The 72,089-nt window shown below is 40.0% G+C and overlaps 3 protein-coding genes across 4 annotated transcripts in view; 1 reads left to right on the top strand and 2 right to left on the bottom strand.

Annotated features, from left to right (window-relative positions):
* The window catches only part of GPRIN1 (G protein regulated inducer of neurite outgrowth 1), a 22,680-nt gene extending 12,360 nt beyond the window's left edge, over positions 1–10,320 (bottom strand). Inside the window, exon 1 of the mRNA XM_053462680.1 lies at positions 10,235–10,320. The gene's annotated coding sequence lies outside the window, so the exon portion shown is untranslated. The remainder of the gene's footprint in view (positions 1–10,234) is intronic.
* A 24,968-nt stretch (positions 10,321–35,288) lies between these two features.
* On the bottom strand, positions 35,289–56,939 carry SNCB (synuclein beta). Of its 2 annotated transcripts, XM_053462689.1 has the most exons (7): positions 56,755–56,939; positions 56,591–56,629; positions 55,250–55,386; positions 48,343–48,384; positions 47,013–47,131; positions 40,689–40,778; positions 35,289–36,192 (listed from the first exon to the last, which is right to left on the bottom strand). In XM_053462689.1, exons 3-7 carry the CDS (start codon positions 55,368–55,370, stop codon positions 36,160–36,162), a joined length of 405 nt encoding a protein of 134 aa, XP_053318664.1. In that variant the 5' UTR covers positions 55,371–55,386; positions 56,591–56,629; positions 56,755–56,939; the 3' UTR covers positions 35,289–36,159. The 2 variants fall into 2 exon arrangements, with proteins under 2 accessions (XP_053318664.1, XP_053318665.1); XM_053462690.1 differs by lacking the exon at positions 56,591–56,629.
* Positions 56,940–66,189: 9,250 nt separating this feature from the next.
* On the top strand, positions 66,190–70,709 carry EIF4E1B (eukaryotic translation initiation factor 4E family member 1B). The gene is made up of 6 exons (XM_053464574.1): positions 66,190–66,284; positions 66,706–66,801; positions 67,067–67,130; positions 68,514–68,627; positions 69,535–69,674; positions 70,567–70,709. The coding sequence occupies exons 1-6, from the start codon at positions 66,241–66,243 to the stop codon at positions 70,679–70,681; spliced, it is 573 nt and encodes a 190-aa protein (XP_053320549.1). The 5' UTR covers positions 66,190–66,240; the 3' UTR covers positions 70,682–70,709.
* Positions 70,710–72,089: the final 1,380 nt, after the last annotated feature.

Below are 72,089 nucleotides of genomic sequence, written 5' to 3'. Positions count from 1 at the left end.
GCTAAATTCTTTTTCCACAGATGATGGCAGCTTCTAAAAGCGCCTCCCCAAGATACATCTCTGCGGAGAGCTCTTATTACAGGATGTATGGTCACCCTAGCTTTTTTCGTCAGACATTTTTCAATCTAGCGAGTAACTCTATCAGTGTTATCGGTACAAGGTACCTCAAAGAAAATATGTCTCAAAAAAAATAAGCGTGTGTCCTAACGCATCCTCCAACCCCAAATTTTAATCCATAAGTATTCCACTAATGAATGATAAAGTAGTGTCCAGATATCTTTTGATTATATTACCTTACAAAAAAAGCTAAAGCTCTCGTCACTGATCTACATTCAATAAAAAAACATCCCCTGCAGCTTTTTAACGTTTAAGTGAACGTCAAATTTTGTGAGTGTTAGTAATGGCATGTAACCTCAGTCAACTCTGGTGATTCGGGTTAACTCTTAACTGAATAGATCCAATAGTAATTTGTTTTTGGTGACTTCCATGCTCATGGATTACAACTACCTCATACATTAATTAATGTAACGAAAGCACAGTGATTTATTTACAGAGACACTGATTAAAATGTTTGGTGCAAACTAGCATGAATATAGCGCCGTATTGTAGACAAGTGGAAATAAGGCAGAATTCAAATTAACAAGAGGGATAAAAAAAACTCCTCCCCAAAAGTAATTTCAGTCTCAAGGCTGTTTCTATAGGAACCATTTCACAGACACAAGCAGTTCAAGCAGAGCTGTGATGTTCACCCAGAGCCGGGGCTTGCAATCACACATTTTAGCCTAGAATGTTCTCTCTTTGCCATCCTTTTTCCACCTCTCTGCTTTCTGTCCTGAATTAGCCACATCACTGACCGTTTTATTCAATGATCTCTCATTAGTCGAGGGCTATAAAGTGCAACGGAACCCTGCCCATCTTTTTATTGCAAGTGTTAAAAGCTATCGTGGTACTACATGTGTGTGCTTTAGTGATGAAGCTCAATCTATGAGATTTCTTGTGACATGAAAAATCTCACTCACAAAATTGGACGTTCGCTTAAATACACTGTTAAGAAGCTGCAGGGGATGTTTTTTTTATTGAATGTAGATAAGTGACAAGAGCTTTCTTGTGACTTCAGGGTATTAAAATTGCAAGCAAGTTCAACCACTTAAGAGGTTGCTCTATCGTAATAATAGACTGGCCCTATTGTCTAAGGTTAATAATAAAGAAAGTAAAGAGCAATCTGAATTGGCTTAAATAAAGCAATATGTTGTTAATGTCAATGCTACTAAAAAGGTCAGGAAGGAAGACCAGGAGGCTTGCACTATTTGTATGGGGTTCATTCACTAAACCACGAACAGGAGGAGAAGTAACATGAGATAAAGCACTCTTAGGTATTTTTACTAAGAACATGGGTGGCCAGTAGAGTTAAGGTACCAGACTCAACTTCAGTTGCATACATACTTGAATAGGACAAAAAAGCATGAATGTCGCACATTCAAGTCAATTGAGCTTTCACAGAGCTCAAAAAAATCTCTCTGACTCTTACTACATTAATTACATATTATGAAGAAACAAGACCATGAGATCAGTACTTACAAGGCTAGAAGTATTGGATTCTGATATCTAACAATACGGAAGAAACCTACAGACCATTCCTCCACAATAGGGCATGTTTTTATGTGGTTTTGCCTGCAGTCTGTCGGCTTTATTATACAAATTCATTTAGTGCTAAGAAAAAATAAACACTGCATGGAGATTGTACCAGCAATCAGCACACCTGCCTATGTCATATTTGTCTTCTGTCAGGGGCAGGACTGACTGTTTACAATAGAGCCCTACAGGAGGGATCTCTAATAGGTGGCTCATCAGAAACCCTTATGTAACGCACACAAAGAAAAAAAAACATATACCCTTAAACATACCCATATATTATTACCGTATTATTATTATTATTATTTCAGTGTATCTGTTATCATAAGTAGCTCTCGTTAACCTTTAGATTGCCAGCTATGTAAGTGGTATGTAGCTGGCACAAAAGGACTAGAGTGACAACTATGTACCATGAAATCATAGGGAAAACTTTTCTTTAGAATAGTAGGGGCTGAGCTGACCGCCAGCCATATTACCTTATCCAGGTTGAAGTCTAGCATGTTGAGCAGTATTTACTGTTGAGCATGCTGAACAGTATTTACTGAGCAGTATACTTGCTACAGCTTTTCTAGCATTAAAAATGTAAAAATATGTTCTGACTGCCACCTTTAGACAGCAGGCAGCCTACTTTGCAAACCTGAGAACATCCAGGCTCCGACTACGAGGAGCCCTCACTACGAGGAGGTGGTCCTACCTGTTTTTGATGAGTAAGTTGGCAGGGAGTGGGGCGTGCCACAACGACGCTCCCAAATTTTCTCCATACTCACGCGATTACCATAGTAATGCATAATAGACTTGTGCGTAGAAACTTTATTTTTAACAAACATTTTCTATTTCGTGTGTTTGTACCAATCAATGAAAATGAAAGCGCCGAAAACTCTTCATGATTTGTTCATTCGTTGCCATGTGTAGCTTCCATTACATACCCTTTTGGTGCCATTACCAGCCATTTTGGCGCTCCTTCATGAGGTAAAGTGGGAGGGGCTGTGTATAGTACGGTACATATCAATAACTGATAGGTAGAAGTAGACAGAAAAAGGGTTGTGGTCTCATTGATGGTTATGGCCAATCAGCAGTTACAGACTGATGAGAGTTGGAGTGTGAGACAGTGACAGATTAATGCTCATTGCTCACCTACCATACGGCAAGTTAGGTAATGGTTTATTTTAGTGCAGAAAATGTAATGTTGTGGGGTGGACTGGAGCTGTAGTATTACAGGGACTGTCACAGATATTTTTTCCCCCTGTTTAGTTGATAAACACATTTGCCCATTTATGCTACTAGCCAAACCTGTATATTGTGGACAAGTTATTTTCTTATTATCTTCTTATCATATCATTTATTATTCTTCATTGATCAATAAATGTTGTTGACAACATAATATGTATAATATATAATATTGGGGAAATTCAGTCCTGCTCCATGGGCCTACATGTTCCTATCATTTGCCAGTGTCTGCGTGCCCAGGCCCAGTGCTCTACTACTACTGCTGCACCTCTTTGACCTTGATCATTACTCAGGGAACCTTTTTTAAAACAATTCTATAATATTGTGGAAATTTAGTACTTCTTCACGAGGATGCATGTGCCTATCATGTGCCCGTCTCTGCCTGCCTAGGTCCAATGCCCTACTACTGCTGCACCTCTTTGACCAGCCTTACTCTGGGGGAACCTTTTTTTACATGTCTTTAATATTGGAGAAATTCAGTCCTGCTCCACGGGCCTGCATGTGCCTATCATTTGCTAGTGTCTGCTTGCCTAGGCCCAGTGTTCTACTACTACTGCTGCTGCTGCACTTCTTTGACCTTACTCCGGGGGAAACCTTTTTAAAATTTCTATAATGAAAGGTGACTCCAGAAGGTGTCAGGGACCTCCCCCTCTGGGAACGCCCCTGAATGTCGTTCCTAATGAAAAAAGGCCCCCGAATTTCGTCCGAGCCGAATGGCCGGGAAACAAAAATTGTTGCCTGAAAATGAATGCTGCAAAAACATACTGAAAATGTAGCCCAAATTGTGTTCGCTGTGCACATGTCTAATGTCCCTTACTTCAGTGAAGTACAAATGCAGTAAAACTGCAGTAAATGTGCAGTAATACTGCAGTAAAAGTGCAGTATTGCAGTTTTTTCATGTCCAAAAAATAGCAGTATTACTTCAGAAAAACTGCAGTCATTTTTTTGTAAGGGGTATAATTTAAAAAAAAAGAGAATTACATGCAGGGATCAGGGGTTGGGATGTCATAGGTCCCCCCAGTGTAAACCCTCTCTACCCCAATTTTAATTGTAAACATATATTATTATTGTAACATTCTAGACAATGTTGCATCTTTTGAACACTCACTGTGGTCCTCACTCCTGCCAGAGTTCTTCTTAGTTACCGGCTTAGCTGCTGCCCCCTTCCATTTTTGAAAGCCTATTGTCCTGCTCCAGAAGCGGTAGTACCCTCAAGAAAGGATAGAGGGTGAGATGTTGTCATAAGGAGCAGCCAAAAGTTACCACCTTACATATCAGAATGCAGCCCTGGCTTCTTCTGGATTTATTAGTCGTACTTAAACTTAGTATTGCCCATTACAAATTTTGTTCGCTCCCAGATCGAATCTGGATACTCAAATAGAGACAGACCTTTCTCCAGGAACCTCTCACACAAGATCCCTACACAACCGAAAACCCTGTAATCAGTTGTTAAACATATGTTGCAGCTGATCACCCTTCTCACCCTTCTGCCCCTCCAGGGCCATAACTCCAGCATAGGCCAGTAGTCATATTCCTCTTTCCCAAACAGTCCTCGGACCTATACGTTATATATGAAATATATATTGAATGCATTTAACAGTTAAATTATGCAAGTGTATGTTTTTTGCTCCATGTAAGGAGTATTATTTTCCTACACTTGTTTATTTTCTATGCGCATATTGGGAGACTTCTCCTATATTTCGACATCCCGATTTTGGTGATGATTTCAATTTGTGGATGATCTTTACCTTCACTTCACTGCATTTTATTTAGTGGTGTTTGCACACCATTACATTATTATTTTGTTATTATCTTTATGGTGTCTGCACCCTGCAGTTCATGTTAAATGGAAAACTTTCTGTGGTAAACATTCCATTCCACAATTAATCACAGGTCAGAAATACCATTTCTTTCCTTTAATGGACTTTCACTGCAGGTGACTAACTCAATTTATAAAATGCAAGTTTAAAGCTTATTGAAACTCAGGAGATTGCAGCTCATGTTCTATTTCCAATGATCTAAATCTTGTGCACAAACACGAGACATATATGTTCACAAAGCATTTACAACTGCCTGACATGACCCAGAAATACAGAACAAATGTCCTTTTAAATGCTTTAAATCCTGCAGTTATTCATTAATCTTGAATTTGTATTTAAAATAATATTTTTCAGACGCTCTGTATTAAAAGTAATGTAGTACCTACATATTTATGAAACAGCACAGTTAGACAAACTTCGCAGTAACCTAGGCAAGATTAGAGATATCACAGAAGGTACATGTGTATGCATGTATGTTCATATGTTCAGTGGCGGAACTACCGGGGTCGTAGGGGTTGCAACTGTGACCGGGCCCTGGCGTTCTGCCAGTCAGGGGGGCCCAAGGGGCACCCTTCTGTCTCCTCTGCTGCTGCTGCCACCGCCTGCTAGCCTCCCTCAGCGATGCCCCGACTGCAGTGTTGGGAGCATGAGGCGTCTGTCTCGGGTGCCGGCAATTCACGCTGAGCGCCAGCATATGACATCATATGCCGGCGCTCAACAGTGAAGCCGTGCGCACCGCGGCAGAGCAGCGAGACAGAGGCCTCACGCCCCCACCACAGAGTGGAGTAGAGTATGCATATATGTGTATGCATATATGTTCATACTGTGTGTGTAAGTGTATGGTGTTAAAGTGAGTGTGTATGTGTATATATGTGTAAGTGTATGGTATTGGATGGGGCATATGTATGTGTGTGTGTAAGGGTTTGATGTTGTGTATGCATATGTAAGTGTATAGTGTTAGAGTGACTGTGTGCCTATGTATGCATATTTGTATGTGTATGTTTTAAGAGTGTGTGTATGCATGTATCTGAAAAGTGTTAGTGGGTATGTGGATGTGTGTGTATGTTTATGGTGCTAGATTGGCTGTATGTATATGTTATTGTAGAGCTGCCCTTGACCATCATCACACCCACAACATCCTAATTCATTCCAATCCCCCACCACAATCATTATCTCCTAATCCACTGCCGTAACTACAGGTGTCCTGCAACCTCTTGTTTGTGTCTCCTCGGGCCCTTTCTAACTATTTTGAACCGGCACGGGGAGACAGGAACATATCAGGGTCACGTTACATTGCGTGACCCCATGGTGAAGCCAACGCAACTCGCACACCCAGAGAGAAAGCTGTAGTAGTCAGGGCCGGCCCAAGACAAAATGCTGCCTGGGGCGAAGTTTAAAATGCCGCCCCCCCATTATCTACCCTTCCTCTCCCTACAGCCCCCCCATTATCTACCCTTCACCCCCCCGTACTTACCTTTCAGCAGTTCTGCGGTGAGTCTCCCTGCTCGGTCTCGGTGCCGGCTTGTAATGCTCAACATTACAAGCCGGCACCGAGACCGAACTAGAGGGCTCGCAGAGGAGAGAGTGAGGGGCGCCGAGCGGGTACTGACAACTTGGTAAGATAAAACCCTCTCTCTCTTCTCGGCTTTAAAAAAAAAAAAAAAGTGCCGCCTGGAGCGGTTGCCCCACTCGGCTTCATTGTCGGGCCGGCCCTGGTAGTAGTGGTGAGAGGTAAGCGGGGATGGGAGGGGGATTGGATGTATGGATGTGTGTGTTTGTATATATGTATGTATGTGAGCATGCATGTGTACTTGTGTGTGAGCATGGATGTGTACTTGTGTGTGTGTGCATGCATGTGTTCTTGTGTGTGTGAGCATGGATGTGTACCTGTGTGTGTGAGCATTGATGTGTCCCTGTGTGTGTAAGCATGGATGTGTACTTGTGTATTTGAGCATGTAAGTGTACCTTTGTGTGAACATGTGTGTGCGCATGGATGTCTAATTGTGTGTGTGAGCATGGATGTCTAATTGTGTGCTTGTTTAATTGTGTGTGTGAGCATGCATGTCTAATTGGGTGTGTGAGGATGGATGTGTACTTGTGTGTGAGCATGGATGTGTACTTGTGTGTGTGTGAGCATGGATGCATAAGTGGAGTAAGATGGAGTTTGTGTTAGTGAGTATAGGTAAGTGTGTGTAATTTGTGTAAGTGTGTTTACATATGTTGTATGTTGGAAGAGGGGGCAAGGGGAAAAGAAGGCACAGGCTAGCTGTTGAAGTTCAGGGGCCCCGGGGAAATTTTCGCATGAGGGCCCTGTGATTTATAGTTACGCCCCTGTCCTAAACTTCATATTCATAACCCCCATCATTTTATTCCTCCCTACTATCATTTCCATTACTTACCATTATGAGCCCATATTGCACCAGAATCACCCCCCTCCATTTTCAGGCCCCCAACATAAATTCTCATTATCTCTATGCCCACAAATTATTTTCCCATCATTTTATTACTCTTCTCTTAGCATGCCCCCCTTCATTTTCAAACTATATTCAACAATTATTTTCATTCATACAACTTAACGTTTCTGCCCTCTCCTCCCCATTCTCAGACTCTGGCAGTCTGGTCTTCCTTTGGTTGTCTGCCAATCAGTGCCACGCTGGATTTGACATCATATCTGGTGCGGTGATAACTGGCAGACATGCAATGGAATATGTGTGAGTTTCATGTGTAGTGGAATTAATTATATGTGTGGCCACAGGCACCAACGCAGCTGCAGTATCTCTTTTGCCTCTGCACCTTCTTTGGGGGTCGTGACCATGCGTATAATTAGATGGCCGCCCTCAAAACCTACTAGGAAATCTCCTGGTATCCGGCTAGGCCAGTCCATTCCATTAGTCGTTAAGGTGATTAAACCACTTTTTAAACTTTGCACCAGTATCACTTTATTACATACAGTAGATGAGCAATTACTTTTAAACGATTCATGATGGCATAAAACATTTTAGGCAACTTTATATTCCTACCTGGGAACTTCACAGAAATGCACCCCTATAGTTATCTGCCTCCTGATTTAATATGGGAGCAGGGCTGGGGCAAAGAAAGACTATAAAGTTGCCGCTAGCTCTAGGAAGTCATGGCTGGCTTTGGATAGGAAGGGAGATGTAAAATGGGAAATAAAGATTACCACACCCTTATCCCTAAACAAGCCGTGAAACAGCTTGTGATCAACCAATTGGAAATAGATTTTAACATTAAATATATTGCCTTTGTGTTATAGCAAGATTGTGAGACCATGATCCGGCCAATAATTAGAAATTTGGTTGAGCTTGAGTGTTAAAAATTATGAAAGAACAGAACTGTGTAAAAAGAGCAGAGAAACAACCATTGCTTTTATGGGATGTAGTGTCACTGAGCAGATGTATGAAGAATCGTGGGAGTGCAGATGACATCACATAATTTATATTCAAATTAAAATGTTACTTAAAAATGACACTATGTTACATAAAATACTAATTTATGAAGGTAGTAGATGTATCCATTTGAAATGGATAATTGAAATTTGTTGATGGAAGAGAGGAATCTTATAACTTCCATATATATATATTTATATATTTTTATACATTTTTTTTAAAAAAAAGGGGACACTGAATTCATTGAGACACTCCTGGGACCTGAAATGGAATTGTAGCAAATACTGGACATTTTGCAGAAAATCATTTCTAATCCTTCTTTAATTAACTGTGTCTGCTTCATACTTTCTACATAATCTACTTGATTCCTATGAAAGCTTGTGCCTTAACAACTCAACAGATCTTGAATCAGTAGACTCCAGTATTAAACCTGTTTATAGAGAGGAATAAAATAATCTCTCTCTAAGAGGTTTCACTTATATAGTGGTTTACCTTATGACCATCAAAGAGCATGGCACAGAAAAATGGCTAATGACCATCCTTATGTAGTATAGAAGCAAGCTGTGTGCACAAGGATTGGCAACAAGATGATGCAGAAAAATAACATAAAAGCCAAAATACTAAAGGCAGTGGGAGTGGGAGTGGGATATGGTTTCCTTGGAAACACACATCTAGCTGCAAACGGTACCAAGAAATGGAATCCCCTCTGTTATAATGTTAGAGCAGAACACAATCTGTAAGGCATAGATGTGACTGCACAGCCGTGTACTGATTTCAATGAGAGCTGTGAACACCCGCTTGCACACGGAAGGACAAAAAATGAAAAAGTGAACTTGATCTGTATCCAAAGTTCCCTCTGATTACCTGGCCTCTTGCAATACCCTCTCTGGAGGCAATGTGTACGTCCCTAGCCTCTTTAACCATTAGAGCTCCAAGAGCCTTTAGATGGCACTTGAATTGAGAAATTACTCTGGTCCCTAAAAAGCAACTTATTGATCAGCTGCTCCGTTCCATTCTACAGAAAGCACCATGTCAATGTAAGCATCCAGCTGCAATTATATATGCTCCCAGGTATGGTCTTCAATATCCTGATCAATTTCTCAATTTAACTAAATTTGCCTAATCTAAATTTCAAACCATTTAACCATTTAACGTTAGCAAAACAGCACTTCTTTCCTAATTCAAGTTTACGGTAAGACATAACCTTTTTTATTACAAAATTGTACTATCAAAAGAAAGACATTTTTATTTTCCCAGTCCTTTAGGGGTAATTATCTAGATTCATTAGATTTAAAGTACCTTGTATTTTCAATGTCTCACATTATCGGGATTATTAATACACAATGTGGATAGTTAGATGTATATTCTGCTTTATTGTGCATTATTTTTTAGTCTTGTCGGAATGTACTGTTTTTAATAATAATTGTATTATCAATTAGTATTCAGCTGTCTTTGTTACTGAATACAAATGCGTCTGTTACCCAGCTACCTTAACACTTGGAATTGATTTACCAACACATATGTTGTAATCCTCATAGCGCATAAATTGTTAAATCAAATATTCAATTTGCCTCATTTTCCGTTTCTTCCGTCAATCCTAAGGGATTCGTCAATGCTGAACTTTTTACATAATTTTCATTTCAATGGCAGTTTTGCAGTTAAACTGTACAGATAAATCTAAAATGTAATGGAAGGGCAAATGAAAATCACTAAAGCAGCTCGGGCAACTTATTTAGGTTGTCTCAAATTGAATGTCCTTCCAGTAAGGCTAATTAGAGTCGATGAAAGACAATCTGCCTACATATGCAAAGGAAGAAGCAAAAAACCATATACCAGCCTTTACAATTACGACACGTGCTGCCCCCTCGCAGATGGCACCGATAACCCTGTCACTACCAGTAAAAGCTATCATTCATCCGACAGCGACCTGCAGACAGACACAAGGATGAGGACAGGTGATGCGAGAACACCACATGATAAAACAATGAGAGAAAGAAATACCTTGTCTTACAAGGCTGGCTTCCAAGCACAGTGCCAGAGCTTACTGCCAGAGTATATCAAGGAGACAGGAAAGGGGTACTAGACCTGGTAGAAGGACAGAAAGGCATATTGTACTAAACTCAGGGGTGATGGGAACAATGCAATTACCTGGATGAGTCACACAGATGAACCTCTTCTGTCTGCGGATGTCTTTGCCTGCTTGCACTCCTCTCCTAGTGATACTCAAAGCTGCGTGTTGCAGTCATGACTGCTTGTGGGAGCATGCGTGTGGGAGGAGAGAGAAGCATAAGTGAATGTTTTTCTCCCATCAAATTACCCCACGTCATAGTAGGAATCAGAGAAAGAACAATTGCTGGAATATTACACAACCAGAATGGAGAATTAGGATAGAGGAAGAACAGAGTATGATGTGTGTTTGTATGGTTTCATGATATTAAGAGGGAAGCAGAAATAACCATGTGTGTAAGGGTGTAGAACTGCTAATAACATCTCAAAATGGAGAATAACGTAAGCACAAAATACAATGGTCAATGTAAATATGCATAGTTTGGCTACACCTTCACCTGGCGTTCTCCTATCAAATAACATAACAATCCCCGTAAACTAAGAAACATTGAGGTATGAGGAAAACAAGTATGTACGTAGAACATAAACATATCTAATCCTGTTTGAACATGTTTTATTGAGGATAGAACAATCAGAGTTAAGTGGTTTAGTAAAATTGTTTTAATAAAAACAGATACAATCAGATTTTCTATTATATCCCTATCCTATTATTTTTTATAAAGATGCCAATGAGGAAACTATATATATATATATATATATATATATATATATATATATATATAGATAGATAGATAGATAGATAGATAGATAGATAGATAGATAGATAGATAGATATATTGGTCCAAGAGCGGTTCAGTCTTTAGTCAAAGGTGATACGTTTTAAAAGACCAACACAGCAAAAGATCACATCAGCTTGCAGGACCTCAGAGGTCTCTTCTTTAGTAGAAAATGCCTCAGATGCCTCCAGAGCTCATGAAAGATTTTGCTATTCTATTCTATTCATTTTTTTCATACGTTGGCCTAATAAAAGTTGTCACAACCCGTCAAACCCCACATATTGCATCCTATATCCACAACCAAAAGTGCATCTTTCTAATAAACAGAAATGTGTGGTCAGCTCTCCTATTTATGGAGATAGGACATGGAGCACTTTTGATATATCTCAGCCAGGACAATCTAATCTTCAGATGGCTCATATTCAAAAAAGGCACTTTAGGGTGTGGAGAATCTCTGGAAGCAATTTGAGAATAACAAGTGGTCTGGACAGGTAGCATTTGCTAAAACCCCTCTGTGATGCAGCCTTTCCGCTGAACCATTACGTCATCTTGCATGTTACCTCAAACCCATTCCAAGTTAGGTTATAACTATATATTGAACCTTTATTCAGTATGTATTCAACTAATTTTAGCCTTTTACAGCGATCACAATATTATGCCTCAACATTAAGATATTTTTCATTATACCACATATTTGAAAATTTGATTTTGTCCTCTTTTACTTTCATATATATTTATTTATAGACGCATATATATGCCTATTTTGAAGTTGTAAATTTACACTTTGTAACTCCTGTGAATTGAATGACTGCTCTCAACAAGCACAAGCACGCTTTTTCTGATTTCTCACTTAAAATACCAGAAGAGCCTCATATGGTGTGTACAGATGTTTCCCTGGGTCACAGTGTAGCCCGCAGACGACACTCATGCCAGTCATGTTATCTGTCCTTCTGAGAAGGGGGTCATTTGGCAAGACTAGGGTAGTTAAAATATGGTCTAATTAATTTTTTTTGTTAAAAAAGGAAAACTTTAGCCACTGTAACTTTGTACACTTACTTGTTTTTAATGAACAAAAGTGAGATACAATTAAAATCTTTATGTGGAACTTTCATTCATATGAATATCCTCTTCACACACTATTTGCTTATACATTTTCAATACTGTTGTTACTATATATAAATACCATACACCATACACTACATACGTAACTACAGGGGTCGCAGCGGTCTCAGCTGCGACCGGGCCCGTACCTCTAGGGGGCCCAGTGCAACACCTTGTTCCTGTCCCTTTGTACAATTCAACATAGTTTACAAACGGCCCTTCCGACCGGGACCGCAGTGCTCCAGGTCAGAAAGGTCCTTTCTCCCGGCATGGGGAGACAGGAGCGTGAAACCGCTGTGTGAGCGACCAGAGAGCAAGCTGCAGGAGCGGTGAGAGGTAAGCGGAGATGTTTGTTTGTATGTACGTATGTATGATTGTGAGCATGGGTGTCTAATTGTGTGTGTGTGTGAGAGCATGGATGTCTAATTGTGTGTGAGAGCATGGATGTCTAATTGTGTGTGTGTGAGCATCGATGTCTAATTGTGTCTGTGTGTGTGTGAGAGAGAGAGAGCATGGGTGCCTAATTGTGTGTGTGTGTGAGGGAGAGCATGGATGTCTCTGTGTGTGTATGGATGTGCACATGCATGTGTAATTGTATATGTGTGAGCATGCATGTGTATTTGTGTGTGTATGTGTGTGCGAGACCATGGATGTCTAATTGTGTGTGTGTGTGTGAGAGAGAGAGAGAGAGAGAGAGAGAGAGAGAGAGAGAGCATGGATGCCTAATTGTGTGAGAGAGCATGAATGTCTAATTGTGTGTGTGTGAGCATGGATGTCTAATTGTATGTGTGTGTGTTAGAGCATGGATGTCTAATTGTGTGTGTGTGAGCATGGATGTCTAATTGTGTGTGACAACAGGCAGGCTGTTTAGAGGGGCAGATGTGACACAAGCAGGGAGCTTCAGGGGCAGAGTTGGCTCTGACTGTCTGTTTCAGGGGCAGAGGTGGCACAACCAGGCTGCTTCAGGGGCAGAGGTGGCACAGCCAGGCTGCTTCAGGGGCAGAGGTGGCACAGCCAGGCTGCTTCGATGGCAGAGGTGGCACAGGGAGGCTGTTTTAGGGGCAGCTGCAGCACAGGGAGGCTGTTTTAGGGGCAGCTGCAGCACAAGCAGTCTGCTTCAGGGGCAGAGGTGACACAGGCAGGCTGCTTTAGGGGCAGCTGTGGCACAGGCAGGCTGTTTTAGGGGCAGCGGTGGCATGGGGAGGCTGTTTTAGGTGCAAGTGCCTACCACATTAACGTATGTAGTAATGGGAGTTATGCTGTACTATACCTGTTCAGTAAATGTTATTTATTTTTGTTTTTTCAGATTCCTATTTTTCCCAGTTGACATACAGTTTACAAATTTGTGAAGTAAATATTCTTACCAACATTAATTAACCCCAGATGCCAAATACCCCTGTAAGAGCGTGAGACAGTGTAAGAGAGTGAGAGAGCGTGAGTAAGAATGAGTTAAAAAAAACAACAAAATGAAAATTTGGAGCACTCTGCTTCTTTTTTTTTCATTTGTTTTGTTGGGGGTCCCACCTCATTTTTTAATATCTGTACAAATTAATGAAACTGGCAAATTGGCATTTTGGTTTGAGAAATACTGCTTAATTTGTATTAGTTTGTAAGAAATATTGAAATAAAAGAAGCCTGTGCTAGTGTACTTTTGGAACCTATTGTCTGTACCTAAGTGTAGTCATCAATATAAAATATTGTTCTGCATGAGTAAAATATTTATATTAAAGCATTGTTACGTATGGTATATAGTGTATCACAAAGGTAATGTGTATTGTTGCTCCTTTACCCCTAAATATTCAGAAGGCAGCTGATCACTAGCGGCAATAGAGGTAATAAGAATTGTTAGAAAATAAGCATTCAAAGCATGAAGGGTAATGTAAATCTAGCATGGGTACCTGTTACCTGTCTCTTCACCTTGGTAAAAAGTAATTTTACTTTTAATCTTGAAGCTACCATTCACTGAAGAAAATTAGATATTCTAGATCCTCAAAAATGAAAAGTTAAAAATCAAATTCATTTGAATGAAAATGTCATATTTCATATGATCCAACTTCTAAAGCATTATTAATTATTCCCACACTTTCACAAATATATCAGCTGTATAAACTACGTTAAAATGGTAATTTTGTACGTAACAACAACTTTGCTATCTTCAGGTACATACCTAGAAATCTCGTGGTCCTGGTGCAAAAATTGCCCAGGGCTCCTACCAAGCAACATGTCCCACAGAGCTACCTTTGCCACCAAACAGCTAGTGAGTATCTACTTTGCCCCAAACAGCTTGTGAGTGCCACCTTTGCCCCAATCAGTTTATCAGTACCTCCAAACAGCCTGCCTATGTCATCTTTGCTTCAGCTTGTCAGTGGCCCCAGACAGCTTATCTGCTCCACTTTTGCCCTAGCTTGTCTGTGCCATGATTGCCCCTCTAGCATACACTATGGCACACATATGTAAACACACTTTCACACATGTACACATGCTAACACACACACTGACTAACACACATGTCACACACATACACACTCCCTCCTCTCACACCACTCATGCTAACATAGACTCCATCTCACGCCGCTTACACATGCATGCTCACACACACTTACAAATACACATCTATGCTGACACACAGTTACACATTAATGCTGACACACACACGTATACATCCACATTCTTGGTCACATGCATATATATAGTGATATCACTATCTGGGCAGACAGAAGGTGAAGTAAAGTTCAGTGGTATCTATCAACCACTCTGTACAGCCCCCTTTAAGGCAGAAAGATAATGCCTTAAAGGGGGCTGTACAGAGTGGTTGATAGATAGATAGATAGATAGATAGATAGATAGATAGATAGATAGATAGATAGATAGATATATAGATAGATAGACAGATATATGGATATATGGGAATAGTCCCCTTTTGAGTTACTGGAGCAATTGATATTTCCTGCCCATCCGCGCTGTTTAGTTTATCAATTGTTATTGGTTTTGGAGAGTGGCTCTTGTCTTGGGAAACGGCTATTTTGGGGATCAGGTTAGCCTGCCTGGGGTGGGGGCAACCTTGACCTAAGAATGTGGGATTTGGTATGTGGTACTATAGATAATTACCCATGGTATGAAGTAATGAGATGTGTTCCTGACCCACTGTGTTTGGTGTATGGGTACACCATACACAGGCGGTGGTATCAGGTGGGACACTGATCGAAGAACAAGACAGGGGTCACCGTTTGTCTTTAGTAAAGGTTTCTTACTCAATGTTGTTACTGAAGTTATTTAGTGTCAATTTTGAAAAAAATGTCCCCTTAAATAATAAAATCACATTGCGGCCTTTATAATCCAGCCTGCATTTCAATCCATTCATTGTATCTTTGTCTCATAATTTCATTTATCATCAGTATGAAGGTCAAGTAAAGCCACTCTTCTAACCATACACCACTAACAGAAAAGTATCCTATATGAAATGTTAAAAGCACATCATAAATGGTGAATCTGGCCTCTTTTCTCTTCCACACATCACAGCAGGAATATAATAGAGGCCTAATGTAATTATTACATTGTCTAAAGTGACCACATAATGTCCGGAAACCCATTTAAAATCATCTGCCTCTAGAATTCTTACTAAATTATAGGATCCATGTAGAAAGGTTCCATGAAGATACCGCTTAAAAGGGTCAGTTGATGAAAAGAAAAGACCATTCATTCCTTGATGATATTGTTCAGTGTTTGGTATTCAATTTAGGACTATATAAACCCGTCTTTTAAGAAAATTTTACTTCTGTAATACATGTATACAGCATGTACAGCATGTGAAGGTGGTCAAAACTGCAGTGTTCCTCTTAATACTGCAGTGTCCATGCCACACTATAAAGTCTACTTTCCTTTCCCTGCCTTCTCTTCCTTTTTGCCTACTTTGCATCCCACACTTTTTTGTTTTTCCACACCTTCTTTGTACTTTCCACAATCTATGTCTATGTGTGTGTGTCTGTGTGTGTGTGTAACAACCTTCATGTCCTTCTTTTTGGATGATCCAATCGGTATTCACGTTGCAGCTGGCTGCTTAGCAACAACAGGCATACGTAGGAGTACTTGCTGCTTCCAATAAAGAGTAGGGAGGGTGGTGGAGGGGAAAATAATGCTAAAAATAGGGGCTTGAAAAACATAATGAACATTATAAAATAAGATTGTGTTAGTCCACACTGTGAAATGCATGTGAAATCAAAGATCCATTTCTGATGCTGGAATATAATTATTTTGATTGGGAACAGGTAAATGCGAAACTTTGCCAAGTACATATCCGGTACTAATAGTATCATGCAGGTGTTACTAGGAAAAGCAGAAAAAAACCATTGATTTATAATATGTAAAAACAGCTCTATTTTGGGACATTATTAGAATCATTAATGCATTTAATAAAAAAAAAAAGAAAAAAGTATTAAAGATTTTAGTACCATCATATTCTTCAGCACTGTAAAAAAGAATATGGAATCACATGACCAGTGTGGCGATTTGGAAAAACATATTTCTCTTAGGGTATCTTGTTCTGAACTCATAATGATCAACTTTCGTGTTCTAAGCAGAAGGCTCCATAAAAAATGCCTATTAGTGTCCTCTGAGTACCTCTTAGGCTAATATATTTGGTCAGAACTGTATCCCTATCTAATGAGATGTTTCCAAATGAAGTCTGATGGCAAATGTCACTACTCATGCTTAATACTGAAACAAGAGTAGTAATATGTAATCATTTGTAGTCCTGGCATCACATCCCTTTCCTGCATGGTGAATCAGTCAGCACACAGCAGTGAGGGAAAAAGACACACCACTCCTGAAGTAAGTGGTGTAAGCAGAGGCACATGCAGGCTGTTTTCTGGTAAAAATGGCACAGACAGGCTGTTTGGGGGCATTGGCAAGCTGTTTGGGACAGAAGTGGCACAGGTAGGCTGTTTGGGGAGCAAATATAGCACAGGCAGGCTTTTTGGGGGCACTTAAAAGCTGTTTGGTGGGAAAAAAAATCAAAGAAAAGCTGGCGGGACATCCCCGGGTCCCGTCAGTGCAAGGTGTCCTGGGTTTCTTTTCAGGGTCCCGCTACCAGCAGACAGGAAGCTGCCAGCTGACACCAGGCCTCCAAGAAACAGGCACCTACCTGTCCTCCGCTGATCGCAGGGTCCCGCAGGAGGATCATAGGGGGCATGCCTCTAATAAGCAGCTGGAGGTACAGTTTTGATGAACAGCTGGAGGCGGAACTTGGTCAGACGCCAGATTTAAAAATCTGGAAATTCTCTCTACTGGCACCCTGTTGTGGTCTTTTAAAGTGTGCTGTATTCTGAGCTATTTGATTATTTAATATTTGACCCTTCACCTAGCAATTTTGTACTTGAACTTGACCTCCACATGTACCAGTTTGGCTTGTCTGACTACATGACCGATGTGCTGACCCTTGGTCGTGTCCGTGTACCAACCTGGCTATGCTGACCTTCCTGAATACTTTAACTTTTTGTATCATGCATTACCTGTTTGGATGCCTATCTTCCATTTTGTGCCTGAACCTTGCATTTACCACTCAGTACCTGCTTTCACGAAGCCTCCTTGCTGTTGGTGTCCTGTAAGCTCTGGTTTCCCTAACAAGGGGCTCAACCCCTTGTTAGCCATATTCTGCGCTGAAGAGCTTCTGTGGTAAGTGCTTCTGGTGAGGGCAGACGTTACAACTTTCACGCTGTTTAAGAACTGTTTAAGAAGCTGTTTGAGGGAACCGACAAGCTGTTTGGGGGCACAGAAGGCACATGTAAAGGGGCACTGACAAATTGTATGGGGGCAAAGATGGCACAGGCAAGCTGTTTGAGGGAACCGACAAGCTGTTTGGGGACACAGATGGCACATGTAAAGGGGCACTGACAAACTGTATGGGGGCAAAGATGGCACAGGCAAGCTGTTTGGGGATGCTGACAAGCTGTTTGGAGACAAAGATGGCACAGACAGGCTCTGTGGAGTACAGGCAATCTGTTGGGGTCAAGATGATATAGACAAGCTGTTTAGGGGCAAAGATGGCACAGCTAAGTTGTCTGGGGACAAAGACTGTACTGATAAGCTGTTTGGGGGACATGTTGCTTGAAGTTAGGGGGCACAGAGCAATTTTCGGACTGGGGCCCTGTGGTTTCTACTTCCCCCTCAAAACGGTGACCTCCAGTCCTGTGCCGAACACTGGCAGGTCTGTGTGCGTCTACTGTGGAGCGCTGAGCTCTGTCTGTGTGGCAAATCTGTGCTGATGATGCGGTTAAGCAAGCAATGAGTGCCCTGGGTAACACCTCGAGCACTAGTGACATGAAAGGGAGGAGAAATGCTTTATACATTTTAAAGTGGGGGTGCCAAATAAAGGATCCACACCGGGTGCCAAATACTCCAGGTGCGAATCATGGCTAATCCCTTGCATTGCACACATTTATGGTGCTTTACAAGACCAAAGTGCCTCAGCAGAATGTTTGGTAGACAAAAGAAACCCTGAAACTAAATGATGTGACAGTTCATGACATGACCAGTAAATCCAAAACAAATGATGATTCACAGTTCTGTCGTTTCGTGTCTTAAGTGTTTGGACTGGATAAATCATAACGATAAGCTGGCTCAGAGTCATATGCATTGCCTTGGAAACAGAATCCAGTGCTTTTCATTTTGGGGCTGCAATGATGAATGCAGTCACCTAGAAACGCTAAACCTAAAATGCATATATTTATTCTTAAGATGGTTCTTGTTTTCCCCACACACACACACTGTGATGTGAAAAAAGGGAACATTGATTTCTATTTATTTTCTTGCGTCATTCCTTATTTTTCCCCCTAATGTAGACTGATGTATACGAGTTTGGCTATTTTTATCATGACTATAAAATAGAGTAGAAGAGAAGTCACAATGTAGCTCAACATAAATATGTATCTTCATATCACACACTATGAGCACCAAAATACTAAATCATATCCCAGTGCTTTGTACAAAATACAGTGAAGCACCCCTGTGGCATGCAAGGTCTGAAGCAGTGTTGTTGGTCAGTCCTAGCTCCCAGACTATAAACAGATCAGTGACTCGGAAATGTAACCTAAAGATTGCCTCAATAGTGAACATCCTAAGAATGTCCTGCAGTTCCTCTTGCTTAGTGTTATTTTTTTACAAAAAATGTATTATTAGAACAGTACATTTCCTTTATAGAATCCCAGCAGAGTCCGGATAGCTATTAAAAGAGGGAGGGATGCAAAGCTGAAAATATAATTTAAATTGACAATACAGCAATGACATAAACACACATAAGATAAAGTGGTACAGACGAAGAACATGCCCCTGCTCTTTGTCAGCTTACAATCTATTAAAGCATTCAGGGGGAATGAGACAAAATGTGTGGGACAGTTTAGTTTATTATTTAATTGTAGGAAAGGTCACATGGAGAAGTCAATGGTCTGGAGACCTTGAAAGTAGAAGAGCTTCTTTCCAAATGCAGGTTGTGGTTATTAAGAGGATAACTCATGTGCTTCTCTGGTGATTTTTTAGTAGCGGAGAATTTGACCGGCTGAGGTGCAGATTTTCAAAAATTAGGCACATGAAGTGTGAATTCCTATAGACGAGAGTGGGAAAAAATGATAATGGTTGGGAAGAGAAGCAAGTCATGGGCCCAGTAGAGTGGGTAGTGAAGAAGGAGATAAAAATAGAGAAATAGGAGAAACAAAATTATTAAAAGGAAACACCCACATTTTTTATCCCTAATATCAGATTGAAAAAAAAAGTTTATTTTTTTTTAAATAATTCTAGTGTTTGCATTATATAACAGAGTCTGTTCACTAAAGTGTGAATGCTTGCGAATTGGTAAAAATTGTCAGATTCACTAAACTCAACTAATGTTAGCATAAAATAAAAAACCTTGCATACTCCTGCATGCAGATCATGTGAGTGTATGTGAGTGCATGCAAGTTGATGAAAAGCAGGCAACTCACAAATGTATGTGTTGCCTGCCACTTTAAATGTGAGGCTTCTGAGGTGATCGATCCCTCCCAACCCCACATGCATGGTGGGGTATAGGTATATGAATACACTTTTACACCCCTTTCCTCATCCACTGCTATTCGGCACCAGTGGCTCCCAGTGATACAAGCCTGTATTACTTCTCGATTGACTTCAATGGGCTCCATAGGTCTGGAGGAAGTAGAGAACAAGTGTGTGTAAGGTTGTGAGAGTGTTTTAGGGACCCAACCAATGCTGTCATTACAGGTTTTTTCTATACAGGAAATGTTTAATATTTATTACCTTTGTATTATATGAAAATAATAAAGTAATTTGGTTGATTATATGCTTTTCATATTTTTCCTCTTTAAGACCACCATAATATTTACATCCTGTAAAACCCCCTATTAAAACCCCTTTCAAAGAATCCCTGTTCTTCTCTAGTCCACCTTAAAATGTCTCAAAATTGTTTGCCTTAGTTTGCCTGTGGGTAATGCAACCTTTATCCACCCTGAATGGATCATTTTATTGAATGTGTGTTGGATGAGATGAATAATTTGTGCATTATGTTATTGAGACCTCTGACTTACACCATGGTTCAGTGGTGCTATTTTGTATATTCTAGCATACTCCTTTGACAATATAGTGTATATAATTGCAAAACTAGGTGAAGTTTTTCATAAAAAAAAGGAAAATTGCAGTGGGTTTGGAAAAAATGTACTTTGACAACTGTGTACCTATGCTTGCCTCTGTCAGATTAATCATTACAGCCTCTGCTCTGACTCACAAGTGTGTTTCGTTGCTGCCTCATGTGGTTACATTCCATTAGTGTCTAATGCAGCTAGCGTATACAGTTGGACGCATACCCCCTGCCTGCTTATGTCTTACTACAAAGAACTGAGGTAGTAGACCTCTCAGGTGTGGCTACTTGGTAGCTGCCAAAACCATTTTAATTTGGCCTATAGCAAAAACATTACTTGTGCAAGACTAAGAAACTGTTTACATACAAGAAAGTGGGATATCAATCTTATATGGAAATAAGAATATCAAACATGGGCACATTTGAATATTTAGCTATTTGCAAACCTATGTAATTCATAAACATCTTCTGTATATATCCACATTATTTTGACTTTTAGAGCTGTAGAACACTTTGAGACACTCATATCCAGCAAACATTCTGACCTCAAAAAGACACATTTTGGGAAATATTTGATAGGACCAATATTTGCTATAATTAGTGCTTTGTGGCATAGTGTTATTGGACATCTACTTTAGGATCACCCCCCCCATGGGCTGAATGATACCCGCACATTTTTAAGGTTTTACTAGGCGTGATAGCCTACATTGGGAAGTTCTCAGCAGTGGTATAACCCCATGCAACCACTTGTTCCTGTCTCCTCATGCAGGGCCATAATTGTTCAGAAAGGGCCCTTCGACCTACATCACATGACCCTACAGTGAAACTGAGGCTGCTCGCGCTGTGTGTAACCTCCGGACTGCAGGAGAGGGGTAAGCGGATATGGGCGATGGTGTGTGTGTGGGGGGGGGGGGGGGCTGGCATTATATGCTTGTTTGTATGTATGTGGACATGAATGTATATGCGAGCATGAATGTCAATTTATGTCTATACATTTACAATGTATGTTAACATGAATCCCTATGTGAAAATGTTTGTAGGTACGAGCATGAATGTGTAAGTGTTTGTGTAGATGTGTTTGACCATAGTGTATGTGTGTTTGTGTGTGAGCATGAATAAGTGGTGTGAAATAGATAAACACATACATGTGTATATATAAATGGTGTGTGTTGTGCTAGAGTGTATGTTGCAAGGGGCAAAAAGGGCACAGACAAGCTGAGGGCAATGATGGCACAAACATGCTGTCTAGGGGCAACAATAGCACAAACAAGCTGTTTGGGGGCAATGATGGCACAATCAAGCTGTTAGAGGGGAATAATATGACAGATCAACTGTTTGGGGCAAATATGGCACAGACAGAGTGTTGTGGGTTATGATGGCACTTACACGCTCTTTAGAGGAAAGGTGGCACTCAGGGACATGTTGTTTGGTGATGTTGGGAGACCCTAAGGCGATTTGTACATAAGCCCCTGGTTCCCAAGTATGGTGTCAATCCCTACCTGCTTTGGAGCAATGTCTTTGGTGTTTGAAGTTCGGTCTAGTCTGGGAGTCACTTGTTTTTGCCAGGTCTCTGAGTGAAGTTCTCATCTCTGGATGGGGGAGTGATTTTTAGCTCTGCCCACTGCATATAGACTATATCAGGGGCGTCCAACATGCGGCCCGCGGGCAACCAGGGCAACCGATCTTACGCGAGCCGCACCTCTAGCCCTGCTACTTACTTGTGGGAGGGTCTTCTGGACTGCACACAGAGGAAGCGGAGTTCACGTGACATCCTACTTCCTCTGTGCTTTAGCAGAGAAGGCAGAGGGAGGCCGCGCCCCCTGCTGAAGTCTGTAAGCGGCATGAGGAGCTGCAGTGCAGGTAAGGGGGTGGGGAGGGTGTTTGAATGAGTGTGTGTGATAGCATGGATGTGTAAGTGCTGGAACCTAGGCATGATGGGACTGTGATTGCTGTTAGCAATCACACTCCTATCATGCCAAGTCAGCCAGTACATGTTTGAAACCTGGCCAGCTGCCCCCCTTGTGTATTGATGCTGCCAGCAGTATGGGGTCTGCACTTACAGCCACCCTGTACCAGCATGTACTGGCTGACTTGGCATGATAGGAGTGTGATTGCTAACAGCAATCACAGTCCCATAATGCCTAGGTTCCAGTATTTACTGGATGGATGTGTAAGTGCTGGAACCTTGGCATGATGGGACTGTGATTGCTGTTAGCAATCACACTCCTATCATGCCAAGTCAGCCAGTACATGCTGAAACCTAGCTAGCTGCCCCCCTTGTGTAGTGATGCTGCCAGCAGTATGGGGTCTGCACATCACTTACAGCCACCCTGTACCAGCGTGTATTGGCTGACTTGGCATGATAGGAGTGTGATTGCTAACAGCAATCACAGTCCCATCATGCCTAGGTTCCAGCATTTACTGGATGGATGTGTAAGTGCTGGAACCTAGGCATGATGGGACTGTGACTACTGTTAGCAATCACACTCCTATCATGCCAAGTCAGCCAGTACATGCTGAAACCTAGCTAGCTGCCCCCCTTGTGTAGTGATGCTGCCAGCAGTATGGGGTCTGCACATCACTTACAGCCACCCTGTACCAGCATGTACTGGCTGACTTGGCATGATAGGAGTGTGATTGCTAACAGCAATCACAGCGAGCACAGTCCCATCATGCCTAGGTACCAGCATTTACTGGTTGCCTGGGTTGCCAGCATTTACTGGTTGCCAAGTCATATTGCTAATTTTGTCCAGTTGTGTGTTACCTACTTTTATTAAAAATGTGAGTTTTTATTATTATTTTTAAAGGTGGGGGCCATTTTCGGTTTTGGCTAAGTGAACCCTGAATGTTTTGGTCCAGAATTTTCATTTTAGTTCATCCCTAGAATAAATCTAGGGAATCCTGAATTTGTAGTCGCAAAACTTTCTAGGCCTAGAAATCAGTGAGAGGAAGAGTAAAGGTTTTGTGTCATTTTACTTTATTTTAATCTGCATATTTTATTAAAGGCCATATTTTTTGTCACAGTGAAAAATGAGTGCGGCCCGCGCACGTATACAATTCTGATGAAGTGGCCCACTGCAGAAAAAACTTGGACACCCCTGGACTATATGTTGGTGGCTCCTGTTCTTTGCTAGCTTTGTGAGGTTCTCACATATGACAATAGCTCCTAAGAATAAATCATGCTTGATGTGTCCTGGTTACTACAATCAGCCACATGTAAGAATATGCCAAACTCCTACCACCCAAGTGTCTCACAATGCTGTGGACATTTTATTTTCCTGTTTCTTCAAAAGAATAAAAATGAATTATTTTTAGCATTGAACAGTAACATTTCCTCTGGGCTGTTTCCCCCTCCTTTTTGCTCTGTGGCTTTTGCACATGACTGCCTGTTTTATTTGCAAGAGTGCCCCATTCTTTCTGTTATGCAACCGTGCAGAAAGCCAAACAACTTGAACAGATATGGAGTTTTACAGAGAGAAAGGTAGGGTTAGCAGATGATTCCAGCAGGGGCTTCAATATATAGCTGCAGGTTTTACTTTGGGGCCAGCTACAAGCACAGACAGTAGACTCAACTATTGGATATAATTAGTCCATGAAGAGAATATTGAGTATTCATGCATTCAGAAATCATAACTGCAAATCATAGAAAAATAATTCCTTTCCTGGTGTCATAGAATTGTATGGAACAGACCTGAGCAAACTTGCAAGGGGCTAATCAGACTGGCGTAATGGTTAAACCAGGCAGCTATGATTTTAATGGTACTTCTAGTGTTCTGCTTGTACGAAGAGTAGTCTGTCATGGCTATTTAGAGTTTTGAAATATGAAATTACCTAAGGTACACAAATGTCTCATTTAATCCAAACAGAGACTTTTGTAAACTATTAGTGAAAAGTATTTAAAAGGGGTGATACATCTCGAATGTATAAAATCATATGAAGAAGTGAATATTAGAGCCTACACATACCAAATTAAATGTAATGTACTTTTAAATAGAAATGTAAATCCATTCTGTGTTCTTCCTGCTGCAAGTAATTTCATGTGATAACTCTCCCTTATTTACATGAGCTATAGATCGGTCTGCCACCTAATGGTGGCAAACTACCCACCACCTATTCTAAATGTCTTTGGCATTTTGGTTAATTTATGACCCAGGGCCGCCATCAAAAATCTTGGACCCCATCCCCTTCTCATCAGTCTGCCCCATAATCACCCACACTTTCCCACCCATCACTCCACCTTAAGATCCTTCCATAAATATATTTTATAAGAACAGGGGCAAGCCCAGGTTTAGTGGCATCTGGGTGCAGTATTTCTTCAAAATTTCCCTAAAACCAGCAAGCATTCATACCAGCAAGAAAACTTTCTTTAGCACCCACTCACTTTACCACCGTACACATGGATTCTCTTGTTCCTCCTCTCCTCCTTCCAGGTACCAATAACCTTATGCTCACATCTGACGCTCCAGCACCATTCACTGACACAAACTCACGATAACATCATATGCTGACACCCACACACAGCAAATACTTACACACACGTACACTCATACTAACACCATGCACTTACATCATACTGTAACAGCACTTTACAGTAACACCATACACTCATGCACAGGCATGCTAACCCCACAGCCACATGCTCTAACACAACAAATGGATATACACACTCATGCTACACACATGCTAATACCACACTCTTTTATACATGCACGCACTATCCAACAACACACATACATACACATGTACACACCGCTGCTTCTCTGTCAATAGCCCTTCCTTTTACTTTTCCTCTTTATGGATAGGCATATTGCAGCTGTGTATGACCCTTTCTCTATGTTCTACGAGGCTCTACTAGGCTCCAGTTAAAAATGGCACCCTATCTGCCTCCTGAATGAATTAATCTGTGGATGAATTGTGTGAATGCGTACGAGAATGAATTAATAAATGTGTGGATGAATTTTTTTGAATGCGTACGAGAATGAATGAATAAATGTGTGGATGAATTGCTTGAATAATTTGTGAGACTGCATTAATGAATATGTGTAAATGATTCATGTGAATGAGTGAGTAAGTGATTGTGTCTATCATGAATGTTTAAGTGATTTGGGGAAATGCAAAGATGGTAAATGAAGGGTGGGCTGTTTGCCGACAAAGGTGTCTTACACTGGGCTGTTAGGGGACAAAGTTGGCTCAGGCTGGGCTGTAATATGTATGTAATCTGGGTGCTGATCAGGTTCTATGTGGGCAATGTGGACACAAGGGCTGGCTTTGGGGTGTGCAACCCGTGATCTATGCTGTAATTCAGGGGGTTATCTATACCTTTAATGCTGAGTTTATGTGTGAATTCCAATTGATTTATACCTGCAAAGCTGGGTGTGTGTTATTCTGTTGATCTGTATCTGGTACAGGGGCGTACCTAGAGTATTTGGCACCTGGGGCGGATCCTGTATGTGGCACACACCCCCCCCCACATACACTTTAAAACTGCATAGCTTCTACCGTTATATACCGGCCCAGACACTGAAGGTTTTACAGCATTACTGTTATTATATACTGAGGCAGACATTGACGGTGGTACAGCATAACACCTATCACTATATACTAAGGCACACATTGACAGTGGTACAGCGTAATCCCTATCACTATACATTGAGCCAGACATTGGTAATAGTGCAGCATAACTCCTATCACTATATACTAAGCCAAACATTGATGTGGTGTAGGCCTACCACTTCATTGTCTGGCTTAGGGATGCCCCGAAACGAATTCTGAAACCGAAAATGAAGCATTTACCTGTCCGAAACCGAATATGACCCCCCCCACACCATAAAAAAAATCTAACACTTTTATTTAAAGTAAGTTACACACCTAAATAGGACAAAACAATTAAATATATATATATGTAACCAAAGAAAAAATGGGCACTCACGGGTCTTTGCAGTAGTTTATTTCAATCAGCACGGCCAATGTTTCGGACCACCTCCGGTCCTTTCTCAAGGCAAAGACCCGTGAGTGCCCATTTTTTCTTTGGTAACATATATCTGGCTATTTTAGGAGCACCCGGGCAAATAAAAGCCTGTGTATATTAACAATATTTCTGAGTGTGCAGCCGCTCCCTGTGGTTTGTATATATATATATATATATATATATATATATAAATATATATATATATATATATATATATATATATATGATTGTTAACAGCAATCACATTCTTATCATGCCCAGGCATACCCAGATTCCAGGATATACTCGCAGACTTGGCATGATAGGAGTATGATTGCCCTATCTACCCCTTCTCACTCCCTTCTGCCCTATCTACCCCCTATCCCCCATCTCACTCATTCTCCCTATCTACCCCCTCCTAACTATCTACCCTCTCCCTCTTTGAAGTTCACTTATCTTTCAGGAGTCCTGCAGTGGGGGTGCAAGGCCTCTGTCTCCCAGCTCTGCCACTGTATGGAACAGTATAGAGTGATGGGAGTTATGATGTACTTTAGAGCATAATTATATAATGAAAAATACATTGGAAATGGTACAGCATAACACCCATCACTCTCACACACTTACCAATCCACACATATATACCAATCCACACATATATCAATACCAATCCACACGTATACCAATCCACACATATACCAATCCACACGTACACCAATCCACACGTACACCAATCCACACGCACACCAATCCACACGCACTCCAATCCACACGCACACCAATCCACACGCACACCAATCCACACGTATATCAATCCACACATACACCAATCCACACGCATACCAATCCACACGCATACCAATCCACACATATACCAATCCACAGACATACCAATCCACACATATATACCAATCCACACATATACCAATCCACACACATACCAATCCCTCTGCTAGCATTACCTGCTGCTCTACTGCATTTAAATCCTCTGAAATAATTATCCCGAAATCCCTTTCCTCGCACATTGAGGTTGGGACAGGATCAAATATTCTATATTCTGCCCTTGGGTTATTATGGCCTAGATGCATTACTTTGCATTTATCCACATTGAATGCCAGTTGCCACAGCTCTGACCATTTTTCCAGTTTACCTAAATCATTTGCCATTTGGCTTCTCCCTCCAGAACTGTTGCAAATTTTTGCGTGTCAGCAAAAAGACATACCTTTTCATCAAGACCTTCTGCAATACCACTAATAAAAATATTGAAAAGAATGGGTCCCTGAGGTACCCCACTGGTAACAAGACCTTGCTCTGAATATAAGCCATTGACTACAACCCTCTGTTTTCTGTCACTCAGCCACTCCCTAATCCATTTAACAACATTGGGATCTAAACTCAGAGATTGCAGTTTATTTATAAGTCTTCTATGTGGCACAGTGTCAAAGGCCTTACTGAAATCCAGATAGGCAATGTCTACTGCACCACCTTGATCAATTACTTTAGTCACCCAATCAAAAAAAAAGCAATAAGATTAGTTTGGCATGATCTTCCTGAGGTAAACCCATGTTGTTTTTGATCTTGAAACCCATGTTTCAAGATCAAACTAACTGGGCTGTAGTTGCCCGACTCCTCCCTACTGCCTTTTTGTGAATGAACATTTGCTAATTTCCCCTGGGACGACTCCCGTTACCAATGATTCGTTAACTAAATCAGTTCACGGTTTTGCTAGTACACCACCAAGCTCTTTTAATAACTTTGGGTGTATCCCATCAGGCCCCATCGACTTTGTCTTTACCTTAGACAACCTTAGACAACTGAAGTAGAACCTCAGCCTCGATAAACTCACATATTTCAAATGACTCAGTCTTTTTTCCTAATTGAGGTCCTATTCCCTCATTTTCATTTGTAAAAACTGAACCGAAATATTCATTGAGGCAGTCAGCTAGACCTTTATCCTCTTCTACATACATTTCTTTTTTTGTTTTTTAATCTAACTAATCCTTGTTTTACTTTCCTTTTCTCATTTAAATATCTAAAAAATGTTTTATCTCCCTTTTTTTTACTGACAGGGCAATTCTTGCATGTGTTAATTGATTTGATATTGCAGAAGGTTGGGATAGGGGAAATGTTCTCTTCCTATGTTCACCTGAGCTTGAAGAATGATCCCCCTCTGGGCTGTCTGAGGACAAATAAGGTTGTCCTTTCTCATCTCTTCTTGTTTCTGTTGTATTTACTTGTTTGACAAATACATCAGATGAAATTCAGAGGGATTACTGCACCAGGGAGAGACAGGAAAAAGTCAAGTACCGTCTATACATTGACAGGTGATCACCTACCATACAGTTTCCCGGTCTGTAAGAGCACTTGTCCAGACACCTGAGTACTTCAACAGAGCCTCAGGTGCAAGTAGGGAAGCCGGAAAACATGCTGTTTGGCTAGTGGGACCTCTCCCACTGCCATTTCCAATAAATAAAATCGGGTTTGATGGAGACAGAGCTACCCTGAACAGCTAGAAGCTTTACAAAGTCTAACAAATGTTTTTACTATGGAGCCTCATGGATCTTGAAACTGAAAGGAAAGTAGAGGTGCTGCAAAACTAGATCTTGGTTCTCTAAATTCCCAAGATGTTTTCTTTATGCACTTAACCTTGTAGTATATGCTTTGTCTGGGGGTACAGTTGTATAGCAGCATGTATTTTTTGAAATTTGCATTTACTGAATGCAGTAGTGTACCTAGCAGGGGGGGGGTCCGCACCGAGTCCCGCTGATCAGGGGAGCGGCACTACGCCCGCACCCATCCAGAGACGGACGGTAATGTCCGTCTCTAAAGGAGCACGCTCGGTTGGGGAGATCAAAGATCTCCCTGCAACTGGCTTTAAGTCAATCAAAGGAACGGGAGGTCCGCACGCAGGAACTGATGCTGTGCGTCTGGATTTTATGTCATATCCCGGCACACAACACTGAAGCCACGCCAACCGCACTCACTGCACCGGAAGGACAGGACAGAGAAGAAGAAGAGCCAAGAGGAAGAACGAAGAGGAGGAGGAAAAGTGGCAGTGACAGAGAAAAGTAAGTGTATGAGAGTGATGGATGTTATGCTGTAGTTTATGCTGAATGTTTGTGAATGAGTGTGTGTGATAGCATGGATGTGTAAGTGTGTGGGGGGGCTAGCATGGCATAGGGAGGCTGTAATCACATTCCTATCATGCCCAGGTTCCAGCATGTACTGGCTGCCTGGGCATGATAGGAGTGTGATTGCTGCTAGCAATATATATTAATATTGTTATTGAATTTTTCTGTCAAATATTGGTGTGTGTATATATATTTATATATATATATATATTTATATATATATATTTGTTAATTTTTTTGTCTAATTTTGGTGTGTTACTTACTTTTAATAAAAGTTTTTTTTGTTTTTGTTTTTAAAAGTGGGGGATTATTGTCAATGTCTGGCTGAATGTATAGTGATAGGGATAACGCTGTACCACTGTCAATGTGTGCCTCAGTATATAGTGATAGGTGTTATGCTGTACCCCCATCAATGATTGCCTCAGTATATAGTGATAGGTGTTATGCTGTACCACCATCAGTGCGTGCCTCAGTATATAATGATAACAGTAATCCTATACCACCGTCAATGTTTGCCTCAGTATATAATGATAGCAGTTATGGTGTACCACTGCCAGTGCGTGCCTCAGTATATAATGATAACAGTAATCCTATACCACCGTCAATGTTTGCCTCAGTATATAATGATAGCAGATATGCTGTACCACCGTCAATGTTTGCCTCAGTATATAATGATAACAGTTATGCTATACCACCGTTAATGTTTGCCTCAGTATATAATGATAACAGTTATGCTATACCACCGTTAATGTTTGCATTATTATATAATGATAGCAGTTATGCTGTACCATCGTCAATGTCTGCCTCAGTATATAGTGATAACAGTCATGTTGTACCCCCATCAATGTTTGCCTAATGATAGAAGCTATGCAGTTTTAAAGTTTGTGTGTGGGGTGCCACATACAGGCTCCGCCCCAGGTGCCAAATACTCTAGGTACGCCCCTGATTGTATGATTGAGGTTTGTTCTCTACCTGAACAGGCCCAAGCTATATTGCAGTACTTACAATGTTTGACTTTATGATTGGATTGTGCTGATGATGCTGATGATTTATGGGCATTGTCTGTTTTGCTTAGGTATATTATCGGACCAGAAGACTAAGGCAGCTTGAACTGTGAGGTCATGTTTTGGGTATGGTTATCGAGTGCCAGGGGCGGGCTGGGCCGGGGGGCAATTGCCCCCCAGGCCGCCCTAAATCCGGGCCGGTGGGCCGGATTACCGGCAGACGAGCATTCAATGCGGCTGCGGCCGCAAAGTTAAAAACTAAGCGGCCGCGAGCAGGATTGAATGCAGCCGTCATGCGTACCTGGCGGGGGGGGGGCGGTCCGGCCGCTCATCCGAGGGCTGCCACCATGCCGGCACGAGTTCAGAAACGGTGCGCGCGGCAACTGTGCGCCGGGACTTGATGTCAAATCCCGGCGCACAACACTGAAGCCACGCCCACCACAGGAAGAAGAAGTAGAAGAAGAGGAAGAAGAAGAAGTAGAAGAAGAGGAGGAAGAGGAAAAGTGAGAGTGAAAGAAGAAAAGGTAGGAGAGAGTGGATTAGTAAGTGTGTGAGAGTGATGGGTGTTATGCTGAATGTAAGTGTGTGAGAGTGATGGGTGTTATGCTAAATGTAAGTGTGTGAGAGTGATGGGTGTTATGCTGAATGTAAGTGTGTGAGAGTGATGGGTGTTATGCTGAATGTAAGTGTGTGAGAGTGATGGGTGTTATGCTGAATGTAAGTGTGTGAGAGTGATGGGTGTTATGCTAAATGTAAGTGTGTGAGAGTGATGGGTGTTATGCTAAATGTAAGTGTGTGAGAGTGATGGGTGTTATGCTGAATGTAAGTGTGTGAGAGTGATGGGTGTTATGCTGAATGTAAGTGTGTGAGAGTGATGGGTCTTATGCTGAATGTAAGTGTGTGAGAGTGATGGGTGTTATGCTAAATGTAAGTGTGTGAGAGTGATGGGTGTTATGCTGAATGTAAGTGTGTGAGAGTGATGGGTGTTATGCTGAATGTAAGTGTGTGAGAGTGATGGGTCTTATGCTGAATGTAAGTGTGTGAGAGTGATGGGTCTTATGCTGAATGTTTGTGAATGAGGGTTTCAGATAGCATGGATGTGTAAGTGTTGGGGGATAGCTTGGCATAGGGAGTCCGTAATCACATTCCTTTCATGCCCAGATTCCAGCATGTAGTGGCTGCCTAGGCATGATAGGAGTGTGATTGCTGTTATAAATTATTTTTTGGTCCAACTTCGGTGTGTTAACACTTTTATTGGACAGAATAATTTAGTATTAATATATATATATATATATATATATATATATATATATAATTGCAAACAGCAATCACACTCCTATCATGCTAAGTCAGCTCATGCTAGAACCTGGGCATGATAGGATTGTGATTGTTGTTATATATATGTGTGTGTGTGTGTATATATATATATATATATATATATGTGTGTGTGTGTTAATATTGTTGTTGATTTTTTTGTTTTATTTTTTGTGTTACTTTTAATAAAGTATTTTAAAGTTTTTTTTTTGTTTTTTTTTCAGTTTTGGCCAAGTGAATGCTGAATTTTCAGTTTCAGTACAGAATGTTCATTTCGGTGCATCCCTACTATATACTATGCCAGTTACTAAAGTGGTAAGCCTACACCACATCAATGTTTGGCTTAGTATATAGTGATAGGGGATGTCGGTGTCTGGCTCAATGTATAGGCACACATTGACGGTGGTACCGCATAATCCCTAAGTATATAATGTTAACAGTTATGCTGTACCCCTGTCAATGTTTGCCTAGCCATAGAAACTATGCAGTTTTAAAGTGTGGGGGGGGAGGGGTTGCCACATACAGGGTCTGCCACAGGTGCCAAATACTCTAGGTACCCCCCTGCATCATGCGGCAGTCAGACCCAACGGCCATGCCTCAGCTCCTCTTCCCACGTCTTAAAAGGGGTGTGATGAAGAGCTGAGGCATGCGGTGTGTGCACGCCGGCCACTTTAATTTCATTAGGCGCTGGTGGAGTGACTGCCGCACGACGGCCGCTTTCAATGTCGCTCGCAGCCGCTTTGATGGTGCAATGGGCCAGTTGACTAGACTTGCCCCCCAGGCCTTAGGCTGCCAGCCCTCCCCTGTCGAGTGCTGCTATCTGTCAGGTCAGTCTGACTTTAGGTGATGTGTGTGTTGGGGGTTTACCCAAAAAGATGCCAGCTAATCCTTACTGCAGGACATATGAAAGCTTAAATTATCATCTGAGCTGGCTGGTTCTTGCATGTAGAGGAAGTTTCCTTGCATTTTTGATTTACTTTCCCTATGGGAGGGTTTTGTCTCTGTAATGGTACAAATGGTATAAAATCACTTATATATATAATAGGCAATGCATCATCTGCCTTAAGACCAGAAGAACAAGTGTTTTCCTCCTTCACATGGCTTTTTAGTTGTTCTGTTGTTAGTAATCTAAATAGTCAAGAGATTGGATGTGACCTCTTAGAAATAAAAAGGGTGAGGTAGGAATATGCGGTTTTCTTGAAAAATACAAAACTGGCAAAATATTAAAATAGAAGAAATTGTAAAAATAAGAAAATGCCTGTTGAACATACTGAGAGGGGGCAAGTGAAGGCAGTAGAGAGGCAAACTGACATTGCTGTGGAGTGGGCACTAACAGAAAAACAAATTTTCCCTCACAGGTTATGAAATAATTGCTTGCAGAAATGTGTCTTTCATCACCTTCTGCTAAGCATCACATGCCACCAACGCGCATTGCCACAAAATATTCATTAAAATGGATTAATCAGTCTACATATTTTAGAATAATAATAACACCACCACAGTTTTTATGTAATATATTGGATTGTTTTTTATTCATGGATATAGGAAATGAAAATCGTAAGTCCTTAAAGTAGTCCCTAGTTGACTATGATGTTGCTTTTTATAATATACGTGTATTTTATTTTGTTGCATGTATTGTGTACATTGGATGGATTTTAATTTACTCATTATGAGCATACTTATCAGGGACTAGCTGCCATTCTCACATTTACTTTCGGAGGTCAGATGTGTTTCTATCCTGTGTGGATTGGATCTAACCAGATCTCAACCTTTTTGCTATTGATTGGTTGGGTCTAGTGGTGTGCGTAAAATGGGGTGATTTTCAGGGAAAACCAACTCACATTGACATTGTTTTGGCTGATAAGCACACCAAGCACAATTACAAAGTTTTTATGACATCAGCCATCAGCTGGGGCCTGGAACGGTACCAAAGGTTTCTTCACATACTCACTGGCATGTTGTTTTTATATTTGTGTAGATGTGACCTGAAATTGAATAACATTTTTTGGTTGTAGTGGGAATGCTGTAGTGAAAGCAGGTCTCCAAACATACGGATTTTGGTGGATGATAGATGGGTAATGGCAGTAGACGGTGCCTTTTGTCACTCCCCTTTGGGGAGGGGTACATTTTCTGGTTTTGACCAGAGGGGGGTAGAATGGGGTACAGCCCCAGAGAAAGGTTTGCCTTGTATGGCGCTCCTCTTCTGCTTTCCCACTGTGAAATCCTCCACTAGCTCCCTATTTACCTAAGCCGCACCATCTTAGCTGCTAGAACTTCCGTGTCACTGATACAACCACCACACTACCTCTCACCCTTTCTCTGTGCAGTGGCGTCACAGCTGGTGGTGACACCTTACAGCGGGTGACACCACACCAGGCAGGGAACTCTATGAGTTCTATACAAATTCTATATGAATCCTCCAGGCCGCGGGAGCGGGGTCTTGACATGGCCCGCTCCCCGCCCATTTTTTCCTTCAAATGGGGGTGTTTCCCGCTGCCGTCGCCGGGAACGCCCCCAATGTCAGCGGGAACTCCCCTAATGTCAGCAGGACCGCCCACTGATGTCAGCGGGAACTCCCCCGACGTCAGTGGGACCACCCACCAACGTCAGTGACACCATGTGTCATGGCACCGGTTGACACCAACCCTGGTGACGCCACTGTCTCTGTGCCTTATGTTTGTCACCCCATTCCCTCAAGATTGTAAGCTTGTGAGCAGGCCTCTCTCCACCTAATGTATCGGTTTGTCTTAGTCAATTCTCGTCTTGTCATACCCCTTGAATATATGTATTGTACTTAGCGCTGCGTAAATTGTTGGCGCTGTATAAATAAAAGTTAATAATAATATCATCACAAGTGTATACAAAAACTATCACACATTTTATTAGTGCATGTTTAGGGTAATAAACAATTTTAGTGTGATATATATTAAAAGTTACGTTTTAATAAATACCCAAGGTGGTATCTCTCTGTAATATAATAGTCTGCAGACTCTGCCCTGTACTTGCAAACGTTATTGAACATAGTTGAACTACAACTATAAGAGCAAAACAGTAATAAGTAGGGAAAAGTGCCAAATCTAGAAACATGTCTCCAGTGTGTACTGGTTCCCCCGTTTTCCTTTCATAAATACATTTTTGGTTCACTTTTCTCACATAAGTAAGTATTCTCATGATAGATATTTCATGTCGTCAGGCCAGTGTCAGTGAAACAGCCACAACCATTTATGTTAATCATTTTTTTTTATTCCTTTTGTAAAATTATTTCGAACACAAGGACATTGAAAAGATTCGGCATTGGATTCCCACACATTTTCTTTGATTTACAGAACAGTCACAAATAAGTTAAACCATTAATATATTTTAGATATGTGTATATATATGTATAAAAAAAACAACAGCAAAAGAAAAACAACTCACATTATAACACTGAGTTAACTATGTGAAAGGCCAGTCATCCACAGTTATATTGTTTTTTGTTTTCCTGTTAACTCCACAACTGCCAGAGATATAATGTTTCTCAAAATCATGGCAGCAGAGTAGTTAATTAGAAAATTTATTTGTGGGTGTTTTTTTTTTTTTTTACCACCTGTTTATAAAAAGTTAAAACATGCTTTTTATGTAGGTAGACATATAAGAAGATCATTGACCCATTCTGCTTTAGAGGGTTGCAGGCCCCACTGCTACAGAACGTGCCTTTACACCAGAATAAAACAAAGTTAACAAAACAAAAATATGCAACAAATTTCACTGAACCCCCGATAATTATTCTCTGGGAGGGAAACAGAAATAATTCCCCGGGGGCATAAGGACTACTAAGACAAAAACAATGGGCTCATGGTTCCATACATTACAAAGGTTTTTTTTAATTTGTTTTAAACACCATTTTTGCTTCGACTATGACTCAACGCTAAAGATTACCATACATGAAAGTCACTTCACATGAGTTTCTCTGAAGATGGATTATAGGAAGAGCTCACTTTTTGGGGTAAGAGAGAGGTGCGCAACACACACCTCTTGGGGGAAGATCAGGGCATGAGGATAAGGTAATTTTTTATTATTATTTTATTATAGCTATATTTGTGCTGATGCTGCTGGTGGAGGGACCAGTATATGGGGGTGTTATGCTTCTGGTTCATATTCCTGGTAATCATCCTGAAAAAAACAAAACAGACAGTAAGCAGTAGCTGAAATCATCGTATGCAGAGAAGACAGAGGGACAATGTGATTGAAACTTTAAATATATGAAAATAAAAACATGATTGGGGAAAAAACTGGCTCCTACATATTTTGGCTGGCTCTTAGGTCAAAATAAAATTTGTCGACCCCTGCCATAGATATCATCAGTGACATGCAGCTGGTATCCCCCTGGACTCAGCAAGAAAAGGTTTATGTCTAAACTCCAAATTACATTTAAGGAGATCCGTAAGAGATTCCCAGAGACAGAAAATGTATACAAAAAGGTATGAGACTAGCTCAGCTGAGAAAAGACAGTGAATCCCTGGTCAAAACAGCTTTAGATTTTTAGCCCGATGATGACATTATGGTTAAAAACTATCAGTCAGCATATCCAGTCCAGCCCACACGGGTAGTCTAGGTCTGAAATGCGGGGCAAACTTCCTCTTGGCTGAGCTAGACTCATATCTTTTTGTACATATTTCCTTCTTTTAGCAATCTCCTCTCCGTAAGTGTAAAGTTGAATCTAGATGGGGACCATCTTGCTCACTGTACCCACAGGGATAACAACCATGCCTCAGTAATGAGGTCTATGAAGACTGAGAAGTAGATCTGAGCTTGTTGGTTCCTTCATGCAGCACTGGATAGCCTTTGTTCGCAGTATTAGAAGCACTTATTTGTTAAAGTACTTTAATATACATTCGGTAACTATAGGGAAACAAAATAACTTACTTACTTTAGGAAAAGCTGCAGCTCTAGAGCTACAGTGCACTGCCCATTCTGTAGTCCCACTTTTTTATGGTAAGAAAGTTCTCCTATTGACACCAATGGGAGAACTTTCTGTCTGTGTGGGGGAGGGGTTCTCATATAGCCAGTGTGTGCTCTCGCAAGCGACAAATATGTTTAATCAAATACATAAACTGCAAGCCTAGGACCAGGGGCAGAGAAAGAGGCAAATGCACGGAGTGGGGCTTTGCAGATTTGTTACATACATTTGTAAGGGGGAGAAATAAGTGTATATGTTGACTGGAGCATCCCTTTTCAAAGCTATCTTGGTGGCACCATTGATAGCACAAGTTGCTATTTCTGGTATTCATTGTATCTAATATTATTATTGATTTATAAATTAAGTTTATATTTGAGTCCTTTGAGTACAGAAGGGGCAGGTGCAAGACACATTTCAGCCAGATGACAGAAAAATTATTAACCTAACAGGTGATAAGGCACTGGTCACTCCATCTGCTGTGTACTAGCGACACCTTGAATGCTCAGCCAACCACAGTATCTAAGCATTGTGGGAAATCCTGTAGTGTACTAGATTTACCTGTCATTGAATATGACAGGGGCATAACGTATGTCCTTGCAGTGCCTGCACAGCAGGAGGACCTCCAGATTTAAGAGAGCCCCAAGACTTCTTGGTGCACAGATGGGTCCTTTAAACTGGCACACATTACATCTGCTATCAAGCTATTAATTATTACATTTGGTTAACACGTTTGGCGAGTCACTACATAGAATCTTCACAATGCGCTATTAAATGGTTTTCATGAGTTTCAGGGTCAGCTCATTTAGAAAGGTATGTTAATGCCCAACACCACTTACATGTGTGATCTAAATTCAGCTGCTTTCTTATTTAAAAATAAATAAATAAATAATAATAATAATAATGAAGTCAAGTTGCCTAAATAATAATCTTTGAAAACCAGTAATACAGGGCACGATTCATTATTCTATCATTTTTGTTATACATATATCTTGTTATCAGTATCTAGTGGAGAAATCTGGGATACATAATTAGGGATTCGCGGTGTAGTCCTGTGGGAATCACGATGATAAATAAAGAAGCTGTAATTGTAAATTAGTTCTGGAGAGTATTTGTTCTCATCAATATCCACCAGGGGGAGAGGCAGGTAATGAAATGGTGCAGCGGGAATCCACAGGACTTCACTATTTACAGCTATGGCGTACAAATGGCTGCTGATTTCTCCTACGGCTGACACACAGGGACCACAGCTGGTATGATGATTTTATTCCTACATCAACAATTAAGATCAGGCAGGAGAGGGACATAGTTTGCCTAGGGTGCTATAAATTCTGTAAACAGAAACATAGAATTTGAGGGCAAATAAGAACCTTTTGGCCCATCTAGTCTGCACCCTTCAGGATATATATATATATAAATGAATTGTTTAATAAGCGGGTATTATTAGGCGATAGGAATTGTTTAATAAGCGGGCATTATTTTGTGAATTGTAAGGTGCTAAAAGGTTGGAACACCAAAAGTAAGCAGCTATCATCACACACTGTTTAATTTAAATTAATTTGTTTTGTGCCCTATCCAAAAAACCTTAGTTTTTTTACATGTTTCCTAGCAATGGTTACTTCTTTACATTTCAGCCTCTAAATATATATATATTTTTAGATTAAAACATTTTCATCTTTGGATATTATTGTTATTATTTTTTGTTTTATATATACAGCCATCATATTCACAGTTGGGGGTGCATGGTCCTTTACTCCCTCGAGCTGCTGCGAGTTCCCTATAATGTCATTCAGTTTGTTCTGTGGATTAAATAGTTAAGTACATTTGGCCTGTCTCTGTTTTAACACTATACTTTGGAATGTGGAGTCTCTTTGAAGAAAATTACCTCTGCAAGTCCATCAATCAGGCTGTGATACAGGGGAGACCGCTCCATCTGCTATCTAGCATAATTTACCATACACACCTGCAAGAGCACCTTCCACAGAATGGCAACAACCCCGTATTATGCTTTTGGTCATCAGACGATGACTCCAAATCTGCTATGCACCCATTTTTTTCTGAAAATGATTACTTGCTTTCTCATCCTGATTAATTATTTCATTAATGACATAATTTTATCAAAATCACTACAATTTGATTAGTCTGTGTTGCTTGTACCTAATATATTACTAAAGACAAGTAAAGGGAATTGTATAAATGAGGATAAAGATGGAGCCCACTGCCTAAACACATTTTTCTGTTCTGTTTTTACAGAGCAAGATGAAGGTGAAGGACCCTTGTTAGCCAAGAGACATGGGGAGACATGTGACACAGCTGTGTTTATAGAGGAGGAAGTTCTACTTGAAGTCTCCGAAGTAAAAACAGACAAATCAATGGGACCTGATGGGATACACCAAAAATTATTAAAAGAGCTTTGACGTGTCCTTGTTAAACCGCTAGCAGATCCAATTAACTGGTCACTAATGACAGAAGTAGTTCCAGAAGACTGGAAGTTGGCAATCGTAGCACCACTGCACAAAAAAGTATTAGGGAAGACTTGACCAACTATAGACCAGGAACCCTTATGCCAGTAGTTGGCAAATTAATTGAAACCATGCTAAAGGATAGGATTGTGAAATATCTGGAACCATGATTTGGTAACTAAGATAATAGATAAGGGAGGGGCTGTTGACATAGCCTACCTAGATTTTAGTAAGGCATTAGACACTGTCCCTCATATAACACTTATAAGTAAATTGCGGTCTATGGGTATGGATGCCGGAATAGTTGAATGGATAAGCCAATAGTTGAGTGATAGGAGGCAGAAGGTTCTAGTTAATGGTGTATATTCAGAGGAAGGACTTGTCACTAGTGGGGTACCTCAGGGATCAGTATTGAGACCTGTACTTTTTAATATTTTATTAGTAATAGTACAGAAGGTCTTAATGGTATGGTATGTCTTTTTGCAGATGATACAAAGGTCTGCCACAGGGTAGACATTCCGGGTGGAACAACTCAAATGGTGAATGACCTTAAATAAATAAGAAGAATGGTCGAGAGTGTAGCAGTTGCAGTTTGGAACGTAAAAATCCCAAAGCACAATATAGCATTGGTGGAACGCTTCTGTTAGGAGTTATTATTTCTGATGACTTAAAGGTAAGCAGACAATGCAATAAAGCATCTCAAAAAGCAAGCAGGATGCTGGGTTGCATAGGGAGAGACATTAGTAGCAGGAAGAGGATGGTGATTCTGCCACTTTACAGATTGCATATAGTTCTGGAGACCTTATATCCAGAAGGATATTGACACAATCGATAGAGGTCAGAAGACAGCTACAAAAATGGTAGGTGGTTTCCATGACAATCAAGTGTCGATTCATGTTGACTTTAAGTCTAACATCCAACTTGGGACCAGGTAATTCAGTAGCACAAGAACATGAACCACAGCCTATCTAGGGGCATACGGATGTTGTGTCTACTTATTTTTATTATGTTTATAATTGTATCTCATTTTCAAACAGTTAAATTATATACATATTCTATCCAGTGCTATAGAAATGTTTGGTTAGATGCTACTGGAGACAAGATAAAGTAAGTGAGATGATGAGTTGAGAGGCTGGATGCTGCACACATGAGCCAAACACAGTAAGTCATGGAAGTAATGCGAGACTGGAAAATAATGACCAAATGGCTAATGTAAGTGTGTTTTTGTGCCACTTCTCTTTTTGTCTCACCTGGGTAGCCTCTTCATAGCTTTCCCCTTCTTGCTCCAGCAGTGGTTCAGCTGCAGGTTCTTCAACAGCCTCCTGGGCCTCTTCTTCAGGCTGTGGACACACAGAAATAGATCTTACTCCTTTATCTCCATCTATACTGCAGGGCCTTTTTAGAACCAAAAGTTTAATTAACCCCATTACAAAAAAAAAAACTATAGCAGACCCAGTAACAAATTTACTATATTATAAATACTGTAATAATAAATAAATGTTCCTTCAAAACACTTGTATACATCATATTCTAAATAAATGAGTAAGTAAACAATATTTTAATTCCAAATACTGCACGGGTTGGACCTAGAACATCTTCTGCAAATGTTCATATAATCACCTTATAATAACGCCACTATTTGGACATACTGCATATTGTTCCCCCCCCCCCAATAAAATGTTTCCAAAAGCACAGAATACAAATTGAATAGCACAGAAACCCTTAGGAAAACTGTGTTGTGAGTTAAAGAACATATTTGTCAAGCGTTTCTCTTACACCACTTTTATAACGTTATAAATTACATATGTCACTACATGGTTTATGAATAAGTGCACTACTTTTTTCAACATCGTCTTGTTAGCTTGATCACATTTCCTAAATATAGCATGTAATTATAATTAGTTAAGCGCCATCTAACAGCATAAGTATGAAAGTGTTGAGAAAATCTGAGTAATAATGCCTGATAAAACCAAACAAAATGAAGAAGGGTTCGTTCTGTGAAAGCACTTATCAGATAGACTCTCAGATTCTCTGATTAAGACTGGCCTCTTTGTGGTGAAAGCTGAGAATTCTATTTGTGTCTATCAAGGTAATTTAAGGTATTGGGCAGTATAGTGAGAAAGGGAATGAATACAAGCATTGGTTAGAGGTCTCTCTCTGCCAGGAGAAATTCAGAGCTTTCAAAAGGCTTCACGTCAGCAAGAAAATACTAAATCATCTCCCCTTCGTATAGCTTTTTCTCTCAGCTCTGCAAAGTGTGAATGTGTTAATCAGGGCTGATAAATATATCGGTGCAAACTGGATGGAGCGCACAAGCATTTCAATTAAAAATTGTGTTTCCATGTCCCGAGAATAAATTATCAGCTTTTCTTTTTCCTGTCCCAGTAGAAAGCTAAAATAACACATACATAAGTAAGCTATAGTTATTTTAAAAATAAATTCTCCCAACTGTGAAATATATCTTGAAAATATTTTATGTATAAAGATATATACATCATATGGACTCTAACCATTTGATGGCTGTGGTTGCAATTCTAATGTATATTGACAACCCCCAACAACTTTAGGTCCTTTTTTAATGATCTTGACTATTAAATCTTAAAGAGGAAATGTTATATTGTGGATGATTCCCAATCACAGTTCTTCACAAGTCAATCACCTATATGCAACATATTTCTCATGCTTATTACAAATATTACTCATGCTCTCTCACACTCCTATTCACTCTTTCACTCTTACTCTTTAATACTCTTGCATACTCTGTTACTCTTACCCACACTCACTCTCTCAAGCTCACCCACTCTTACTCATGCTCTCTCACTCATACTCCCTCTCAATGTCTCCTTATCTTCTCCACCTACCACTCATGTGTTCCTGTCTTCTTTCCTGCAGCTCCCCTTCTTCTCTTGCCTCTTCTTCTTCTGGCTTCTTACTTCGCCCGCTTCTCCCTGGTATCAGCTCCATTGACCAGGCATTCTGGAGCCCTGTGCACAGAGGCTCCGCCCTTTTGAGGAAGCGCTTCAGAAGGCTTGGTCAATGGAGCTGATAGCGGGGAGAAGCAGATGAAGAAAAAGGATAGAAGAACAGGAAGAGGCCAAAGAAGAATCTAAGCTGCATAAAGGGAGACAGGGACGTGGAAGCAGTCAGCGGAGAAGGTAAAGAGGCATTGAGAGTGTGTGAGAGACTGTGAGAGGGAGTAAGTGTGAGAGGGCACAGTTACACTCGCAGGACGTCTGTCTTAGGTCTGAGTGAGCTGGTATAAAAATATGTTGGTCCAACCAACAAATGCCATTTCTTGCTCAATAAGGAAAATGTATATAGTTCAAGAGGTTGTGGATTTTCTAATCAAAGGTGCCGCCTTTTGGGGGCTAACAGAGAAAAAGATGTCAAGCCACATAAGCTTTCAGCACCTGAGAGGTCCCTCCTGAATTCCATCTGACGTCCCAAAAGTTTATGTGACTTTGTCTTTCTCTCACTTAGGAAAGGAAAAATATGTTCATACCAGCTCTATATGTTGTTAAAAAAGTTCATAAATGGCTGTATGAGGAAATGTGTACATAAACTATAAAACAACACCTCATCTCTAATGTAATAAATGTCAGACTGATAAAGTGACACTATATAAATGTGAAACAGAAATATGTGTGAATGGCAAGTAAAACTATCACCAAGCCATAAATAAATCTGTAAGACTCCCTTTGGTAGATTACACTTCCTTGCAACAGCTCTATCATGTGTCATAAACCACCGTTGGATTATATATTTTTGTTAAACAAAAAGACTGTTGATTAAAAACTATTTTATGTCCCCATTTAGCATTTCTTAATTCATAATGTGTATAGATATATCACTGAAAGAACCATCTATTTCTGGTGCCAACAGTTTGCTGGTTGGAACTGCAAGGTATTGATTTCTTCTGAGAAAGGGCGAAACAATCTGATTATTGGTTTGGTAATATTTGAAATTTCAGGTGAAATTTTAGTGCTATCTTCCAAACAATATATCTGTGATACAAATCCAAAAGCAGAATATAGTATGTTGAAGATTCTTGGAATCTTTTTATTAATCACTAAGAAGGACTATCTTAATGTTGCCAATGCTTGATTAAATTAACAAATGAGGCAGACATCTTGCTTTCGTATGATAACAGTGGAAACTGTAAAAACTGTGAGAACCTTTAAAGTGCAAAAATCTCTTATTGTACAGCTGTACTGTTAGAAAAGCACATTATAATAATTTTCTGTATATATATACCGTATATATATATATATATATATATATATATTTGACAGAAAATATGTTCTAAACAATGAATTGTCTTCTCATTGACCAATGCCTAAGTTAAAATCAAGGTTTTTGCAAAAGAGCATTTTTCTAATACTGGCTTAGGTAGATCTGCAGATGTATCTTGACAACCTTCCTTTGCCTTGCTACTAAAATGGGATGTTAAGGGATGAAGGGCTTCTAGACTAGTATAAACAATAAATCTGGATGCTAAATAATCCTTATTCTTAGAGGTCTTTTAATGCAAAGCAGTGAAATTTTATGACTTAGACTATCGATTGCCGTTGAATTATTGATGATGGCTCATGTGGCGAACGCTACAACTGGGTTAAGGATTGAAGGGGACCTACGATCACCTGGATTTATGACGCAAACGTTGAGGAGGCTATCTCTCCCCTGCCTCTGTAAGTGACAGTTGGGACCGGTAAATTGCGAAACACATGGAACAAAACATCACACAGAGCAAGAAAAGGAATATAATTTCTGTAAAAAATTATCTACACACAGCCTTTACATGAACTGCATTGACATAAAGCCTCCTCAGTTGTTTGACTACCACTCCCACTAATTCTGGATGATTGAAGTTGCAGTCCAACAATTGATGGGGCTGTGTAGTATAACACAATGGTTTAGTTATTCGAGAAACAATGATTTTCACATTGGCGCATGGTGTTTCAGAACAAGAATAGTCAGATACATGTTTTTCATAAGCCGTTTTAGAAACAAATGCAATGAACCCCTTAACATTCTATATTCAGTGAAAAGCACAGTAAGCCAACTTTCTGTAGTTAGAAATGAATGGGGAATCAACATAAAATAACACTGGATAGGTTGGAATGGAACAATAAAACGCTGCTGTACAAAACACTTTAAAACACATATTAAGGGTAGGATACTAATCCTTAGGACTAAGTGTAAAGGAATGGTTGCACACATATGTAGCAGTGGAAGGGTTTATTTGGGATTATCAGTACTATAGGTGCTGCACTTATTGGGGTTTATGTATAAAAGATGATTCTGATGCAAAGTTTGAAAGTGGTCACCATAGCCACCAGTGGATTGGTCCATTCAGCAAGAACAGTACATTGCTTGCTAGGGTGATAATGCCACATTTCCAATTTGGAACCTTTTATTTATAATCCTCACTGTTTCTGTGAAAATGCCTTCTCAGCCCAAGGGGGTGAGTCTAACTTGGACCGGCCCATTAGCGGAGGCAGGAGTGCAGTGGTGTTATATGACCTCATGGTAATAGTGCAGCTACTCGCACAATGTGCAAGCAGCTGAAAGAACAGCTCTAGTGTAACGTAAGGGTGTGACACGTGACAGGTGTGAAATGTAATGTGTGTGGTGTGACAGAGTGAGTTGTGAGAGATTGTGGTATGATGTGTGGTTTGTGATAGAGTGAGTATATTTTGTAATGAGAGTGTATGTGTGTGTTAGAGTAAGTGTGTGATTAGTGTGTGTTAATACATATGTTAGTTACCAGGTGGCCACTTGGCTTTACCTGTCCAAGATGCAAGCCATTCCCAATCCATGTTGCAGGCTAAACAAAGCAGCCTATGCTAAGCAGAGAAAAAGCCACACTGTGTCCCCCGGTGTAATCTGATAGGAGAGTGCTACTCAGAGCTGTCTGTGGGTCACATGCACAAAAGGATTTAAAGGATCAAAAGGGGACCTGGGGTGAGGGGGAGTAAGCTTACTCCCTCCAATCGCTCCTGATCACTGCATGCTGCCTTCCGTCACTGCTTGTTTTCATCCTGGCAGCATAAGCTGTGGCCTCATTTTCTCAGCTGCTGCTATTTATAAGCTAAGCTAGAAGCAGTCCCCTCATTGTCTCAGAGAGCTGTTTGTTTTCCAAGATCCGTTCACTTGCTGTCCATATTCAGATGGACATGAATCATCACCTCAATTTTATCACTGGACGCGACATCAAATGGACCTTTAGTGTAGTTTTAGTGCACAGCTGATATGTATAATGAAATATATCCTAGAACCTCAAAGTACTGAGATAAATGTGGTTGATTTGTCTGCGGCTTCTGTCATTTACACAACTGAATTCAACGATTATTATAGCAAAAAGATGTCTTAATAGGTAACATGGGTGCCAGGCCTTCATTCAACCTTAATAAATGGGTATGCAAATATGTCTCTTTGATATAAATTGCTGAATTATGTACATTGCAACAGGTTCTTTGCTTGGTGCACATTTCCCTTACTTTCAGGTTGTAGATATGCTTTACTTGTTAAAGATTTTCAGATTGACTAGGTAGCCTCTTTAGTGCCACAAAGGAAATTACAACGTAATTACATTTAAACGTGAGCTCTTCTGTACACTTTTAAAAAGTGATATTTCACTGAGACATGATTGTACTTTATAAACTTATTGCCAATAGTCCTTAAAGGTCATTTTCAAGCAAGTGTGTTAACAGATGACTCAAGGACACCCCCTGAGATCAAGGGAAATCACGTATACGTTAGTAATGATTAAGGCCTGATGAATTTAACTGCATTTGGCTTTCTCTCTATGATCCAAAAACACAGTCATAGACACACAGACAGTTATAGTGTAACCTCTAATTATGATAAAAAAAACTACGACCCTTAAAAACTTTGCATATAGTTACTGTTATATATGATGTTGCACCACCTGCTGCTAGACTCTTTTGATTTGTATGCTTATATTAATTCAATTAACCCAATTAATTTTCTTGGGGCAGTATTGTTGAATGCAGCAGCTGAAATCTCAATGGCTATTACCTTGCTTAGAAATTAACCATTTCCAATTTCTAAACTGACGCCTTTTCAAGGTTGCAATGTTCTACTGTTGACCTGTTGGCCCTGGTTTCTGAGAGGAGCATAAACCGCGGAACGAGACAGCTCATTCTCCTCTCAGACAAGGGTTTGATCCTCACAAGCATCTACAAAGGTTCCAGCAAGTACTTGCCTTCTGTTTCAAGCACATCTGACTCATGCTGAGCTGAGCCTGAGATTGTGCTCTCCTGCGCTTGCAGACTGTACATTAAAAACCAAAGAGACATATTGTCTTCGTTTTCAAGTATTATGTTTTTGGTTACAATGGTATCCTAATTGTTATTTCCATACACTTCTCTTCACCTTAAGGATACAGCAAGATAACTCAAGAAACCCTTATACCACTTTCTTTAAATATTATTTTAAATATGCCCTTTATATAATAGGTATATTGTTTTTACATTCGGCTTTTATTTTAATACCAAAGAGGTGTGCAAAGAATTTGTGACATACAACACTCCCTGCTAATTGTTACATACCTTTATGTCTGTGGGGAACTCGTCTTTCTTTACCAGACCTGTGGCAGCAGCAATATTTCCAGCTCCAGACATGACAGCCCCTCCAAGTTGAGATGCCTGCTCTTTGGTCTTTTCAGCCACTGAAAAACAGGGAAGAACCTTATTATAATCAGATCATGTAAGCGAGTCACATAATAATTGTTGTGAAAAAGATTTGCCCTTTCTTTATTTTCTAAGTCTTAGTTTCATATAAAGGCAGTTGGCAGACCTTGCGTACTATTTGCTAGTGTGCATAGGTCACTGTGCCATTACTATGTCATCGAAACATACGTTTGACAGCAGATAAGAACCACTTAGCTCATCTAGTCTGCCGGTTTTTCGTGATGTAAGCAAGATATGGCAAGGCCATATGCATATCCAATGTATTTTTACATTTCTTTACTGTATTAAACTTTACTACTTCTGCTGGGAGGCTGTTTTACTGATCTACCATCCTCATAGTAAAGAAAAACTTCCTTACATTACACTTAAGCCTCTGACCATCTAGTTTTAGATTATGGCCTCTTGTTCCAACATGTCTCCTCATTTGAAATAGAATCCCTCCTGTACTTTGTGAAATCTCTTTATGTATTTAAATCTCTGTATCACTTCCACTCTTACTCTTCTCTCCTTCTAGCTTTACATATCACCAGAGCCAATAGTAAGTTCAAAGTTGCTTTCCTGTGAGAGGACCAAACAAGGATCTTCCACAAAAAAGGATCCATTAGCGATAGGGAGAGTGGGGCGCATGCAGTTCAAACAATAAAATATTTTAAAAGTCAAAGGGCTTCTGGACAAACGGTTTCTACGTAAAAAAATATTATGGTACAAAGTTAAGGAGCCGTAACCCCATAGCAACCAATGTAACTGACCTACAAACTGGGTAACTCCATTGGTTGCTATGGCAATAAGTCCACATGTCAGGCCTTGCACCAGAATTCCCTTTTACAATAGATGTAAAACCCAATTTTTTAATGGGATAATGGTAACGGCCTCATGCATTCTTGTGCTTGTGCAAAGAAAGCCTAATGGATGTTGTCTAATTTAATTTATTACAAACCCGTTATACAACTCCCAGTGTGTTTTATTTACTAAGTCTATAGAAAAACAGATACAAGAAGAGCAGCAGCTACTTGTATTAATTGCATTAGTCTGGTCTGGGAAATCTCAATCACCCATTAGCTTTTGATCCAATTATGGTCAGAGCTGGCTTCCGTTCCTCCGCTGCCTGAGGTGCTATGTCACACAGATTAGAGGCTTGTACAGCAGCAGAGAGGACAGAGATTTAATGAAGAGGGAGGCTCATACTGACCTGAGGTCACTCCTTGCACGACTCCATCTCGGGTTTTACTTCCTATGTACGAGAGAAAAGAAAACACCATTATGGAATGCCTATCCTAAGACCACGCTCTATAATTGGCATAATTAAGGGGAGGAAGCACTTTAACACATGAACGTACAAAATGAAAAAGGGTAAAACCAGTCCAGTTAACAAAGGAACGTAAATTGTTATGGCAACAAGAACCGGTTGGTTTCCAAAGGCTTATTCAGGAAATTATTTTAATGATACTCAACTAAAGTTTCGTGCAGTATTTCTGAAGGCATTAATCCCCGTATATGCATTTGTCCCTTTCCTTACCCTCCAGCAATTGCCGTGCAGGACATATATTTGGCGGAACACATCTCGTGATGCATGATATACTTACCTTCAGCAATTTTCTTTGGTGAGGGTGAGGGTCAGGGTCATGAAACATTTTCGGTGAAATGAAACATTTTATCTCTTAAGTCACTTCATTTTAGCTATACATTATGGCGTGCCTTCCCATAAAGAAAGCCTGGCTTGTCCATACAGAAAGCAGAGGCAATGAAAGGGGCATTTACAAAGATATCACAGGCCTAAAAAATATAAATATTTGCTGGGTTTGTTTTTTGCTCCAATAACCTAAAAAAATGCTAATTCTGTTTATACATATCATTATATAGCAAGCAAGATATTCAGCATTGCTTGTATTCTGTGCTTGTGGTAGCTTGCATTGCTTCCCTATACTGGTCTTGTTTGTTTGTTTTATTTTGATATTTGAATATACATGTTATAATTGACCTACATATTAGGAAAGGTTTAGTTCAAAACAAAATGTCTATGGTATGTCGTAGGAGGTTAAAGTCACCTCTCACATCCCACCAGTATAAGACAGTAGGCTAGCTCAGCTCATCAGAAAGTACATTTCTAAGCGACACATAATAATTGTTTACCAGATGTGACCATGTCTCGACAAGTACTAAGAGATGATGCAATTAAGAACTAACGATTTGTAATTTCTAAGTATATATTACAGTACATTCGTAACCCTAGGAAATGAAAGTGTCCATTTAAACTTGGCGTGGATCTGGCTAGAAATATGTGGGGTGGATGTCTGGGTCGAGAAAGACTGGATAACTCAAACAAGTAGAGTACTAAAACCTGCTATACAAACCATGCTGGAATAAAGTAAGTATTATTATACTTACAAAAATCAGACAGTGGTGTATTCCTATTGCCCAATTATAAAAAAAAAACAGTTATGGAAAGGGATGTGAGTTAAGGAATAGTTGTTATCACAATGGTGGGTAGTTAGTAACAGGTAGAGACAAATGTATATAGTTATATGCAGAATTGTAACAGCATATACACAAAAGAGGCACATCAATAAGCACACTCAAGGTAGAAACTGAAAAACATCCACAGGAAAGTACCCAGAGAGAAACACATTTCCGCGTGATTTGGTTTTCATTTAGGCAATGGTGTGGGTCACAATCAAAGAATAATACCAGAGATTTGGGCAACTTTCCAGCTTCAAAAAGGACAGATCCTTCTAGCTAGGAAAATGCACAGTGAGTGCAATGCTGCAGAGTTTTAAAGACATCATTAGTGCAAATGCAGGAGAGCACAAACAGGTAAAAAAAACCCCATGTGCACACACTCAAATCTGTAACTTGGATAGTTACATGGTGGCCCTTCTTCTCAATGCATGATCATTTTAACTAAAAAGTGCTTACAATGTGTGTGTAGTACATAATTAAATCAATACATTATTATTATATATCGTATTATAATATATATGTTATTACATTTAAATGTAACCTCCCAGCAGTGGCAAAATCACAATGAAGCACACTCAACATATGCATATGAATTGCTGAACAGGGTTGTCGAACATGGGATGGAACTACATTTACAATGTCATATGATTTTGTTACTATTGTGTTAATAGTTATCTAAGTCACTTGTATGAAACCAGCCACAGACATTCTAAATTGTATAGTATCAAGGTCTCTAATGGGAGGCAGGGAAAGAACGTAATAGAGTAGTTATTGATATTGTTATCTCCTTATTACTGTGGGAGGTTACAGCGACATGCAATGAAAAAGACAAGATTGGAACAATTGTCCCTGGACTAAAACGGGAGCCAATTCCATCAAAAGTTTGAAGATATTCAGAAAAAACATGTTATTTTGTAGATCACTTGCACCTAAACATCTACCAACACAATAAAGACAATGTTATAGAGATACTATGTAGCCAGATGGGAAGGTTATAAATGAGCTGACCCTGAGACTCTCAAAACACTAATACAGTCCGTCACAAAGATTATATTACAGTGACTACTGTAATGTTACTTTTGAAAACAATTTCCAGTCAGGAGCTACATTTATTCTAAAATCACAGTAGAACATGGAAGAGTCAGCTTCTAGACATGAGAAAATGAGGACCTTGCCATTTCATCTAGAAATATTGTTGTAGGATAGTGTTTGATGAGGTCAATGCATTCCATATATGACTGAATTACCTCCCATCATTTAAATGCAGGGCTGGTATGGCATTTGGCATTGCTGTGGAACAATACTTCGGTTTTGTACCAGACAGCCATGTAAGAGTAGGTCCGACAACATATATAACATCTAGTGGGTTTGCTTGCCAAAATTCTTGTCCATTTGTTGATGTGTATCCACAAGTTATTGTTATGAGATTCCAGTCCTCGGTGGCCTGAGATATTAGTATTGCATATTCCGGGCTGTGAGTAGATATGGCGGTGAAAATGAGTGGCATGCAAATTCCTCGGGAGATATATATTATTTTCAAGTGTCCAATGATTAGCCCACTAAAGAAATTAAATTCCAAACCTCAGTCTGCTCTTGGAATTTTGCAGCCGTGCTCTCTATCACATACATTTGCCGCAATATTCTGACTGCTAGCTACAGTTCAGTTGGGTTAAATTAGATTTGCTGTACCATATATTTAATTATTTAATTAAGCCTAAAAACAAAATTGCAAATGCTATCAGGATTGATTCATAAGTAAATTAATGCAACATAAATGTTTGAGCTGAACAAAGCCATTACCGCGCGCCATTGCTTTAAGAGAAGACCCTGTCTGCTTACATAATGGATAGCTCCTGTAACAGCCGCTGATAGCGGCCATTTAATTTGTTTCAGGATTTCATCCAAGTGCCCCATAGGGACATAGAGTCAGGCATACACAAAGAAATACCCAGATTAATTATAATTAACCCATCTGCTCCCACAGAGAACAGCTATACAGACTGAGAAATCATTAGGATATATAGATCAAAGTGTCAGTCAGGGACGCAGACTGAGATAAGTGGACCTGCAACCCTCTGCTTGACCATTAAAACTAGCACAGAATGTCCAACTAATTACCTCCCCCCTATGGTTAATTACCTAGACCAGGATTGTGCAATATGAAACCTTCAAGCTGTGACATTGAAGCTAGAGGTGTTGCGCTCCAACATCACTTGCCACAATGGACAAAGCCTCAATCATTTCCCCACCCTACTCCAGACAAAAGGCCTGGGAGAAGAGTAGTTGTAGCTGTGGTGCTTGGGGAGCCACAAATTGCCTCCCCTCCCCAGCCAGCAGGAGATCTTCCTTGAAAACCACAACAATGCTTTGGAACCTAGAGCTTTACTAGCCTTCCTCCAAAGGAGGATGGTCCAGAAACAACACAGAGTGGTGGCAGACCAACCTCCTCCACCAAAAAGGCGAAGGCATATGCTTTGGGACTCACTGTGGCAAAAAGATAAATGTGAAAAAAATAGAAACTGTAATGAACAAGATTGATGGTGTTCAGCAATGCACAAAGATGTGCATGTGAGATAAGGAAATAGTTAAGTGGCCACTATGGTCCCAGCAGGCTGGATTGCAAAAAGTCATCAGCCTATCAGTCAGAGGCCACAGATGAAATCAAGCTTGTGGGGGTGAACAAGCATCTCTCGTTCCATGACACTCTCAGCTCTAACCAAGAGGGTCAGGGATTTCTCTGCTTCCCCCTCCTAGGGGATAGTACATGTGATCTTAGCCAAAAGGCTAAGAAGAAAGGAATTCTTGAAGCTGTTATTGGTAAAATGCGAGAATATGTATTACCGTATTTGCTCGATTATAAGACAAGGTTTTTTCCAGAGCAAATGTTCTGAAAAATACCCCTCGTCTTATAATCGAGGTGGTCTTCTAATCAGACCTCGTTCTGCTTCGGCCGTGCTGCTTACCGGGCTTTGATCGCGAGCAGCGTCTCTGCTATTAGCAGCAGGAAACAGGAAGCTAGCAAAGTCCTCACATAACTCTACTTCCCCCCTCCTTCCTCTGGGGGCGGGGCTAGAGAAGTTGATCGCACAGCCGGGCCCCTGCAGAAGTCTGCGAGCGGGAGATCTGCAGTTCAGGTAAGGGGGTGGGGGGTTTGAGCATGTGTGTATGTGTGATTAATGGAATGAATGAGTATTTAAATGTTTGTGAATGAGTGTGTGTGTGATAGCATGGATGTGTAAGGGGGGTGGTAGCATGGCATAGGGAGGCTGTAATCACACTTCTAACATCCCCAGGTTCCAGCATGTACTGGCTGCCTTGGCTTGATAGGAGTGTGATTGCTGTTAGCAGTATATATATATCTCCAGAAATGCATTTAACCCCCTATATGCCACTCAGCCCCTTGAAATGCCTTTTAACCCCCTATATGCCAGAGTGGCATATAGGGGTATAAGGCATATCATGGGGCAGAGGGGCATATAGGGGGTTAAAAGGCATATCATGGGGCACAGTGGCATATAGGAGGGTATAAGACATTTCTGATATGCCTTTTAACCCCCTATATGCCCCTCTGCCCCATGATATGCCTTTTAACCCCCTATATGCCAGAGTGGCATATAGGGGTATAAGGCATATCATGGGGCAGGGGGGCATATAGGGGGTTAAAAGGCATATCATGGGGCACAGTGGCATATAGGAGGGTATAAGACATTTCTGGAGGCAGAGTGGCAAATAGAGGGTTAAAAGGCACATCATGGGGCAGAGTGGCAAATAGGGGGGTATAAGGCATTTCTGGGGGCAGAGTGGCAAGCCTGGGGGCAGATGTGCATAACTGGGGGGGCCAGGTTGGCAAATAAAAGGAAATAAAAAATATATTTTTCTCAATCATAGCTTTTATTAAATATGAAAATTAGTTTACATGAATTAATATTTACTGGTAAAACTTTTTTCCTATAGGGTAGTCTTATATTCAGGCTTTTTCTTTTTTTTCCTAAATTAATATTCAGATTTTGGGGGGTCGTCTTATAATCAGGGTCGTCTTATAATCGAGCAAATACGGTATTTAACATCCTGTGATATCAAAATATCAGCAATTAAATTAATATTATATAAAACTGATCAACTTATGATAGGGTGGCATTGCCTTGTCATGGAATGAAACCACCCTTTTTTCTAAAGAATTATGCCTCATTAAGACTTTTGTCTACTGAGGAATGTGCAATTCACTTTTTATAAAACGTTTTATAAATGTAAAAGCATCCTTGTACTTGGAGTCCAGTTGTGAAACAGAAACAATATTCTGATTCCTTTTAAACGTGTGGCGTTATATCAAACGCATCCAACTATACATTCCCAAAGATATGAGATTTTGTTTCTAAAGGTTTAAGTGTCTGTAAGTAATATATCATCTGATCATAACACTATATAATTATATTTTTACTTTAATTATACTCTATTTTAATGTGAATATGCATATTTGTGTTTTACTTATTTATGCAAATGTGCTCCTATGTCATCAGCACAATTGATTAGTGAAATTATGTACAGAACAGGCAAATAATTCAAATATGGACCATCAGCGAAAACTCCAATGAACCTCTGTCATTGAGAAAGTAAATGGCTAGAAGTGGGTTATGGGAATGGTTGTCCTGTGACAGATGACATTCTCATCTGACTAGCTCTGAGCATATGCTTGCTTTATGTAGGTCTGTAGAAGCCAGAGATGTTTCAGCACTGGACAGTTCCTAGCTGTACACTGGCAAAAGAGAGCTACAAGAACAGCTGATTTCTGTCATCATCATTATTATGACTACAAGCATGAGCTTTCACACACACACACACATCACATTCAGCTCTTAACCCCTTTATTATTAGAGGAGGGTTGATTGAAATGATGTGCATCACTGGTGCTGAACAGGTTAAAGCAATTTTACCATCACACACCTCCCAAGTTTACTACATTTGGAAAAAATCACTTCATTAATTGCATTCAATAAGGACATTAGATAGATATTGGCAAAATCATCATAAGCAATGGCAACAACCATTTCGCTATTCATTTTAAAAAGCATACTAAGGGATAATTCTTGTAAAGTCTTCTACAAATTGGGATAACGCTGGTATCGCTTTATACATTGCACATAGATCTCGGTTTAAATCCCTTTGAATAAGCTCAACCTTAAATAAAAATAGCTGTGTCTCTTCAAGTCAATGTAGTCTGTTAGAATTCAAAATGGCCGCTCTCAGCCACCATTCCTTTCAGAATCTCTATCTTTTTCTCCATTGATGAAGACATATTCTACTATGTGAAATATATTTTACTACCTAATTTTTAGGCTATATTTTCCCTTTATTGAGATTTTAAGTGATCGTATCATCATTTTGATACTCTACTCAAACCTTACATATCCTGGAATATGATGTCATCCTCTACTTACTTGCAGCATGCTAACCCATTACTTCAATAGATGATCTGTAAACAGTATGTACGTACCTGTTACGTGTTATGCAATACATGTGACCTTTTACATGGAGTCAGGATAATGAGACACCGTGGGATATATAAAACAGCAAATAATGTCTGCTGACAGATGGTACTGTAGAGTGACATTCAAAGGCAGCCATTGACGCTAAACACTTACCCACATATAGTACACCTTCTTTAGTTTTCTCTGCAGCCTCTGCTACACCTTGCTTAGTTTTCTCAGCTGCAGCCACCACCCCTTCCTTTGCTTTGGACAAGCCTTTCATTAACACATCCATTCTGATATTTTGCAGTCTGCAGATTTAGAAGGGAGAATCATCAGCTAAGGAGGGTAGGAACAGAAGACATTTTTACAACACGAAGCTGCAGCCCCCCGCTCTGACCTGCTTTCAGTGCTTCCCCACTCAGTTTAGCTTAGTATATTTTCAGCACTAATGGAACAAACAACAGGAATTTGTATTACAACTCCTAGGGAAGCATATACTTAACAAATATTACAATACATACATATATCTCAATGTATCTGCTGCGACAGTGTGAAAATTATCTCAATAATGAATATGACTGCAACAGATAAGTAATATTATACATATAAATCGCCAGTCTCCATTTTCCATAAACACATAACCCTCCAATACATACTTACATGTTCCACATATTCTAATATATATATATATATATATATATATATATATATATATATATATATAAAATATGTGTGCATAAATATACCTGTATATATTATTTACATGTTATATTTCTATAGGTAAATAATGTGTGTGTGTATATATATATATATATATATATATATATATATATATATATATATGCTGTCTCTCTGTATTGTCTATAAATAATCACAAAGAAAATTGATCTATGGAATGCATGATGTGTTTTTCTAATTATTGCTGTGATCGTTCATGCATGTCCATGAAATAATTCAAACCATGGAAATCACTGTACTCGGCCCCCATGTCCTTGAAACCTGGATTTTTTTTCCTCTGCAAGAGGGAGGAATGGTACAAGGGGAGGTGCAGAAATCCTATCATCAACCTTTACAAAAGCATTGCAGCTGAGAGAAAGATGGAGGTGGTGATATCGGAAAGACAGGGACATTACAAGGGAGATGAGAGATTAAAAAAAAAAATCTGAAATAAAGATGAAAAATGTAGTGTGACCACATTCATTATATAAGAGACGCCAGGAAGGTGACTAACCAGTCCACATATCATATCTCTTTGCTAGACATGCTTACTATGGGTGATTAGTAGGGATTACAGTAGGCTTTACATTCATATCAACCCATACAGTTTGCAGAAATGCATGGAATGGCTCCATTTAACCTGATGCAGCTGAGAACAGCCAATGCATCTTCTACAGTGACAGATGCACCCCCACCCCCAACCTTATGTCCTGGGGGCCCTGAGATATGATTAAAGAACAGGAGTGTTTAGGAAAAGCAGAATAAATAATTCAATAAATAAAAACAAGACCTTACCTCACAAGACCCAATATGTATCCAGTTGGTGTCTCCTGTCTGTAAAAAAAATCCCTTCCTAGTAAATGTGTGTATGTGTGTGAGAGGAGAGACAGACAGACAGACTGATCAGCTGTAACAGGGCTTCTGTATAAACACAGCTCTGCTATCCCTCCCTCCCTTACCTGGGGTTCAGAGGTGACAATGGCAGTAGAGTTTCTCAAGGTAAGGGTGATGAGCTGGAAGAAGGATCAAATGCAGCTTCTCAGGAAGACCCTCAGCAGGCAGTGTCAGGACTACAGAGCCATGGGATGCTTTTTCCCCTCTCTGTATGCTCTACACCCTCCTCCTTCTCTGAGATGCAGCTATGCTGTGAGTTGCCTAGTGCTTCTGTGAGTGCTGTGTACCCCCTTGTGGCAGGAGATCCTATGAACAACCAGGAACAGTAATCAGAGGCAGGAGTTCACAGAGTCATATACCCCCTCCTCTTCCTCCTGCTGCTGAAAGACAGGAGGAGATCCCAGCCTATGGATTGCATCCCCCAACCCATGCATACAATGCTATGTGTGGAAGGAAAATCAGATGCCTCCCCCTGCTAGTATCGCTGAACCTTTATCCTTCATGCTAGGGTGGTGACCTTCTTCTTACCCTTGCTCTGCAATACAGACATATGCCAGCCACTGCCATATACCTACAGTTCAGACACTGCATACACAGCACAAATGACTGTTATACCCACAGGTAGCTATGGATATCAGTACCCATGGAGCACAGCAATGTAATAAAGGCACCCTGTCATTTTCCACGCGTATACTTATTAAATTATAGCAACATAATTATTATTTTCTTTTATTTATATATTGCAAACAATATGTGCATCATTACAGAACATGCAGTCAAAGGATGTGACAAAACTAGAACTGACAGACTAAGAGGAGCCATTAAATTAGGTACAGAGGTCCCCGCTCACAAGCTTAACATAATCAATTATTAGAAATAACTAATACGGTCTGCAGTGATGCACCTAGAAATGGAGTCTAAATATGTGACTGAAAACAGGACATGGTTGGAGCTCTGCTGCCAAAATAACAATTATATTCTTTTTATCTACTCGTTTTTTCATACAATGTAAAGGTGACATTTTTGATTGCAGTAACAGTTAATCATTATATGCATGGAGTATACAATGGGAGTTGATACCATGAACATAAAATTATTAATACAGAGCTAGAGGTTTTCACGTTTCCTTTTAATGAACATTAACTGTATAATCATAAAGTAACAGTAATGCATAGCTGTCCACAGCTAAATGTGTGGAAGCAGTCCAGTTGAGCCTGTGGCATTCCCCTCACCCCTCTCAACATCAGGCAGCGCCTGGCAAACCTTTACACAGAACGCTGAGTATCTTTAATGGCACATTCTGTGTGCGTTGGTTTGGATTAGTCCATATAGTACTAGGGGGTAAGACCCAAGAAAGCCTGTGTAAACAAGCACTGTGCGGTAGTGAATTAGGGGTAACGACAAATGAGAAGGATTTGGGAATTGTTATAGACAACAAACTAGGCAACAATGTGCAGTGTCAGTCAGCAGTTGCTAAGGCCAGTAAGGTATTGGCGTGTATAAAAAGGGGCATCAAGTCGCGGAATAAAGATATAATTTTGCCTCTGTATAACTCAATGGTAAGGCCGCACCTTGAATATGCTGTGCAATTTTGGGCACCTTTTCTAAAGAAGGATATCATAGCACTAGAAAGGGTGCAGAGGCGGGCTACAAAATTAATAAAAGGAATGGAGCACTATAGTTATGAAGAAAAGTTAACTAATTTAAATCTGTTTAGTTTAGAGAAACGTCGCCTCAGAGGGGATATGATAACATTATATAAATATATTCGGGGCCAATACAAACCATTGTGTGGAAATCTGTTCATAAACAGGACTATGCATAGGACACGAGGTCATGCATTTAGACTGGAAGAAAGGAGATTTAGACTAAAGCAGAGGAAAGGGTTTTTTACAGTAAGGACAATAAGGATGTGGAATTCTCTGCCTGCAGAGGTAGTTTTATCGGAGTCTGTACAGACGTTTAAACTGCAACTGGATGGATACTTGGAAAAACATAATATTCAGGGCTATAATACTTAATTATGGGGAAACAGCTTATTGATCCAAGGAGAAATCTGACTGCCATTTTGGGGTCAAGAAGGATTTTTTTCCGTGTTAGTGCAAAATTGGAAAGAGCGAAACCGGGGTTTTTTTTTCCTTCTTTTGGATCAACAGCAACAAATTAGCAGATATAGGACAGGCTGAACTTGATGGACGCATGTCTTTTTTCAGCCTATGTAACTATGTAACTATGTGTGAATACGTGAAGGGATGTCTCAACTACCACTGTGCACAGGGCCAGACTGGCTTCCGGGAGATTTCACAGTGGGACAGTCGGACTGGGGACTGGTGGAGCAGCACTGGGGCCTAGCTGATATTTATGCAGCCTCGTGGCCGCCTAATGTTATTAAAGTGGCCAGTGGCATTTTAATATGCATTTTAACAGTCGCAACTTAACGATGTGGCGCTCACACTCTGCAAGAGCAATCTCTTTTTTATTCCGCCCAATGGAAACAGAAACACAGCGTGACCCCTGTGGTGTTCATGCTTCCCCGAGCGGTAAATGAGACGTTGCTTACACAGTGTGCAAGCGTCACAGAGAAAGCTGCAGGCGAGGTAAGAGGGTGCAAGAAGCAGTATGAATGAGTGAATGGATGTATGCATGTGTTAGCATGGACGTGGATGTGCCATTTTTGCCCCCAAGCAGCCTACCTCTGTCATTTCCTCCCTAACAGCCTGTATATGCAATAAAAAAATAAAATAAAAAAATGTATTTATGTGGACATATTTACTTTTTTAAATAATAAAAATGCCATATGAGCTTTTGCGGACAGCACTCTTGAATTTCAGCACCAGGAGTGCGATAAGAGTGCGTCATGAGTATATTTTGTCCCTGTATTGTGTCCCTTTAGTATAATTATTTATTTACCTCCATCATATGTATACCTACCCTGCAATATGTTTAATATCACCTACATGTAGATGTACAAACGAGTGGATGCGCCGTAAAAGCCTGTTGCGTGGAGATGCCATATTTCCTTAAACTGTAAACATTTCTAGTAATTGTATTATTCTACCAAACTGCATTAATGTCTATAATGGTTTTTTTTTCAGTCTAGTAGATAACCTCCACAGAATAGGACACAGAAACTGGGGTGACTTCTCCAGCTTTGCAAGATATTACACTTCAGAGCCTTTTCTCTTCAGTGCATTGCCACACACCAAAAATATATATCAAGGGTGTAGAGTTTATATACTGCAAAATGATACAAGAACAAGAAGCAAGCTCAGGAACAGGGTAACCTTAATTGTCTCAGAACCATACATCAAAATAGGAAGTGCGAGCTTCTCACTGTGCTGAAAATATTGCTGAATGAAGAAAATCACAGCATAAGCTGTAAGCATCTGCTTATCTAATTTATTAAAAATTAGGGGCTCTCTGATTTCAAAAATTGGGAATGGCGTAAGGCATGACTGAAAAGAGCATACAAGAAAAAAAAGACAATAAAAATGAGTATTAATTAGAATCAAAAACTGTTAAGGAATCTCTAGTATACCCTAACTTTCTTATAGGCACTACATGAAAGAGCAAATCATAGCAAAACAAATATATGTAAAAATAAAACTTAAATTCAGATAACCAGTCCAAATAATTCATCAGCAATAATCAGTCCAAAGAATTACTCCAAAAAATACAAAAACTCGTCGCAGAAATTGCAAATTGCAATAATTAAGTATGTCCATGTGGCGGCGCCACACTATGTAAAATGTGCAAAAAAAGGCCAAAAAATATTCAAAAGTGGGGAAAACTTAAGTTGATGTAACTCTCAAATATTTCATAATGGTGTATCGACCACTTAAATACATCCGATCCCACCGATTCAATCTCAATAGAAATTATTCGCTTCACAGAGAACATGTTCATAATGAATATCATTACACTGAAAAATGATGGCAACAATCTCACATCGGGGGCTGATATACCTTATAGACATATCATGTCACCGGTTAGCACAAATGCAATGCGTTTAGTCCATAAAATTGGATACAAAGAGTAGTGTGTCATCTTGAGACAAGGCGTGGAGATCATCAGTGAGAAGAGCCAATCTGACATGAAATAAAAGGGGAGAGAGGGTCAGGGTGCAGTGTAGGGTTCCCATATTGGCCATATTATCCAGGACTTTATCTTTACATGCTGCTGACCACCACATATACAGCAGTGCTGCCCTGTAGTATGGGGAAGTATAAACTCACAGATGGAAATAAATGAATCAAGTCTATGAATCCCCCGTTATGCAGGGGTACCACTTGATATATGGTAGTATATGTAAAGTACATGTAAAATATGGTCAATATGGGAACCCAAGTGCCAACATGCCGCACACTACAAGCAGGAAACTGTGAGTAATGGGTGTATAACATATATAATAAGTAGAATTCATATAAGGTGTGGGACGGACTGAACTGCATTATTACACCTCAACCACCTGTAATGGCTAAGGGATAGTAAAAGTGTGCTGAGAGTACCAGATGACGTAACCAGTCTCATCGATACAAGTTATTATTATTTACTTGGAGACCTGTTGACCAAAAATATATATTCAGCACCGCTATACTGTTCATTTTGCCATTGCCATTATTAATAGTACATCCTTTTTTGTATGTACTTAACGCACAAAAAAGCAGAACATCATTTGTAATACATTACTTTGGCTTGATGGATTATGCCAACAAAGACGGATCTTTATTGTATGAGTGGCAGCAATGGTTCTGGTAATTTGATTAATGCTACTGCTTTTTTCTGTGTACTCATGTTACCCTGGATAATCAATGTGTCTGGCTTTCCCTGCTCCAAAGGCAGGTATCTCATGAGGAATGATTCTAATGACAGGCTTATACAATATAATAATGAAAAAAAAGGATATCATTGTTTCCATTTTTTTTTGTTTTTACTCTGGGCCCCTCATTGGCAATGAAGCTTCAAAAACAACTGTATCAAGTAATTAGATGTAATGTAATGAGATTTAGATTTACTTTACTGAAAGGGTAGTAGATAAGTGGAACATCCTCCTTGTAGACATTAATACAGTAATGGAATTTAAACATGTATGATATAAGAACATGGCTATCCTGGATCTATGACGTGACCAAGGACTCATTAAGGTTTAAGTGTTTGCAGCAGGAAAAACAGACTAGATAGGCCAATTGGTTCTTATCTGCTGTCAAATAATGTGTTTCTAGGTTTCATTAGACTTGTGTGTTACTATTTGGGTTATCGCTGATAAGATGAGCTCGGCTTATCCTCCTTATCATGAGCCTACAAATGTTCACACAATAACAGTGATATATTATCTCAAGTGCCAACGGCTATGGAAAGGTTGACATTTCATAGAGACATGGGCTGCATGTTTAGATAAATTGTTACCATGTGTTCTATATATATATATATATATATAGATATAGATATAGATATAGATAGATAGATATATATGGGGTAGCCAGTGGGGGGCTTTTCCACTGCTGCAAAAACTCCTTGATGCTTAGCTAAACCTCGCAAGCCCTGGGCATGAATAAGTAACCATGTCCCCTAGTGAGCATGCTTTCTTTTTGAAATGGCATGCCTATCCACACTGTCAGAAAAAAAATCAAACCTTTCCCCATAAAGAATAAATAACACTGACACTTATGGTTAGAGGAGAATGGGCCATAACTAGACAATAACCTAATCACAGCCATAACTCTTCATATGCAATATATAGGCTGGCAGGATAATATCTGGTAGACACATTCTGGGTTTTGTATAAAAATGTTGCAGTTTCAAAAGTATTTCAACAAGTTATATAAATAAAAAAATAACAACAGAAAAAAACAAATGTATCCACCACAGATCTGCCACACGACAGGCTGCAGTATTGCGTCATTAGGTATAAAGGTTAGTAGTTCTGTTTAAATATTTCATTATGTTGCAAGCGTAAGTTTATACATTGCACCTGCCGTCAATGGCCATCATGCCACGTATTTGTGTGTATTAGCCTAGTCAAAAATGGAAAGATGATTGTAGGTGAGGCTATGATGGTCGGAACATCTTTAGATGGAATCCAGGAGAAATGGAGCTATTTAAGAGATGTTCTGCTAAAGGCAGCAGAACATACCGTTAAACTTGTTAGTAAGACTAAAGGGAAAAAGGGAAACCACTGTGGTGGAATAATGACACAAAAGACAAATTAGTCAGCTGCAGTTTAATGTTGATAAATGTAAAATAATGCACTTGGGACGTAAGAAATCCCAAGGCAGAATATAGCACTGAGGACACTGTTATGTAAGTGACAATGGAAGACAGGGACTTGGGAATAATTATTTCTGATAACTTTAAGTTAAGCAGTGCAACAAAGCGCAAAAAACAAGCAGGGTTCTTGGTTGTATAGCAAGAGGCATCAGTAACAGGAAGATGTACGTGGTTATACCACTTTACAGATCTCTTAAGACACCATATCCAGAAGGATATTGACACATAGGAGAGAGTTCAGAGCAGGGCTAAAATGGTAAGTTATTATTATCATGTAGGTATGTATGTGTAAATCTGCATGCGGAAAGGTGTGTAGGTGTTATAGTCTGTGAGTTAATGGAGGGCAATGGGTGGAGGGAGCACTCAGCTGTACCCGCTCCAGGCCATAAGGTGCCAGCCCTCCCCTGTATCATGGAGCCCTGGAATCTGATCCATAATGCACTTGGACCCCAAGCCCATTTTCACTGCCTCCAGTTGGTGGTCCCTTACAAACCTTGAAACATCCAGGTAAAACTAGCATATGTTCCAGTTTCAAGAGATACAGCTGTCCAACTTGTCCCACTCCAGAGATGATCAAGAAAGAGCCAGATATGAAGTTTGCCATCTAGCTGCTTGTAATGTCTCTCAGTGTCCTATGCATACAGTTAAACACAGAAGAAGCTCTCAACATAGTTGGTATATCAGGAGCTTCTGTACTACATTTGGAAGAGCCCTTCTCCATGTACACATATGATAAAAAGCTTCATTGAAAGTTTGAGGATCTGTATGGATTTCACATTCAGTTTAATGTATCAAGGACCAGTCTGGTGACAGAAATCCCTAGCTGTGACAATAAAAAAATACCACCGCATAATGAATGGTGCTTTGATGCCAAAGCACACCGTGCCCACAAATTATGGGTGGCATTGTAATGTCCAAATATGCTCTGCTGGGAGGCTGCCCCTCTCTCCCGCCACTTGTTGATCTAGCAAGTTCCATATCTTGCAATACGTAGATAAACAGAAATTATTGTTTTTAACATTACCTTTTGGATATTAAACTATTTTTTTTCAACAAGTGTTACTCACATAAATAGCTTTTTATAGGTCACATAAAGAGTCTTGATAAATTCTTTAGTCGCACCTCTTAAAATTAAAGTGTTGCACCTTGGCAATTTAAAATGCTGAAAGTTGTGTATTACAATTCTAATGTGCAGAAACTGTGAACATCCCCGCTTTTGCCCAAATAAAAAATCTCCATGGCGCTGGTGTAATATTATAATATATTTAAAACCTACACCACTGTGGCTTTTCAGATGCTGTGGGCTACGGTTATAATAATGCTAAACCACAGTTTACATCTCAAACCAATACACATCCACCCAGCTCATTATTTAACTTTTAAATTCATGCGTCAAATCCAAATGCGTTACACAGGTAAGTTTATCCAAAGCATATGTTGAGCTACTAAAAGAGGGATTGCTCTGATTCTTGATCTATTAGAGGCTGCTATACAATAAGGCGCCATAATAGCCTGATTATGTTCCATTATATAAAGGGGGTGGGGAGAGGCTTGTTTTAGGATATTCCTTTGGGTAGAAAAATGGCTGCAGCTGAAACAGTGAGTACAAATAGCAGAGAGGAAAGAAAAAAAACAAAAAACCCCAAAACACCCTATTTTTAAAACCAAAATCTGGAATGATAACATAAACAGAGAAGCATTTTTTTAAATAAACAAATGGCTGCATTGTTTGGATCATCAGTGATTTTTATGTAGCCCTGCAGTGTGCATGTCCTGTAACTCACTGAGCACTAGGGACTGCCGGCAGAAATCTGACACTTAAAATTGTCTGTGTTTTAGGGTTTGTTTTAAAAATAGGTTAGCCCCAAACATTGTAGCGCAAACCTGTTGCAAGGAATTGTAGCATGTGATGTCCATAACAATATAGACTGAAAACTTCTTGCATGTGGGGGCTGGGATTGCTTTGTTGGCCAGATCTTTAACAGGTGAGGTTAACATTTTAGCTCACTGACTGCATTATGAAAAGCCCAGGTTAGCTTCTCCTGCAATAAGAACTGAGCGGACTCTGCAAAAATGCAAACTTAAACGGGTGTGTGGACGTTCAAACAAAATCCCCATATGATGTGGGTAATTCGCTAATGGGAGAGCTACCAGGAGCATTGTGGTTCTGCCTCCTTGAATTCGCTATACATTATGAAGGGCCAATGTTTCTCCAGCTAGAAGAGCTAAGCAAGCCATGCAAAATTCATTCAATGGGTGTAGGGACAGAAAATGTCTTAACCAATGCATTATACCGGGTCAGCCAAGCTCTTCTGTTAGCAAAGCTCACTGAGGTTGAACGCTCATTTAATGTATAGTGAACTCCAGGTGGTGAAAGCACAATGTTGAAAAGATGCCTACATATTCTGTATTGGCCAAGTTCCTGGCTTTGTGTGTATATCAATGTGGCTGACATTTCTACAATCTTAGAGGTGTATGTATGTATGTATGTATATATATATATATATATATGTGTGTATATATATATATATATATATGTTTGGTTTGTTGTGCAGTCATAAGCTGTGGTGTAGGAAGGTCACAATGCTTTATTTTTACCTAGAACTATGTATACAGGGTGCCGAAATGAAGCATTTTATAGTATTGTCTGCAAAATAGACCCTTGATAGATGTATTAGACTAGATTAAGTGCCAAACAGCAATAAAGCGTGCAAGTCATTAAGAATACACAGTCTTTAACCTTGAATGATTAGAATAGTGAAATAAGTAGTATAAGAACAAGTAAGTTAAGTTATTGGCAGTTATTGATTGTTGATCAAGCAGTGGATAGACTTAAAGGGACTTTATGAATAACGGAATAAGCAGCATAGTAAGTCTGTTTCTCATGTATACGCACTAAGCTATGGAGGTAGGCTGCCCTGCTCATAACTATATTTTTAACATAACACCGTGATGTAGAAAAGGGCACATTCTGATGTAATCGTTGCTCCCTTACAAATGTCTCCCAGTTATAGAATGCTTGCATTCCTCCCCTATTGGGGTTGCCAATTAGATCAGCTGTTAGATGTTGTGGTTTAGACTTACTTACTGCAAAACTTGGTGATATGGCAGCCCCAACATCTAGGCTGTACCGCCACTGAAGTCCATATAGTTCATTCTGCATAATATTTCAAATTGCCATATTATACTTTAGGAGCTTACAGGTATTTATCTCCTCGACCCCACAGTTAAGCACCAAGAATCTCCCCCGGAGGGACAATGAAAAAAGGCGAAAGAAAAAAGAAATGGCTACTGTGGAAAAAGTGGACAAACACCCCCTGCAAAACAGGTAAAAGTTGTAGTAGAAATGGAAAGTATTGGCTGACATGGCGTGGGTGTAGTTATCACTATCGGCCACTAGGAGGTGCTCTAGGAAGGAAAAGCTTGCAGCCTAGATAGTTGTGCTATACAGGATTTTACCAGGAATGGGCTTTATTTTGAGCAGGTTAAACAAATGGTTTTGTTTTATATAAAAAAAAAATAAAAAAAAATAAAATAAAAATAAAATACAAAAATAAAATCCATGATGTTTCCTGTACCACTATGGGCTTTTGATCACTTCTATGATACCACACAGTTTATGCAACATTACACAATTGTTTGAATAAAACCCTTGAATACCTTGATGCTCTGCTTATGCGGTTGGCTGATTTAGATTTATACAATAACACTGTATAACAGACAATGCTTGACATTTTTTTCCTATACAGGTGGGCCCTGTGGTTCTTTAAAAATGTTAAAAGCCAGCCATGGCAGTGTAACCTACGTCTTGTCACTACATTTAGCACCGTGGAAGACTTCTGGTCGTAAGTAAAGCTCCGTTATTGTGACATGAGGCTATTTCAAGTGGCCTTTTGCACTTATACTGGCAGCACATGTGTTCCATCTCCTTAAACTTTACTACTACTTCCAGTCTAAAGTAGTTTATAAATATTACTCTGTGGAAGGACTGAAATTCAAGCCCAGGGTTTTATGTTGCTCCCTTCACATACATTTGTCATAGAGGGCAACTAGCAATCATCCAGTCTGACAAGCTGGGCATTTTATTAACTCAAGATTTATGCTCCTTAGACTATATACACACATCCAGCTTGCAAGCAAACTGTCCTCTGGCTGTGACTACTCCATTTTCAAGGTGAGAAGAGTCTTGTCTGTACATCCTTGTGAGTTGTATATATGCTTGTGACCTTTACCCCTTTTATTATGTATTCTACATTTGGAATCCTATTTAATAGCCTTGGTGAGACAATGTTACACATGCATCCCTGTCGCTATGAGTCAAATGCCACTCGGTGCTAGAAAGGAATGCCTTTATTCACATGCAGCCGGTTGCTAGGAGATGAAATATCCTATAAATTCTGAGCAATTAATGCACCAATCTAGCCTTTATTTTTAAACGCCATTATATGTGTGAAATAGGACCTTGACATTCCACCAGATCACATAGCTGTTACCTGCGCTTAACATTGGCAAGCTGTGTTTTAGGTCTCTGAGATTCATTGTGTTTGGTTGAAAGAATCTTATCGCAAACATTCTTTAAATGGCTAGTCTTCACGTTTTCTATGTTTGTTGTTTTGTTTTTTGTTAATGTGATTCCATATTACTGAATTTCTGTGATTTAATATACTCCAAATATTTCATTTCATCATGTAAATGCTTTAGCATTGGTTATTCATGATGCTGCTACTTAATGATTTCCTGTATGGTGTGTGTATCTTCCTGCTCTCTGGCCTGCATAATTATTCCTCCCCATTACGTTACTCTGTCCTGTTTGGTTCAATTGGTTCAGGAAGCCTGTGCCAGGGTAAAGTGAGAAGTAACGCATTACCAAAAGTCCCCAAATTGGGACACATATGTGGGGAGGGGTGGGGCTGTCCCCAGAAGTAGGTGTGTCCGGAGAATGGCCACCCGCCTGTGTGAGCTTCAGTTGAGGTCTGTGCTACTATAGCACAGAATTCTGTTGATCACAGGGTCTTCCCAGCTGTCCCGCAGGCAGTGGATAGTCCCCCAAACTGGTGGGCGGTATGAAACCTGGGGACAGGTAATTGATTGCATATTGCTGACTCTACTGCATGCAACCACAAATTTTAGCTTCCATGTAAATATCTCTAAAACAATTATGCCTATTGACAAATGAAAGCTATCGGTAGTTCCAATAAATGTATTTGCTTATGCTAAAAACTGCGAAAGCACCAGGTACCCCTTTAACCCCTTAAGGACAATAGGCGGTCTCTAAAACCATTGAAAACAATGCATTTTGAGCCCGTACACGTACGGGCTTTGTCATTAAGGGGTTAAGGCACAGCATTAACAGACTATTGCAGTCTTGTTTTTTATTAACCACCGGTCCAATGATCATCCACCCACCAGAGGACTTCCATTGTTCTATTAAGATGGCCAAATGGTTTCTGCTGTTTTTTTTTGTTGTTGTTGTTGTTGTTATTATAGCGTTGTTTAAAGTAACTTGTGAGAGCGATTTGTTGGTAGCCTATCTCTCCCCTCCGTTCTTTGTGTGCAGGATGGCATCGAACCCATGTGGGAAGACAGCAGAAACAAGCGAGGAGGCAGGTGGCTGATAACTCTTTCTAAGCAGCAAAGACACAGTGACTTGGATGCGCTCTGGCTGGAGACTGTAAGTTGACCTGTATCAAAATGATGATCCTTAAGTTAATCAAATTTGGCTATATCGTTCTAAGTTAATAATTTCTGTCCTATGACTGCAATTAAGCTTGGGAAGGCCTAGGGTTTTAGTGACCCTATGTGGAAAAAATCTAGGTGTAGCAAAAAATGCAAGATGATTTTAACATTTATTTAATTACCAGTTGTTTGTTCCCCAAAACAGATTGCAAGACATGTGTCGTGTATCTGTGAGGACCCCATGAGTAAATAATCTTCTACCCCTGCAACCCTTAACCTGTTTGTATAGGTGTGTGAGTCTCTCCAAGGTCTTGCAGAATAATAAATGAATTAATGCCAAAACCTTCCCCTACATTGCATTGTGTTAATGCTAATTTGAAGCGGTGCAATTACTATTGATTTTAAAAGTGCCATTATATAGTACAGCACTGCATAATGGGCAACCAGAGGAATTCACGAAACAATTTGGACTTGTAGAAACAAAAGGTGATGAGGTTATGCTCAAACAAGATTACAATCTAGTCAATGGCTGTAGATGGTATTTGCAACAATGTACCATTGACATACCAAGTCTCCTAAACTGACAAGCTATAAATCCCTACAGACATGGCCATTTCCAAGAAGGAACTTGTATTTAATCAGTAGGGCAACATTGAGAGTAGGTTGACTCATTTCAGTTCGGACTTTTTTTTTTTTTTTTCTTTCTAGGTCACATTAGGTGACCATTGTCAAAATGGCTGGTGATTATGTCAGGAAGCTAACTTGTTTGACATGTGTCCAAAATGTTAGAATAACCAACATGATTTCTAATAAGCAGTCTGTGGCCGAAGAGACTTCCTATGTGATGAGAAGATACATTTGTTCGCTTTTTTCTACTTTCTAACTGTATTGCTTTAACTTAGTTACTGTGTCTAATTGGGGAAGCTTTTGATGAACACAGTGAAGAGGTCTGTGGAGCGGTGATCAACATTAGAGCAAAGGGAGATAAAATTGCAATCTGGACCAGAGAAACTGAGAACAGAGAAGCGGTCACACACATTGGGTAAGACTCTTAATCTTAATATCTTAATCTTCATTTTAATTGTTAGAAAATTGGTAAACAAAAACACCTAGTAAAGGTGGCAACCAAGGCATGTCAGTGCATGTGTGGAGTCCGAAACACTCAAGACCTAACCTAGACCACCAAGCCGGTCCGCAAGCTGAATTGGGCTCATGCTCCAGATGGTCAGATGTGGAGAGTAATTTTTAACCAGCTCAGCTATAGTTTCCTCCCTTCCACTTCTGATGAGCTTACAATGGGATTAATGTATTGCTATGGCAAAGGATATAGCACTTCTCGAATATAACTAAACATTAAAATACAGGATATAATTCACACATGTATCGTGTGGCCTTTGACACTTACAATTGCCCCTGACAGCCACACTAAGAAGAATGCATAGTATATTACTGTGTACTTTAACATGTCATCCCAACTGTCCCACTTCTAGCATTATATCCTGCTGTCCCACCAAGTGCTACCTATGTCTAGGAAACTAGAGAATCCATACTGTGCATTCCCAGAATTGTGCAAATGTACAGTAACCCTGTTTGAGTGACTACCTCCCAAGCTTGCCCCCCCCCCCAATTTGCCTGGGGTAGCCGTTGGGAAGTAAGATTTCCTGGGGTAGAAGCTGCCCTTTTACGCTGCTGTCTAGTTGTTCCAATGATTGGCTGCAAAAGGCACAAATGTGTATGGGGCTTCTGCAGAATCCCCCCTTCTGTGCATTTGCAAGGGGGGCACCATGAAAATATAAAGAAAACTTGTACATATGATGGCTGCAGCATCCCTTTTTGTAAAAGCCTAAACAACCATTTATCATAAACTGTCTAGTGCATTCAGTATGTGTGCATTGGATTTTCAACCTCGCATAAGTTCTTCTTTTTTCTTGCAGAAGAGTATACAAAGAGAGATTGGGTTTATCTTCGAAGGTGGTCATTGGCTATCAGGCTCATGCAGACACTGCTACCAAGAGTAGTTCCCTCAGCAAGAACAAGTTTGTGGTTTGAAAATAGCTGGATATCCCTAATCAGATGTTCTGTGTGTATTCTTTTTTTTTGTTAAAAAAAAAAAAACCTGTTTAGTTGTACTGTACTGTCTAATTAAAAATAAATAAGTAGGCATTAATGGTATAGATTTATTGTTGTGTGAGACTCACATGAGTGAGAGTCTCTGTTTGACACTTCATGGCATCAGACTGGAGCGTGAAAAGCCCACTGCAGTATTGTGAATAGAGATACATAGTTTATATTTGGATTTTCTACATGACATTTAATGTAAGAAGTTAAGATTACCGCCTTTTTTTTTTTTTTTTGGTCCCCCCTCTCCCTTCCATCACAAATGCAGGTCTCTGATTACAAAATAAAGTAAAATGAGATGCCTTCACATTGTTTGAGGCTGTGTATGACCAAAAAAAAAATCAAGGTGAGTAAAAATGAACAAAGAAAGTGATGATCTGGAAGGGGCTAGCCCATTCCAAGTTAAATCAAGCCTAAACATGGTTGCTACATGGCCTTCGTTTTAGTGAAGCTGGCCTTAACACCACTTGTTCGGTGTTTCAGGTATGAAATTAGCATAAGCTACCTGTTCATCTGGCATCAATGTCAGGAACTCGCCCACTACTGAGATGGGTCCTAATGGGTCATCTGTCCCAATTCTATTAGATTGCACTTTTGAAGCTGAACTCATTGTATTCTTTACCCCGTAGGCCTGCCCATCTCATTTTCAATGTTCCAGAAATATCTTCTTACACGGTTATTTTCTTAAATAAAAATGTATTTGGTAATATTATTCCAGGCTATCATTTACACAAGCCTGGGGCCTAAAGGTGTGTGTGGACTGATGTGTTGATAGACTGACAAAATTTCCTAAACAAGCCAGGTGCGCTGAAAAATATCACTAGCAACGGCTGATCGGTGGCAGGAAAGTGCTCCCATCTATTGAATAGACCTCTGCCCACATTGTTCAGCAAGCTAGCTCTGCAGCTGACTAGCGGTAAGTATGTTACCTGCAGGGAGATGTGGCTGGCTGAACACGGAAAAGAGCTAGAGGAGGCAGACCACTGGGCAAATGCAGAATTCTCACTATCAGGGGAGGACTAGCACCTACTGACCTGGGCGGCAGGTAGAGAGAAGTCAGCCTGGTAATTAACATATTCACTGGCACATTTACTTACATGCTCAAGCTAACATGCGTTCAAACAAGCTTGCTCCCTTACCTGGCTTTTACTGCAAGGCCATGTAACGTCTTTTGTGCCCCTGCCACACATTCACGTCAGACTAGCCTTTTTTGAAGAGTTTTTGACCAGCCCAGGGGCACTTGCCCCTTGGGCCAGCTGCCCTTCAACCCCAAGTATTTGCAAGGGGGGCAGCAGAAAAATGTAAAGGGACCACACAACCATCATCTATATTAAAAGTG

Source organism: Spea bombifrons, chromosome 4 (genome assembly GCF_027358695.1).
Source record: "Spea bombifrons isolate aSpeBom1 chromosome 4, aSpeBom1.2.pri, whole genome shotgun sequence".
In the NCBI taxonomy this organism is placed as follows: Eukaryota; Metazoa; Chordata; class Amphibia; order Anura; family Pelobatidae; genus Spea; species Spea bombifrons.
This window is presented reverse-complemented; position numbering and strand designations above follow the sequence as displayed.

Excerpts from the sequence above, each read along its gene's own strand:
- SNCB (XM_053462689.1), bottom strand. The coding sequence starts at position 55,370 with ATGGATGTGTTAATGAAAGGCTTGTCCAAAGCAAAGGAAGGGGTGGTG. Across the intron at positions 47,132-48,342 it reads CGTGCAAGGAGTGACCTCAG|TGGCTGAAAAGACCAAAGAG; the intron begins GTCAGTATGAGC and ends CCTGTTTTTCAG. Across the intron at positions 40,779-47,012 it reads AGTTCCCCACAGACATAAAG|CCTGAAGAAGAGGCCCAGGA; the intron begins GTATGTAACAAT and ends GTGTGTCCACAG.
- EIF4E1B (XM_053464574.1), top strand. The coding sequence starts at position 66,241 with ATGGCTACTGTGGAAAAAGTGGACAAACACCCCCTGCAAAACAG. Across the intron at positions 66,802-67,066 it reads ACCGTGGAAGACTTCTGGTC|ACTATATACACACATCCAGC; the intron begins GTAAGTAAAGCT and ends TATGCTCCTTAG. Across the intron at positions 68,628-69,534 it reads ATGCGCTCTGGCTGGAGACT|TTACTGTGTCTAATTGGGGA; the intron begins GTAAGTTGACCT and ends GCTTTAACTTAG.